The sequence below is a fragment of the Arachis hypogaea genome, chromosome 20 (assembly GCF_003086295.3).
Source record: "Arachis hypogaea cultivar Tifrunner chromosome 20, arahy.Tifrunner.gnm2.J5K5, whole genome shotgun sequence".
Lineage (NCBI taxonomy): Eukaryota > Viridiplantae > Streptophyta > Magnoliopsida > Fabales > Fabaceae > Arachis > Arachis hypogaea.
The window spans coordinates 53,840,152-53,912,240 of record NC_092055.1 but is presented as its reverse complement, the minus strand read 5'-3'; the positions used below and the strand labels follow the sequence as shown (position 1 = coordinate 53,912,240).

Genomic DNA, 72,089 nt, shown 5'->3' with positions numbered 1-72,089 from the left:
GGATGAATTAATGATTACTGGGAAGCTCTCCGATGTGCCAAGGAATGCATATTTGAGATGGGTGGGTAAAGGTTTCAGTTCTTGTCTTGGTACATCTTCTTTCTTATCTTGCCTTTCATTTTGCTCAGTAGAGGTCTCAGCCACTTGTTCCTCTGTTGCCCCTTGATTTCCTTCTTGCCTTTGAAGATTTTCTTCCAATGTTTCTTCCACTAAACTGTCTATCATATCCACTCTCACATAATCCTCTTGCTCAGGAGCATTTTGCATTGATTTGAACACATTTATGATCATTTGTTCATTATGGACCCTGAAGGTCATTTCTCCTTTTTCTACATCAATGATGGCCCTTGCTGTGTGTAGAAATGGCCTTCCCAGAATGATTGAGTCGTTTCCTTCTTCTTCAGTGTCCAAGATTACAAAATCTGCTGGGAAAATAAACTCCCCAACCTTCACCAACAGATTCTCCACAATTCCATTAGGTGTCTTGATTGATCTATCAGCCATGACTAGTGACATCCTGGTGGGTTTAAGTTCTTCTATGGCAAGTTTTCTCATCATTGAGAGAGGCATTAAATTGATGCTGGCACCCAGGTCACAGAGAGCCTTGTTGAGAATTATCTTGCCAATAGTGCATGAGACTACAAAGCTTCCCGGATCCTTAAGTTTTGGTGGAATACCCCGTTGAATCACAGCACTGCATTCCTCGGTGAGTAATATGGTTTCCCTTTCAAGCCAACTTCTTTTCTTGTTGATAAGATCCTTCAGAAACTTGGAATATAGAGGCATCTGCTCAAGTGCTTCAGCCAAGGGAATATTGATTTCCAGCTTCTTAAAGATCTCAAAAAATTTGTGAAAATGCTGGTCTTTAATCTCTTTGTTAAACCTCTGGGGATATGGCAGTGGAGGTGTGATGCTTTTTCCTATTTGCTGCTGTCCCTGAGCTACTTCCTTTGAGCTATGTGTCTGGTCATCTTTCTCTTTGAGTTTCTCAGTGCCTTTGTTTGGCATCACAACTTGCTCCTTAGCCTCATCTGCCTTTGTTTGCTTTTCATCCTCCGTTGGTTCTTTGATGTTCTCTGCTTGCTTCCTTGTAGTGTCATTGTTGATTATCAATGCTCTCCCACTCCTTAATTGTATTGCCTTGCATTCTTCCTTGGGATTTGGAATTGTGTCACTGGGCAGTGAGTTTGAAGGTCTCTCAACAGATACTTGCTTGGAGAGTTGCCCCATCTGTCTCTCTAGGCTCTTTATAGAGGCTTCCTGATTCTTGGCTACCATTTCTTGGTGTTTTAACATTTTGTCTATCATGGCCTCCAAGTGAGTGATTCTTTGGGCTTCAGGTGATGTTTGAGGTGGGTTATGAGATGTGGGTGGTGGATGGTAGGCATTTTGGTTGGTGGATTGGTTATTAGATTGGTATTGATTGATGTTGGGGTAGTTGTTTTGAGGTTTTCTGAAGGGGTTTTGGTTAGTCTGCTGCTGGTTGTGATTTTGGTTGCTTCTTGGGTTGTGTTGGTTTGAGTTCCTCTGCCATGGTTGTTGGTTTTGGGCATGGTTATCTCCCCATTTGAGGTTTGGGTGGTTTTTCCAGGATGGATTGTATGTATCACCATACACTTCATTTGGTCCTTGGTTGTGCATATACTGTACTTGCTCTTGTTGTTGTTCTTCTTGAGTTTCTTCACTCTGTCCCCATGTGGTTGATGGTTGGCTAGTGTTGACTGCTGAAACTTGGAGACTATCAATTCTCTTGGCCATTTGCTCAAATTGTTGTTGAATTTGCTGTTGCATCATCTTGTTTTGAGCTAGGATTGAATCTACTCCTTCTAACTCCATTACTCCTCTCCTTTGTGATGGTTGGCGGTTTCTTTGATGAGCAAAGAAATATTGATTGTTGGCCACCATGTCCACAAGATTCTGAGCTTCCTCAGCAGTTTTCATCAGTTGTAGTGAACCTCCAGCAGAATGATCTAATGCCTCCTGAGATTTCAATGTCAGGCCTTCATAGAAATTTTGCAGCACGTCCCATTCATTGAACATCTCTGGAGGACACTTTCTGATTAAGGCTTTGTACCTCTCCCATGCTTCATACAAGGATTCGGCATCTAATTGTGTGAATGTCTGCACCTCGGTTTTCAGCCTGATGACTCTTTGGGGTGGATAGAATTTGGCTAGAAATTTAGTCACCAAGTCATCCCAACTAGTGATACTTCCTTGGGGAAAAGTTTCAAGCTATTGTGCAGCCTTATCCCTTAATGAGAACGGGAACAGTAGAAGCTTGTAGGTTTCAGGATTCACGCCATTGGATTTGACAGTGTCACAGATCCTCAAGAAGGTAGATAGATGTTGATTTGGATCCTCCAATGGTCCTCCCCCAAATGAGCAATTGTTCTGGACCAATGTGATGAGTTGTGGCTTCAGTTCAAAGTTATTTGCATTGACATTAGGGGTGAGAATGCTACTTCCACAATGTCTAGCATTTGCAAAGGTATAGGAAGCCAATACTCTCATCTGTTGTGGTTGATTATTGACTCCTCCTCCTGGATTAGATGTATCTCCTTCCATCTCGTGGAATTCTTCGTCTGATTCCTCTTCTCCAATAATACTTTTCCCTCTTTCAGCTCTTCTAAGCCTCCTGAGAGTTCTTTCGTCTTGTTCATGAAAATTGGGTATGGCTCTTCTTGTACCTGATATACAAGCAGAACATGAGAAATGCACAACACTAATGACACTTCAATTTACTGCCAGATTGAAGTGTTAGTTAGTTTAAGCAAAAAATCAAACAGTTAGTGGGTTAATCAAAATTAAAGAAAAAGTGCTTGATCTAGATTACCACCTACCTTAATCATTGTCAATCTAATCAATCCCTGGCAACGGCGCCAAAAACTTGATGAGATATTTTGGAGGAAAAATAAATCTCTCCCAAAACATACAAATCCAACCGGCAAGTGTACCGGGTCGTATCAAGTAATAAAAACTCACGGGAGTGAGGTCGATCCCACAGGGATTGAAGGATTGAGCAATTTTAGTTTAGTGGTTGATTTAGTCAAGCGAATCAAGATTTGGTTGATGGTTTTGTAACTTGCAGAATTAAATTGCATTGAAGTAAAGAGAACAAGAAATAAATTGCTGAAACTTAAAGAACAAGAAATTAAATGGCAGAAACTTAAAGTGCAAGAAATGTAAATTACGGAATCTTAAAGTGCAAGGAATGTAAATTGCTTGAAATGTAAAGGGGATCGGGATGTGGATTTGCAGAAATTAAACAAGGGAAAATTAAATTGCATCAAACAGAAGAGGGAAAGGGAATTGGGATTGAACCGGATATTGAAGCAGTAAAGTAAATGAACATTAAAAGCAAGAAACAGAGAATATAAAATTGAGATCTCAGGGCCCAGAGACTAGAAAACCAAGTCTAGATCTCAATGCCTTCCTAGATCCAACAAGAACAATTGCAAGGAAGATGTAAATTGCAAAGAAAAGAGGAAGAACAATGAACCGGAAATGGAATTCAATTAACAGTAAAGAAACAGAGAGATCCAAGATTGAGATTGAAACAGAATTTCTTCAATTCTCCAATCCAAGATCCAAGACAAATGTAAAATGAAATTGAAAGCAATGAAAACAAGAAATTAAAGTTCACTCAAGTTCAAAAGCTCTCCGAAAAACTCTTATGAAAATTCTAAAAGGAAAGCTCTCCTAATAACTTGAATTCTATCCTATTTATACACTTTCAAAAATGATCTTCAAGCCTTGAGTTGGGCCTTTGCTCTTGGTGGAATTGGGTTGAAAGAGGCCTTGATTGATTGCTCTTGAAGTTTGAAGAAGAACCAAAGTGAACCAATTGAACCGGGTTTGAGGTTAGCCAAAGTTGGACCTAAAGTTTGAGCCAAAGTTAGGGGTTTTCATAGCAGCAAGCAAAATTCTTCTGGTATGGACGTTGGTGCCAACGTTAGGGGTCTAACTTTGACCCTAACGTTGGCCTTGCTTATATGCTAGTGGCGCCAACGTTAGCCTCCAAGTTAGGGGGCTAACGTTGGCGCAAACGTTGGCCATTCCCCCTTTGTAATTTATGTGCCAACGTTAGCCTCCAAGTTAGGGGGCTAACGTTGGCGCAAACGTTGGTGCCCAGGGGAGAAACTCTCAAGATCCAACGTTAGCCTCCAAGTTAGGGGGCTAACGTTGGGGCTAACTTTTGCCTCTTCCTTGAATGTTCATGTGCCAACGTTAGCCCGTTGGCGCAAACGTTGGTGCCCAGGGAAGAAGTTTCTCTTGCCAACGTTAGCCTCCAAGTTAGGGGGCTAACGTTGGCTCAAACGTGGGGAGCCCAGGGAGTAATCTTCATGCCTAACATTAGCCTCCAAGTTAGGGGGCTAACGTTGGGGCTAACTTCATGCCTCCTGGTTCAATTTCACTTATTCCATTGTCCTCTCTTCACTTCTAGCCATTCCTCTTTGCTTCAACCTTTCTCCAAGCTTTCTTCACATATCATTAATCAACCAAACTTATCAAAGCTATGCTCAAAATCATGAGATATTCATTCTTTCATAGTATGTAACAAATATAGCATAAAACCTCATGAAATGGCATAAATTCATATATGGTTGGTTCAATCAAGGGAAACATGAAAATCTACTCAATTAGCTTGCTTGTAGCTCAAGAAAGTGCATAATTCTAATGAAAACTAAAGAAAAAGACTAGCTAAAATAGGCTAGGATGACTTGTCATCACAAATACTGGAAAACAAAGTGCTTAGGGCCACGGCCAAGACTCTTGAAATAGCTGTGTTCAAGAATCATCATACTGAACTAGGAGAATCAATAACACTATCTGAACTCTGAGTTCCTATAGATGCCAATCATTCTGAACTTCAATGGATAAAGTGAGATGCCAAAACTATTCAAGAGGCAAAAAGCTATAAGTCCCGCTCATTTGATTGGAGCTATGTTTCATTGATAGTTTGGAATTTATAGTATATTCTCTTCTTTTTATCCTATTTGATTTTCAGTTGCTTGGGGACAAGCAACAATTTAAGTTTGGTGTTGTGATGAGCAGATAATTTATACGCTTTTTGGCATTGTTTTTAGTATATTTTTAGTAGGATCTAGTTACTTTTAGGGATGTTTTCATTAGTTTTTATGTTAATTTCACATTTCTGGACTTTACTATGAGTTTGTGTATTTTTCTGTGATTTCAGGTATTTTCTGGCTGAAATTGAGGGACTTGAGCAAAAATCAGATTCAGAGGTTGAAGAAGGACTGCTGATGCTGTTGGATTCTGACCTCCCTGCACTCAAAGTGGATTTTCTGGAGCTACAGAACTCAAAATGGCGCGCTTCCAATTCCGTTGGAAAGTAGACATCCAGGGATTTCTAGCAATGTTTAATAGTCCATACTTTGGCCGAGTTTAGACGACGTAAAAGGGCGTTGAACGCCAGTTCTACGCTGCTGTCTGGAGTTAAACGCCAGAAACAAGTCACAAACCAGAGTTGAACGCCAGAAATACGTTACAACCTGGTGTTCAACTCCAGAAAGAGCCTCTGCACGTGTAACATTCAAGCTCAGCCCAAGCACACACCAAGTGGGCCCCGGAAGTGGATTTATACATCAATTACTTACTTCTGTAAACCCTAGTAACTAGTTTAGTATAAATAGAACTTTTTACTATTGTATTAGACATCCTGGATTGTATTTTGATCCTGTGATCACGTTTTAGGGGCTGGCCATCTCGGCCATGCCTGGAACTTTCACTTATGTATTTTCAACGGTAGAGTTTCTGCACTCCATAGATTAAGGTGTGGAGCTCTGCTGTTCCTCAAAGATTAATGCAAAGTACTACTGTTTTTCTATTCAACTCAACTTATTTCGCTTCTAAGATATTCATTCGCACTTCAACCTAAATGTGATGAACGTGACAATCATCATCATTCCTTATGAACGCGTGCCTGACAACCACTTCCGTTCTACATTAGATTGAATGAGTATCTCTTAGATCTCTTAATTAGAATCTTCGTGGTGTAAGCTAGAATGATTGCGGCATTCAAGAGAATCCGGAAAGTCTAAACCTTGTCTGTGGTATTTCGAGTAGGATTCAATGATTGAATGACTGTGACGAGCTTCAAACTCGCGAGTGCTGGGCGTAGTGACAGACGCAAAAGGAGGGTGACTCCTATTCCAGCATGATCAGGAACCTCAGATGATTAGCCGTGCCGTGACAGGGCATCTTGGACCATTTTCACAAGAGGAGGGGATGTGGCCACTGACAACGGTGATGCCCTTGCATAAAGCCAGCCATGGAAAGGAGTAAGACTGATTGGATGAAGACAGCATGAAAGCAGAGGTTCAGAGGAACGATTGCATCTCCATACGCTTATCTGAAATTCTCACCAATGATTTACATAAGTATTTCTATCCTTCTTTTCTTCTCTATTTTCGAAAACCTCATTACTATTTTATATCTGCCTGACTGAGATTTACAAGGTGACCATAGCTTGCTTCATACCAACAATCTCCGTGGGATTCGACCCTTACTCACGTAAGGTATTACTTGGACGACCTAGTGCACTTGCTGGTTAGTTATGCGAAGTTGTGAAGATATGTTTAGACCATGGTTCTGTGCATCCGTTTTTGGTGCCATCGCCAGGGAATCAATTTCGAACAACAATTCACAACCTGAGTAACAATTTCGCATACCAATTTCTAATCTACCGACCGAGTCCGGGGGTTAGAACCTTCGTGGTATAGGCTAGAGTCACTGGCAACATTCCTGGGATCCGGAAAGTCTAAACCTTGTCTGTGGTATTCCGAGTAGGATCCGGGAGGGGATGACTGTGACGAGCTTCAAACTTGCGAATGTTGGGCGCAGTGACAGTGTGCAAAAGGACAAGTGTCCTATTCCGATGCTAGCGAGAACCGACAGATGATTAGCCATGCTGTAGCTGTACTTGGTATTTGTCATCCGAGACGAGTAATCTGATAGTTGATTAGTCGTGCAGACATCGTACCTGGTATTTTTCATCCGAGAGGATCATCCAGCTTGCCATTGAAGGAAGCCATGCGTGTTTGGAGAAGAAGACAGTAGGAAAGCATAGATTCAGATGACAAAGCATCTCCGGAACCCCAGCCTGTTTCTCATTACTAAATCACAAGTACTATTTATTTCATGTTATTTATTTTTTCATAAATACAATCTCTCTTATCATTAATCTCCTTACTAAGATTTACAAAATAACCATAGTTTGCTTCAAGCCAACAATCTCTGTGGTATCGACCCTTACTCACGTAAGGTATTACGTGGACGACCCAATGCACTTGCTGGTTAGTTGTGCGGAGTTGTGAAAAGTGTTATCACATTTTCGTTCACGAGTAGTGTAGGTGCATAAACAAATAAAAGCAAAAGTGATAAATAATTAAGATAGAGACAGTAATTAGATCAATATGGGAGAGGGTGAAGCTCGCGCAATTCAATCTCTTTGATGATCCTACTCAAAACGCGACAGACAAGGTCGGATCTTCCTTATCAGAGACTGATGCTCTTATGGTTCTAGCCCCTAGAGCCACAGGAACCTCAATTACCCCTGACTAACGAGGTTTTATGTCACATACCCCGATTAGCCCAGATGATTCTATTGGAACCCGTGATGCATCCTCAAGATGTAGCTCAATACTATCTGGGTCAAGACTCATAAGGAACTCATATAGAATCTAGATTCATAAGGATGAAGAAGGACAATGCATCATAGAATAGAATCAAGCATAGATTGAAGTAGAAAAGTAATTCCATTAATCAGTAGGAATCAGCAGAGCTCCTAACCTTAACCTAGGAGGTTTAGTTGCTCACACTGTACAGAAAATAAAGTGTGTAGTTCGAATGTTGTGGAAAAGCTCCTAAACAATGGTGATCTCCCATTATTTATACTAATGACTAGACTAAAAGAAGAAATTAATAATAATTAGAAATTATAATAATGAAAGAAACTAAGCTAAAGGTGCGAAAATCCACTTCTAGGCCCACTTGTTGAGTGTTTGGGTTGAGCTTGGCGTCCAACCTGAGTGAATGGGCATTGGACACCCACTAGGGGGTAGAAATGCGCTGCCTTGCCCCCTTTGTGGCATTGAACACCAGGTTTGGGTGTTCAACGCCAACCTTGATCCTCTGGGGGCATTAGACGCCCATTAGGGGGTAGTTTGGGCGTTTAACACCCGTTTTGGGCAGTCCAATCCAAAAAAAAGTATAGACCAATATATATATATTGCTGGAAAACTCTAGAAGTTAGCTTTCCAACGCTGTTGATATCGCATCATTTGGGCCTTTGTAGCTCTAGAAATCTTCATTTGAATGCACAGAGGTCAGAATCTGACAACATTTGCTACGCTTTCCTTGCCTCTGAATCAGACTTTGCCAAAACTTGCCAAATTCACCCAAAATTCACCTAAAATCATAAGAAAAACACAAAAGCTCAAAGTAGTATCCAAAAAGTGGATTTTTCCTTAAAACCTACTAAAACATAATAAAACTTAACAAAACATACTAAAAACATTAAGAAATTACCATCAAAATGCATATAAAATATCCGCTCATCAATCAACACCATTCACCAACAACAACATTATAATTCATCAATATCCTTCATCAATCATCATAATCTTAAACAACACCAGTACTCATCATATTATCATCATAATTCATATATCACACATTCTAACACTTCATAGCATCCTCTTCATCATCAAACATAAATTCACATATAATTAATCATGCACCAACATCATTCAATCCTATTTTAGAGTCCACTAGTCTAAGTGTCCAAAAATATTATATATTACATAAAAGAAAGCGAAACCATACCTTGGCCGAGTTCCCAAAAAGCACAAAAACGCAAAGTTTGATTCCAACAAGATCAACAAGCCTCAAGCACCAACACCACTTCCAAAACTCTCCAACTATCAAGCTATACACATATAACATACCAAGAACCAACACTATGGCTAACCACAACATCAAACCGCAAGATTTTGAACAGACTTACCTTACCCAATGCTAAATCACCTTTAAACAACCAAAATCACATAATCTACTCAAAAAACAAACATAAAAATGTGAAATTACTTAGGGCAGAAAATTGGAGTAGGAGACGTGAGTTCTTACCAGAAAAACATAGTTAGAAATAACGGGCTCGGCAAGAGCTTCCTGTGGCCACAACGGGCTCATCAATCAGAGCTCCGTAGCTCAAGATATGGACAAAAGAAAAAGAAGGTGAATAGTGCAAACCCTTTCTTGTTTTAGGGTTAGAAATAAGTTGAAATGCTCAATAGTTGTTTTTATATATGTTGGGCTTCAACCCAACTTGGGCTCCGGTCCAATCCATTAGCGTTTAAGGCTCGTTTGGCCCACTTCGGACCAAAACCTTTAAGATTAGCGCCCAGTTTTCAGTTCTAAATTATTTTTTCAAAACAATAAATTCAATTTTCAAAATCTTATTTTTCTCAATACGCGGTACCGGTCAAACTAGATCCGGTACACATTTTTACAAAAATTTTACATAAAAATACATTTTCTCACTCAAAAAAATTCATTGAATTAAAATTTCACCTTTTTATTTTGAAAATATCATTTCTATATTTTCGAACCTATTCCGGGCAGTTAAAAATTATTATTTTATTAAAGCGGTTATTCCGGTTCTTACATTCTCCCCTCCTAATTAGGAATTTTGTCCCCAAAATTCAAATCGCATGATTGGTGGATAGAATTATGATCACACTTTACACAACTCTGGTACAACTAACCAGCAAGTGCAATGGGTCGTCCAAGTAATAAAACCTTATGCGAGTAAGGGTCGATCCCACAGAGATTGCCGGCTTGAAGCAAGCTATGGTCATCCTGTAAATCTTAGTCAGGCAGATTCAATTAGTTATGAGTTTTGCTAATTGAAAGATAAATAAAATGTAAATTAAAATAAAGATACTTATGTAATTCATTGGTGGGAATTTCAGATAAGCGTTTGGAGATGCTTTGTTGCTTCTGAACGTCTGCTTTCCTATTGTCTTCATCCAATCATGCGTACTCCCCTCCATGGCAAGTTGTATGTTGGTGGATCACCATTGTCAATGGCTACCATCCATCCTCTCGGATGAAAAATACCAGGTACGGTTTCAGTACGGCTAATCAACTATCGGATTTCTCGTCTCGGATGAAAAATACCAGGCACAGCTACCACACGGCTAATCATCTGTCGGTTCCCACTTGTGTCGGAATAGGATCTCTATATCCTTTTGCACACTGTCACTGCGCCAACATTCGTGAGTTTGAAGCTCGTCACAGTCATCCCATCCCAGATCCTACTCGGAATACCACAGATAAGGTTTAGACTTTCCGGATCTCAGGAATGCTTTCAATTGGTTCTAGCCTCTACCACAAAGGTTCTAATCTCACAGATTCAAATGCTCTGCTATCAGGAGAGGCAAGTCAAATCCATGGATCAGAGACCCAAGAGACTATACTCCAGCTGTCGTCCAATGACTACGTTGAACATCATGTAGACCGCTTGTGGTTGTCAGGCACGCGAATCTTGGCTAAGCGAGTAACGAAGATAGTGGGTAATTGTCACGGGTCACCCCTTCATTCTAACTTAACTGAATTAAGTACTAGAGTATATATTGGAGAAGAAGTAAACGTGAATTGAAAGAGAAATAATAGTACTTGCATTAATTCATGAAGAACAGCAGAGCTCCGCACCTTAATCTATGAGGTGTAGAAACTCCACCGTTGGAAAATACATAAGAGAAAATAGCCTAGGCATGGCCGTGAGGCCAGCCAAGCATGAAGTTGATAAAAGATGATTAAAAAAGTTCGAATACAATAGGAAAGACTAGTATTTATACTAAACTAGTTACTAAGGATTACAGAAATTGAGTAACTAAGTGCAGATAGTGCAGAAATCCATTTTTGGGGCCCACTTGGTGTGTGCTTGGGCTGAGCATTGAGCTATACACGTGCATAGGCCTTTTCTGGAGTTAAACGCCAGCTTGGGTGCCAGTTTGGGTGTTTTACGCCAGAAAGGGGTCTTTGGCTGGCGTTGAACGCCAGTTTGGGCCATCAAATCTCGGGCAAAGTATGGACTATTAAATACTCCTGGAAAGCCCAAGATGTCTACTTTCCAACGCAATTTAGAGAGCGCCAATTGTGCTTCTTTAGCTCTAGAAAATCCACTTCGAGTGCAGGAGGGTCAGAATCCAATAGCATCTGCAGTCCTTTCTCAGCCTTTGAATCAAAGTTTTGCTCAGGTCCCTCAATTTCAGCCAGAAAATATCTGAAATTATAGAAAAAAACACAAACTCATAGTAAAGTCCAGAAATGTGATTTTTGCATACAAACTAATAAAAATATAATATAAAGTAACTAAAACATACTAAAAACTACCTAAAAACAATGCCAAAAAGCGTATAAATTATCCTGGTTATTTGCAACCATCTCAATGAGTTCCTGGGCTTCTGCAGGGGTTTTCTTCAGATGAAGAGATCCACCAGTAGAGTGGTACAATGACATCTTGGACAATTCAGACAGACCATCATAGAATATACATAAGATGTTCCATTCTGAAAGCATGACAGAAGGACACCTTCTGATCAATTGCTTGTATCTTTCCCAAGCTTCATAGAGGGATTCACCTTCCTTCTGTCTGAAGGTTTGGACTTCCACTCTAAGCTTGCTCATCTTTTGAGATGGAAAGAATTTGGCCAAGAAAGTATTGACCAACTTTTCCCAAGAGTTCAGGCTTTCTTTAGGTTGTGAGTCCAACCATATCCTAGCTCTGTCTCTTACAGCAAAGGGGAAAAGTATAAGTCTGTAGACCTCGGGATTAACCCCATTGGTCTTAACAGTGTCACAGATTTGCAAGAATTCAGCTAAGAACTGATGAAGATCTTCCAATGGAAGTCCATGAAACTTGCAATTCTGCTGCATAAGAGAAACTAATTGAGGCTTAAGCTTAAACTTGTTTGCTCCAATTGTAGGAATTGAGATGCTTCTTCAATAGAAATCGGAAATTGGTGCAGTAAAGTCACTAAGCATCTTCCTTGCATCTCCACCATTGTTGTTGGGTTCGGCTGCCATGTCTGCTTCTTTTTTGAAATTTTCTGTAAGATCCTCTCCGGAGTGTTGTGCTTTAGCTTCTCTTAGCTTCCTCTTCAGAGTCCTTTCAGGTTCAGGATCAGCTTCAACAAGAATGTCTTTATCCCTGTTCCTGCTCATATGAAAAAGAAGAGAACAGAAAAGAAGAGGAATCCTCTATGTCACAGTATAGAGATTTCTTTATGTGTCAGAGGAAAAGAAGAATAGAATGAAGAAGGAAGAAGAAAGAATTCGAACAGAGAGAGAGAGAAAAGTAGTTAGGTGGTTTTGAAAAAGATAAGAAATAGTAAACTTTTTAAAATTAAAACAAACAAGTCATCAAGTGGTTAATTGAAAAAGATTTGAAAATAAATTTTGAAAAGATAAGAAGTTAGAAAAAGATTTTGAAATTAAAATTTTAAAAAGATATGATTGAATTTTATTTTGAAAAAGAATTGAAAAAGAAATTAAAACAGATGTAATTTTTAAAATTAAAGTTGATGACTTGACTAACAAGAAACGAAAAGATATGATTCTAGAATTTAAAGATTGAACCTTTCTTAACAAGAAAGTAACAAACTTGAAATTTTTGAATAAAAACATTAATTGTTAGTAAAGTTTTCGAAAATGTGAAATAAAAATAAGAAAAAGATTTTGAAAATTTATTTAAGAAATTCGAAAATATTAAGAAGAAAAATGAAAAAGATTTGATTTTTGAAAAAGATTTGAAAACATAAAGTTTTTAATTGAAATTTTGACTTGACTAACAAGAAATAACTAAATTTTAAAAATTTTTGACCAAGTCAACTCAAAATTTTGAAAATTATGACAAGAATAAGGAAAAGATATTTTTTTACTTTTGAATTTTTAATGAGGAGAGAGAATAACAACAAAATGAAACAACACATAAAATTTTAAGATCAAAACAATTAATGCATGCAAGAACACTTTGAATGTCAAGATGAATACCAAGAACACTTTGAAGATCATGATGAACATCAAGAACATATTTTTAAAAATTTTTAAGAAAAGAAAGACATGCAAGACACCAAACTTAAGAACTTTTGTACTAGGGACACTAACAATTTGAAAATGCATATGAAAAATAAGAAAAGACACAAAACAAGAAAATATAAAGATTGAACAAAGAAAATCATCAAGAACAACTAGAAGATCATGGAAGAACACAATGCATGAATTTTCAAAAATCTAAGAAAAATTAAAAACATGCAGTTGACACCAAACTTAAAAAGTTGACACTAGACTCAAACAAGCAACACAAAATATTTTTGGGTTTATGATTTTATTAATTTTTTTTTTGTATATTTTTCAAAAAATTATTTTGGAAAAAGAGAATTAAAAATTAAAAAAAAAATTAATAAGAAGTCTAAGATTCCTGTAATGTTAGCCTAAAGCTTCGCTCCAAAAGATTAGACATGGCCAAATGGCCAGCCAAGCTTTAGCATAGCATTACATACAACAATCCAATAAATAAGAATCCAAAGGCTCCTACAATGAGAAGTGGAAACCTCAGTCCAAAAGATTAGACATGGCTTAATAGCCAGCCAGGCTTCAACATATCATCATGAAGCTCTAAGGTGGAATTCATTCTCAAAAAGTTTTATTAATTTTTCGAAAACAAAATTTTTTTTTCAAAAATAAAAATAAAAAGCTTAAACATAAAATAAAATTACCCAATCTAAGCAACAAGATGAACCGTCAGTTGTCCAAACACGAACAATCCCCGGCAACGGCGTCAAAAACTTGGTGCACGGAATTGTGATCACACTTTTCACAACTCTGGTACAACTAACCAGCAAGTGCACTGGGTCGTCCAAGTAATAAAACCTTACGCGAGTAAGGGTCGATCCCACAGAGATTGTCGGCTTGAAGCAAGCTATGGTCATCCTGTAAATCTTAGTCAGGCAGATTCAATTGGTTATGAGTTTTGATAATTGAAAGATAAATAAAACGTAAATTAAAATAAAGATACTTATGTAATTCATTGGTGGGAATTTCGGATAAGCGTTTGGAGATTCTTTGTTGCTTCTGAACCTCTGCTTTCCTATTGTCTTCATCCAATCATGCGTACTCCCTTCCATGGCAAGTTGTATGTTGGTGGATCACCATTGTCAATGGCTACCATCCATCCTCTCAGATGACTAATACCAGGTACAGTTTCTGCACGGCTAATCAACTGTCAGATTTCTCGTCTCGGATGAAAAATACCAGGTACAGCTACCACACGGCTAATCATATGTCGGTTCCCACTTGTGTCAGAATAGGATCTCTCTATCCTTTTGCACACTATCACTGCGCCCAACATTCGTGAGTTTGAAGCTCATCACAGTCATCCCGTCCCAGATCCTACTCGAAATACCACAGACAAGGTTTAGACTTTCCGGATCTCAGGGATGCTGCCAATTGGTTCTAGCCTCTACCACGAAGGTTCTAATATCACGGATTCAAATGCTCTGTTGTCAAGAGAGGCAAGTCAAATCCGTGGATCAGAGACCCAAGAGACTATACTCCTATTGTTGTCCAATGACTACGTTGAACATCATGTAGACCGCTTGTGGTTGTCAGGCATGCGGATCTTGGCTAAGCGAGTAACGAAGATAGTGGGTGATTGTCACGGGTCACCCCTTCATTCTGACTTAACTGAATTAAGTACAAGAGTATATCTTGGAGAAGAAGTAAGCGTGACATGAAAGAGAAACAATAGTACTTGCATTGATTCATGAAGAACAGCAGAGCTCTGCACCTTAATCTATGAGGTGTAGAAACTCCACCCTTAAAAAATACATAAGAGAAAATAGCCTAGGCATGGCCGTGAGGCCATCCAAGCATGAAGTTGATAAAAGATGATTAAAAAAGTTCGAATACAACAGGAAAGACTTGTATTTATACTAAACTAGTTACTAAGGATTACAGAAATTGAGTAATTAAGTGCAGATAGTGCAGAAATACATTTCCAGGGCCCACTTGGTGTGTGCTTGGGCTGAGCATTGAGCTTTACACGTGCATAGGGCTTTTCTAGAGTTAAACGCTAGCTTGGATGCCAGTTCGGGCGTTTAACTCCAGTTCTGGTGCTAGTTTGGGCGTTTTACGCCAGAAAAGGATCTTTAGCTGGCGTTGAACGCCAGTTTGGGCCATCAAATCTCGGGCAAAGTATGGACTATTATATATTGCTGGAAAGCCCAAGATGTCTACTTTCCAAAGCAATTGAGAGCGCGCCAATTGGGCTTCTTTAACTCTAGAAAATCCACTTCGAGTGCAGGAGGGTCAGAATCCAACAGCATCTACAGTCTTTTCTCAGCCTCTGAATCAGACTTTTGCTCAGGTCCCTCAATTTCAGCCAGAAAATACCTGAAATTACAGAAAAACACACAAACTCATAGTAAAGTCTAGAAATGTAATTTTTGCATACAAACTAAAAAAATATAATAAAAAGTAACTAAAACATACTAAAAACTACCTAAAAACAATGCCAAAAAGCGTATAAATTATCCGCTCATCAATGATGTATCATCCATGAAGCATTCTACTACCCACATTGTCAACCTAAACAAGTTGTCATAGCATTTCGTCCACCAAATTTCTACTGTGTCGATGTTTCCTCTCGCTTTCCGCTGCGTCACTCTGATTATTTGTCACTAAGAACTCGACTTACTCCACTGCATCGAACCGAAATTTTCCTTTAAACCAAATACTGCTTTTGTAACATTTTCCAAAACCTTCAAAACAAGTTCAAGCTAAGCTAGTTCAATGTTACAGCTTTTTCAAAAGACTCAAAAATCATTTACTCGTAAATCAATTACTTTATATCACGATTTTCCTTAAATTCATTAGAATCCTTAAATCATAGCTTTTTAATTTGAATCCCTTTCAATGAGTTAAATTTCAAACCAAATCCACAAATTAAAAAAATCACAGAACTCACTTTTCATTTAAATCCTATCATTCAAAACAAGAATTCCGACCTACTTTTAAAACCAAATCATTTAAACTAAAAGTTCCAAACCAATTTCAAAATGCTTCTAGGATTTAAAACTTTTTCAACATGATTCAAAGCCATATCAGTTAGAAATTGAAAATCTTAATTAAAAACTGCAAAAGCATTCATCCTCATTCGGTAGATGCATCAATCGGCACTTCCACTGCCACTAAGGCTGAACCTCGCCCATCAATTAATATGCCGCAAACTCCACGAACTAGTTTTCCGGAACATGTTGATCTTGTAACGCATTAGCTAGGTTAATCATCCTCACTATCTCTTCGTTAACATGATTGACCTCATCCACGAGTTGCCATTTGGGATCCTGTCTATACCAAACAATCGATATCGAGGTGATCAGTCTCAATATCTCAAGTTTAGTGTTTCAATTATCCCCAGAGGCACTCACAAACAAGCATGTTGTGCATACCAAGCAAATAACCTAAATACCATGAAATAAAAATGATCCAGAGTGTGTAATAAAGCACAATCAGTGCATCCCTCAGGCTCACGAGGATGAACCGCTTTGATACCACTAAATGTAACACCCCGTCACCCTAAACCTTACCTCGTGCCGTAAAGTGAAGGATAACAAAGTGGCACAACAACTTTAAAGCTCATATAGTAATATATATATATAGTAATATATAGTAATATATATATAAAGAAGTAGGAATACTAAAAGCATGATAAAGGAATAAAGCTGAAGTCGCATAAAGCAGAATTACAAATCGGAAAGCGTTCACACACGACAACTAAACGCTTAGGTACGAATAGAACAAGACATAATATATATATATATATATATATATATATATATATATATATATATATATATATATATATATATATATATATATATATATAACCTTGTAGATAGCTCCATGATACGCAAAGTAGTAAATTAAAGTAAACAAAAAATATATAAGTAAGATATACAAAAAGAAGACTAGTCACAGCCTGCGGAGTTTAGGCCGGCTAGTCAAACTGAACACAACAGAGTTTTGGAAATTAAAAATAGCAACGACCTACCTCTCAAATTTTTTGAAAAATAAAGCCTCTAAGGCAACAACATTAAATATACAAAAGGTGAGAGTACTGACGAATGGATTTTTGACGGTTTAGAATTTCACAATAAATCCTCGTTGCAAGTATAGTATCTAAACCAACAAAGAATCCTTTCATGTAAAAAATTGTTTGTCACAAGTAACAAACCCCAATAAAAATAATATCCAAAGTATTTAAACCTCAAGTCGTCTCTCAAGGAATTGCAAGGAAGTATGTTACTATTGGTTATGGAAAAGTATCTTTTTGGGTTTTTGAAATAAGGAACAAGGAAAGTAAATGACAAGAAAGTAGACTAATAGCTAAGAAAGCTCTTGGCAAGGTATGAGAATTAGAAGTCCTATCCTCATTATCTTCCTCAATTGTGACATCAATTGTCCATTGCTCCCACTTAGTTAACCTCTAATTCTGAAGGAAAGTCAAGTGGATAAATCAATTTGATTCCTCAAGTCCTAGTCAACTCCTAAGAAAAGACTAGCTTTAGAGGGATTCAAATCAACTAGCAACTTTTAATTATCAATTAACAAAGGAGTTTGATAACTCAAGAGTCTCCAAATACTCAACCAAAGCCAAAAGGAGAGAAATCTAAATTAAAATCCTACCAAGCATTTTATCAAATACCTGGAAGGGACAACATAAAAGCATAGAAAAGCAATAAGAGATAATAAAATCCAAACAACCAATTGAAAGCATCAATAACATAAATTGAAGAAAGCAATCATAAATACGAAATACCTCAAATTGCATAAAAAGGGAAATTGAATCTAACATGAGAATTCATAAACTAAAGTGAATAAATAAATAAATCACCAAGAGAAGAGAAACTATAGTGCTAGAATAAATAAGAGTAGAAGAGAATAGCTAAATTTGGAATTGAAAATAGCTAAATCTAAGAATCCTAAAACCTAGAGAGAGGAGAGAGCCTCTCTCTCTCTAGAAAACTACATCTAAAACCCAAACTTATGTGAATGAAAGTTGTATGATTGATTCCTCCACTCCGCAGCCTCTAATCTATGTTTTCAAGCTTGGAACTAGGTCAAAAGGAGCCCAGAAATCGCCCCTAGCGTCTTCTGCAATTTCTGCACGTGGCGCACATCACGCGTACGCGTAATGCACGCATGCGCATCACTTAACTGCATGGCAACTATGGTAAATTGCATATCATTTTGAAGCCCTGGATATTAGCTTTCCAACACAACTGAAACTGCCTCATTTGGACCTCTGTAGCTCAAGTTATGGTCAATTTAGTATGAAGAGGTCAAGGTTGACAGCTTAACAATTCCTTCAATTTCTTGTATTCCTTCCACTTTTGCATGCTTCCTTTCCATCCTCTAAGCTATTCCTGCCTTATAAACCCTGAAAACACTCAGTAAACATATCACGGCATCGAATGGTAATAAGAGGGAATTAAAATTAGTGAGTTTAATGTCAAAGAAGCATGTTTTCAATCATAACATAAAATTAGGATGGAAAATGTAAAACATGCGAATTATATGAATAAGTGTGAGTTTAGTGGATAAAATGCACTAAATTAAGCACAAGATAAACCCTAAAAATGGGGTGGCTTGTGCGTACACACCCCTCCCGCGCGTCTCCATTGTAACTTTCTGCCCCTTTCATTAATATTGCGAACCTGCATGTGACGCGTGCGCGTCAACGACGCTTACGCACGGATCGCAAAGCTATTTTAGACAACTAAACCATGAATTAAACGAAATAAATATATCTAAAAACAAAAATAAAAATCTAACTTATTACTAATATAAATAAAAGAGAAATTAGAAAGAATTTACCATGGTGGGGTGTCTCCTACATAGCACTTTTAGTTAAAGTCCTTAAATTGGACATTTCGTGAGCTCCTTGTCATGGTCACTTGTACTTGAACTCATCTTGAAACTTCCACCAATGCTTGGACTTCCAATAAGCTTCAACATCTCCAAATAAATTCACCAAGCCTTGATGAAGTTCTCCACAAGCTTTGAGCTCTCAAAGTTGATCCTCTTGTATGCCCAGATCCCAAATCTTGTTCCTACACCTGTCTGTAAGCTGCAAATCATGATTCCATCCGGGTGGTTTAGCCTTGGAATTCTCATTTAAGCACCTAAACATCCTCCTAGACCCAATCAATTAAGAATTATACCAACCTTTGTAATTAGGCCCTAAGCTTCCAACCATAACGAACCTAGGATGGTGTTGACAACCGCTAACCATCTCCCTTTTACTCTTAAAACCGCAGATAGCTCTAAGTTGTCCATCCGTTTCAAGCAGACCATATTCAAGTGGGAAGGTAGATTTTAAGAATAAGAATTTTTATGCACTTGAATGTTGTGTTGGATGGTAATGGCTTGGGGGGAAGTATCTCCAGTGGTGGCCTTGCCAATGTATACTTCAATCTCTTGGGCTCCTCTTTGATGATCTCCATCTCTTGATAAGCTGCTGCAACATTGACCTCTTCTTTAAGTCCAATAGGGGAGGATTCAATTGTTGATAAAAACTCATCAATTAGTGAATCCATCTCATGATTAACCTCCTCCAAGTCTTCAACCATGACATGCCTTGGAGGTTGTACACCCTCCTCAACATCAAATTCAAACGTTTTGGAAGGAGGCTCTATGATTTGAGATTCCCATGGAGGTTTCGCATCTCCTAAGTCCTCAACCACTTCCTATTCTTCGATAATTTCGGTTTTCTCCACTTTCTCTAGTACAAAATCTAACTCCTCCTTGATAACTTCCACCTCTTGACAACTTTCTTCAATTCCCTCTAATTCTTCAACTACTCCTTCATCTTCAAGGCTCTCTCCTACCTCCACTTTTTGGGCCTCCTCTTGCTTCTCTTGAAGTATGTATGCATGAACCCGATCCATTACGTCCCTAAGATGATCCCTTCTCTCTTGTTCCATGTCAATAGCATAATTGGGATCATGTTGCTCTTGGATTGATGGACATGGGTGAAAAGGAAGTGTATTAGAGCTTGAGGGTTGAGTTTTGGGAGTATAGGATGGATCCACGAGAGATATAAGAGCTTGGAGAGTAGAGGTAAGACCGGTGAGAGCAGAGGTAAGTGTGGTTTGAAGCTCCTGTTGCCCTTGGTGAATAACTCTAAAGGTATCATCTATGGGATCTTGGGGTGGATAGGAGGGTACATTTGTTGGGAGAAAAGGCTCATAGTACAGAAGTGGTTCTTCTTGATAAGGGTATGGAGATGGTGTATATTGAGGTGGTGGTTCTGGGTATGGTTTATATGGTTTGTATGGTGGTTAGTGTGGTGGATAAGGGTTAGGGTTATATGGAGGTGAATGGTGGAAAGGGACTTGTGAGTATGGTGGTTCGAAGCTATGTTGAGGAGGGGGTTCATAGGCATATGGTGGGGCTTGTTGGAGGGGGTCCACCATAGCTATTAGATTGATACGCACCTTGGAATGGCTCTTGATCATAGTAAATTGGTGGAGGTTGATTGTCACGAAAAGGTCCACCATAACCATTGTCATGGGATGCATCGTAGAATGGTTGTTGCTCATAGCATATTGGAAGAGGTTGTTGCCAAAAGGGTTGATCAAATCCTTGTGGCTCCTCCCATCTTTGATTGTTCCAACCTTGATGCATATTCTTATTATAGCTTTCATTCCCTACAACATAATTTGAACCAAACTCATAGCCAAAGGGGTGAGAATTCATAGTAGCAAGTAAAAACAAAAACTAATAAGAATTAATGTAAAAAAACTCCTAAAACTAGAAACACTAACAAAGAAACAAAAAAGCAAAATTATTCACAATAACTAATAATAAGGCACACGTTTGTAATTCCCCAGCAACGGGGCCATTTTGACTAACGGATTTTTGACGGTTTAGAATTTCGCAATAAATCCTCGTTGCAAGTATAGTATTTAAACCAACAAAGAATCCTTTCATGCAAAAAATTGTTTGTCACAAGTAACAAACCCCAATAAAAATAATAACCGAAGTATTTAAACCTCGGGTCGTCTCTCAACGAACTGCAGAGAAGTATGTTACTATTGGTTATGGAAAAGTATCTTTTTGGGTTTTTGAAATAAGGAACAAGGAAAGTAAATGACAAGAAAGTAGACTAATAGCTAAGAAAGCTCTTGGCAAGGTATGAGAATTAGAAGTCCTATCCTCATTATCTTCCTCAATTGTGACATCAATTGTCCATTGCTCCCACTTAGTTAACCTCTAATTATGAAGGAAAGTCAAGTGGATAAATCAATTTGATTCCTCAAGTCCTAGTCAACTCGTAAGGAAAGACTAGCTTTAGAGGGATTTAAATCAGCTAGCAACTTTTAATTATCAATCAACAAAGTAGTTTGATAACTCAAGAGTCTCCAATTACTCAACCAAAGTCAAAAGGAGAGAAATCTAAATTAAAATCCTACCAAGCATTTTATCAAACACTTGGAAGGCACAACATAAAAGCATAGAAAAGCAATAAGAGATAATAAAATCCAAACAACCAATTTAAAGCATCAATAACATAAATTGAAGAAAGCAATCATAAATACGAAATACCTCAAATTGCCTAAAAAGGAAAATTGAATCTAACATGAGAATTCATAAACTAAAGTGGATAAATAAATAAATCACCAAGAGAAGAGAAACTAAAGTGCTAGAATAAATAAGGATAGAAGATAAACTAAATTAAAGTACAGTAGAAATCTGGAATTGAAAATAGCTAAACCTAAGAATCCTAAAACCTAGAGAGAGGAGAGAGCCTCTCTCTGTAGAAAACTACATCTAAAACCTAAAATTATGTGAATGAAAGTTGTATGATTGATTCCTCCACTCTGCAGCCTCTAATTTGTTTTTTCGGGCTTGGAACTGGGCCAAAAGGAGCCCAGAAATTGCCCCCAGCGTCTTCTGCAATTTCTACACGTGGTGCACGTCACGCGTATGGGTAATGCACGCATGCACATCGCTTAACTGCATGGAAACTATGAAAAATTGCATATTATTTTGAAACCCCAGATGTTAGCTTTCCAACGCAACTAGAACCGCTTCATTTGGACTTCTGTAGCTCAAGTTATGGCCGATTTAGTATGAAGAGGTCAGGGTTGACAGCTTAACAATTCCTTCAATTTCTTGTATTCCTTCCACTTTTATTCCTTCCACTTTTGCATTCTTTCTTTCCATCCTCTAAGCCATTCCTGCCCTATAAACTCTAAAAACACTCAGCAAACATATCACGACATCGAATGGTAATAAGAGGGAATTAAAATTAGCGAGTTTAAGACCAAAGAAGCATGTTTTCAATCATAACATAAAATTAGGAAGGAAAATGTAAAACATGCGAACTATATGAATAAGTGTGAGTTTAGTGGATAAAATCCACTAAATTAAGCACAAGATAAACCCTAAAATGGGGTTTATCAAGTACTACAACAAAAGTAAAGTGAAATAAAACATAAGGAAGAGCATACTCTGATCTGTCACCACATCCGCAAACTCACCATAGTGGGTTGCGATCTGCATTTGAAAAACAACAACATATGGTATGAGAACCGGAGGTTCTCAGTATAGTAACAATGCTCAATATATAAGATGTATGGTTCTGAGATGCCAAAGGCAATCCAGGAACTTCACATCAAACAGAGATTCAAGCTTAACGAGATAATTAAATTAAACCATAAACCGTAAACAGGGTTATCTAAACTTAGGGGGTTTCTAACTAATACCAATCACACCTCTGTATCCCACAACCTTCGCCATCCTGACCTCCGTGCAATCCTATCACCACTGCCTTCCGATCCTCCTAAATGCCAGACAATTACAAGTATATGCAAACAAGTAATACACAGGTAATATTCAGGTATAACAAGTAATTCAAGAAGCAAGTAGGCATATTATACATTTAGGCAAACTGCAAGTAATCAAAACAAACAAGCACATAAGAGATGCATATGATGAATGCCTATCCTATTGGCTGTGATATCACATGTCGATTATAGTGCCAAACCCAACACAAAATCCGGTCGGCAAATCCCAGATTAGTCTCTCTGTTGCGCATACTCAGGAGGAATAATTCCGAGGGATGAGTGCCCTACCACCTTCTCCATTCAGAGGGAAACGTTCCTAGGGAGAGGGCAGAAAACTGGAGATGGAGACGTGAGTTCTTATCAGCAAAACTTAGTTAGAAATAACGGCGGATTCAGCAAGAGCTTCGTGTGGTCGCAAACGGCTCATCAATCAGAACTCCGTAGCTCAAGATATGGATAAAAGAAGAATGTGAATAGTGCAAACCCTCACCTCCACTCTTCTCACTTCGGCGGTGCCCCTTTCTTATTTTATGGTTAGAAATGAGCTGAAATGATCATTAGTTGTGTTTATATATATTGGGCTTGGGCCCGGTCTAACCCATTAGCGTTTAAGGCCCATTTGATCCACTTTGGACCAAAACCTTTAAGATTAACACCCAATTTTCGATTCTAAATTATTTTTGTCATTTCAAAACATTAAACTCAATTTTTAAAATTTTATTTTTCTCAATACGCGATATCGGTCAGACTAGAGCCGATACGCATTTTTACAAAAATTTCTGTAAAAGATACATTTTCCCACTTAAAAAAGTTCATTGAATTCAAATTTCACCTTTTTATTTTGAAAATATCATTTCTATATTTTCGAACCTATTCCGGGTAGTTAAAAAATTATTATTTTATTAAAGCGGTTATTCCGGTTCTTACACTCCTCGCTTCCTTGGCTCTGGTTTGCACTCCCTCTCTCTTAACAGCAACACGACGACGCAGCGGTAATGACGCCGGCCGGCGCCGTCCTCCCTCTCTTCTCCTCCTTCCCCTTGCAACCTTTCCCCCTCCCTTTCTTTCTGTTCCTTCGTTCCCTCTTCCGTCTCCCTTTTCTTTCTTTTGTTTCATTTGACTGTGTGGCAGTGATGGTTAGGGTAAAATTAGGGTTTTGTTTGGTTAGAGTTAGGGTTGGATTCGGAAATTTTGGATAAAATTAGAGTTTGGTAATTTTAATAAAATTAGGGTATATTGTATTAATATGAAATATAATTTAATACCTTAAAATTACTTTGAAAATATTATTTATTATATTAAATTACTAATTGGCTTTCAATCAAATAATCTAATTTAAAATATTAAATTCCAAAATTTTAATTACTTAAATCAAATCATATAAAAATCTTACTAGTTTACAACTACTAAACTTATAGTTTAAATATAGAAAATTATCCAGTAATTATAAAATTAAATAAAATTTCTAATTTAATTATCAAAACTTGATTTAATTATTTTTAATAAAATATTTTTGAAAATAAAGTCTTTAATGAATAATTAATTTGAAATTGACTCATAGTAAGACTTTTCAAAAGTTTCAGATCTTACAATATACACATATATAGATTAGGATCATATAATATAAATTATTTAACATAACCTACCTTATCATACATATGAGTATATGAATGATAAATATATAAAATATTTAAAATATAGATCTTGTGAAAAACGGTTTTGACAAACAAATGTATTGTGTGGGAAAAAATCAATACTAATTCTTCTATTTTTGTTATTAGCTTTTTTTTAAACAAATGAGTATACTACCATTTCTACCCATAAAAGTTGAAAATGCTGACATATTTACCCATAAAAGATTAAAATTACCATTTGTACCCATAAAATTGACTTTCGCAAGCAAAATTACCCAAACCCTAAATAATTACATAAAATTCCCAAACTACCCTTAGTGGTCATCCTCTTCAATTCTTTACCTAAGCCGTGAACCAGCACTGCTGCAGCACCATCCCCTTTTCACTCTCTCTCTCTTCATTCTCCTCCATCTTCTTCAATCGTTCTTTCTCTCTTTCTCTCTTTCTCTCCCCCCTCTTCCCACTTTTCTCCTTCCTCTTTTTTTCCTATTGATGTTTCTCTCTTCTCTGTCATTCTTCTCTCTCTTCTGTGCATTAATGGTGGTTTCTCCTTTTGTCATCGCGAGCTCTATCTTCTCCTCCCCTCCTCTTCTTCTTCTTCTTCTTTGGGAGGTTTCTAGGAAGTAGCAGAATCCTCTATTTTCTGCAACCGCAACTTCTTCAGTGTTGAGTTCCTTCCTTTTCCAAATGTCGTATCTTCGTCTTCTTCTTCTCTCGGCATCATTGCTCTCATCTCCTCCTAGTGATGCGTCTTTGTCATCTCCTCCCAGTGTCGCCAAAATCAAATTAGTGTTCTGTGTTATTTGCAACAAAAATGGTGATCTGAAGTCTAAGAAATTGTCAATTTTTGGTGAAGGTTCTAAGAAATTAGGGTTTTATTTTGAATCTGTATATGTTCTATTCTTCAATTTGATCTGAGTTTGTTCTTTTTTGTAATTTTGAAGAGGATAGTGGCTGGGTTATGTTGATGTTCAAGAGATGAGAGAGAAAAAGTGAGTGAGTGAGTGAGTGATATATATATATATATATATATATATATATATATATATATATATATATAGAGAGAGAGAGAGAGAGAGAGAGTAGAAAGGGAGATGATGCTACGGTAGTGGTGGTTTAGGTGCTGCAGATAGTGAGTGAGGGCGTGGGTGCGTGAGAGAAGAGAAGGGAGTAGTTTGGGGATTTTATGTAATTATTTAGGATTTGGGTAATTTTGCATGCGAACGTCAATCTTTTATGGGTACAAATGGTAATTTTTATGTTCTATGGGTAGATATGTCAGCGTCTTCAATTTTTATGGGTAGAAATAGTAGTTTACTCTAAACAAATTAATTAGATATGTAACACACTTAATTGGTTTTATCTTTTAACTAACGGTTCAACAGACACGGAGTTCAACCACTTTTCTATTGAGTTTAAAATATGAATCTTATAATTTTATTTTACAAATTATAAATTTAATATTAATAATTAAAAATAAATTATAAAAAATATAATATTTTAACTTATTTAACATGTAAAATGTATAAAATAAATAAATTTAAATTAAAAAATAACATTATAAAAATAGGTTATTATTATGCGAACAAAATAAATATAAAAATTGACTAATATTATTTAAAGATTACTTATTTGTAAATATTATCAAATTTATTTATTTTCTCAATCCTATTTAATTAGAAACAAATTTAAAAATTTATATACAAAATCCATCCATATGAAGATACTATTTATATACGAAATACTTTTAAAATCTGTATAAAAATATAATTATTATTATTAATTATTTATATATATAAATTATTTTTCTATTAAAAAACTAAAGAAAAAGCGTATTGATTCACTAGCAAAACGTTAGTGTCGAAATAATGTTTATTTAATTTGTTTATCTGTGTTTCAAAAATAAACATTAAAATAAACCACATTTCAATTTTTTTATTTTTTTAAGCCATTTTAATATATGTACTAACATGAAAACTAAATTATCAAACATACTATTAGAAATATTTAAAGTATCAATAGAAAAATGTAGTTAAATTAAATACATGAATAATTAAACATATGTTAATTTCCAAGTATACTTTATAGCTAAATTAATAAAATATTATTATTATTTTTATTATTATTATTATTGTAAACAATATTAAACATTATATATATATATGATGAAATATAAGATAAAGAGGTAAGTTTGTATAAATATACAGATATTTCCTTTCGAAAATTCACTGTAATGCAAGGTTCTGAAAATCCGTTCAAACCGACCGATCGAATCGTAAACAGGTGAAAAAAACGAATCGGTTAGATACCATAACCAGAAGATTTAGAAATCGCAATCGGTTAGTCAAATCGAACTAAGACCCAGCAAATTTTCTCCCAAAATTTCAAAACCCCGCCGTTTGGTTTAGAGGAGAGGAACCCTAACTAAACTACCAAAGTCCAAAACGCTCAGCAACACCCTCATGCCTCACCTATCTTACAGTCTCATTCTCCATCTCCTTCCTCTCATCGATCTCCTCTCTCACCTTCTCACTTTCATCCAGCCACCGCCCTGTTACAGTCACCATTGCAACTTTTGGAAGCTGCCTCCATCGCGCAGCCATCATCGCTGTTGCAACTCATCTTGTCTCCTGCCTCCCTCGTGCAGTAATGTCCCGCCGGCGCCAGCTCTGTTCCACCACGCTCCTCCCCTTCAGCCACGTCAGCCCCTTTAATTGTTCCCTATCTTCCTGTGTGCTCACTACTCAGTCTGCTCTCTTCTAGGTATTTTTTTTAACTGTCATTATTGTTAGTTAATCCGTGAATTGTGATTTTTCGTCACTATGTGGTGTAGAATTATGAATAATCTTGAATAGTTTATCATATTGTATTTTATGGTTTTTTTTTATTTGACTTTTGAATCTGTATTTAAAAGAGATCATAACATTGTGGTTTATGTAATATTTTTACTTTAGATAATATTTTAAAATTTATATTAGACTATAATTATGTTTTACTGTGTATATTTATATTTTATGTATTATTTTATTAAAATGAATTTTCGGTTGAACTACGATCGAACTGGTTAAACCAGTGAATTAGTACTTAGAGCGGTTCGATGACTGATTTGGTTTTAAAATCTTGCTATAATGACACATGTATTGTAAGTACAGCAGTTTTCAACTTTTGTTTTTAGTCAGGGAGTAGGTTTGCAGGAGTGGTTATAGCTAATTCACTAACTTAGAGTGAACCGTACAAATTTCTAGGAATAGTTTTTATTATGGCTTTATGCCTTTATGTGATAAAAATGGACATTATTGGATTTGTTCGAGATGAAATTGGGTTGGAGTTCTTCTTTTTTTTTTTTCTTAAGTAAAATATTTACATGAATGAAACATAGTTTATCAAAAGGCATGAAAAAAAATTTAATTTAAAATATAAATTCATTTTTTAAACCAAAAATATATAAATTTGTCTCTTAATAAATTTTAAAAAAAAAATTAGATAATCAAAATATAGTATATAGTATCTGGTAAAGAATTATAAATAAATTAGTCTATCTAATAAAAGCAAGTTATGTCACCCAAGAAGTAGAAAAATAAAATTAAATTACTAAAAATATTTTCAAGAATCTAAGTGCCAAAAAAATAATTTTAAATGACAAAAATAATAAAAATATCACCAATAATTTTAAGGTCATGATAAAAATAATCAAACATGAATAAATTTGTCTCTATCAAAAACATAATTGCGATGAAAAACAACAAGACACATGTGTAATCTGTGTAGATAGCATATTATTTGAATCTTTAGGTATAATTATACTTTAATTTTTTAAAAGGGTTAATAACTTTTTTAATATTCTTAAAAGTTAGTATTCTAGAATTAATATTAAACGGACTAAAATGCTCTTTTATGTTTAAATTTTTTAATTATATTACAAATTAAATTTTAAATTTAATTGTAGAAAGACTAAAATACCCACCAAATTCATTTAAAAAACAATTATTTTTTAGCATTAATTTTAAAAACACTAAAATACGCTTTTAGAATAAAGTTTGTTTTATTGTATATAGTAAATGTGAACTCTAAAAATTAAAATTCTCTCGTAACTAATTTTAAAAAGAACAAAGCAATTGTTTATACCTACACTCATTAAACATGGTCCAGCCCATATTCTGAATAAAGAATGAATAAACCATAAAATAAGCTGCATCTAAGTCGACTCAACAACGACAAGTTCAGTCTACATGGCGTCGCCCACATGGGTCAGAAATAAGTGTTTGGACCTCATGTCCAAGTTCAAAACCCACCTTGATTTCAGATAACAACTCGGAACAACAATATTTTACTGTTAATATGTTAAAAAATAAATCTAAAATGTCATTATAAAATTAATTCATCCTGTTTGATTGTATTAGAAATTAAAAATTTAAATTTGATTTAAAAAAACCTTAATTACACTTTTAGTTCATTTAAAAAAATCAAAATACCTTTTTTATAACTCAAAAAAGTTAAACTTTAAGAAACATTTAAAATTTGTTTTGTAGATTCTATTTTAAGAGACTAAAAGATCCTTATAGAATTAGTTTAAAAACAAAAAATAAAAACAAAAAATGCCCTTAGTTCATATTTGAAGTACGATTAAATGGTCAAATTAGTTCCTGAAAGATCACTCGTTTTTCAAATTGGTCCTCGAATTTTTTTTAATCAAACTCGTTCTTTAAAGATTTTAAATTAGTCATGGTAGTCTTTTCATCACTTTCTTTGTTGATTGGTCAAAATTTGCTAATGTGATGCGTTAAGTGACACTACAACACATACCTAAGGGTTCATTTGTTTACCGGCACGGGACATTGAGATAGAAACACAGAGATAGAAAATCATGTTTGACAGATGAGGCATGGTGATGTGAAGATTTTTACCGGTTCAGAATTTAATAAAATAATTTCGTTGTGAGCATAGCCCAAACCGACAATCGATCCTCAAATCAAAGTTTAATTTTGGTTGTCACAAGTCCAACCCAATAAAAATAACTGAGAGTTTTAGTCACGGGTCATTCTTCCTAGAAATTGCAATTGAATGCCAAATTATTGGTTCTGAGGTCAAAGGGGATTGGTTGATAAAAGGGCAAGAAAATAAATGGCAAGAAAGTAAAGCAACAATTAATGATAACAAATACTAAAAAGAGGCATTCATGGCAAGGCTTGAGAATCTAGGCTTTCTATCCTACTCATTAATTATCATGCAATAATTGACAAGAGCTAATCCTATTAAGTCATCTCCAACATTGAAAGAAGGTACAATGTTATCTTCAACATAGGGAGAAAGTCAAATAAGACTAGTTAATCTCAATCCAAAAGTCCTAATCAATTTACTAATTGAATTAGCAAGAGATTAGAGTCAATGGAAATAATATTAACTAACAACTCTAGATCACCAACTTGAGTTGGGTATTAATGACTCAAGATTATCCAATTTCTCTTTCCAAGTCAATAATGCTCAAAAAGCTACTCTAACATCCAACTAAACATTTTGTCAAACACTTGGAAGGCATAAAAGGAAAGCATCATAAAATTGTAGGAATAATAAATCTACAACTACCCAAAGCAAGAAAATAACAATAAAAGCTCAATTAAACATCAATGACATGAAAACATAAAATTGCATTAAAGAAAATCCAAATTAACAAGAGTGCTCATAAACATAAAAGTAGCCAAAACGAGAAATTAACAAGAAGAAATAGGGAAATCAAGATAATAGAACAAGAAATTGTAAAGAAAACAAGATGAAAGCAAGAATTAAACCCTAAATCTAAGAGGAAAATTAACCTAAGAATCCTTATTCTAGAGAGAAGAGGGAGCTTCTCTCTAGAAAACTACCCTACATGATCCTAAGCTAATCTAATTGCTCCCCCCTTGACCCATCTTGAGTTCTGCATCAAATAGCTTTAGAAATGAGTTGGATTTGGGTCTGGAAAGCTCAGAAATCATCCCCAGCGAATTCACTTTAATGAAGTCACGTAATCAGCGTCACGCGTGCGCGTGGTCGACGCGTGCGCGTCGCTGGCGAATTTCCTCCTCACCCGTACGCGTTGGTGACGCGTGCACGTGGCCATGAATGTCCTTTTCATGCGTACGTGTGGATGACGCGTGCGCATGGCCATGAGTTCTCCAAATGCTCATTTCTTCATGAATTCTCCACTTTGCATGCTTTTCTCTTCACTTCTTCCATCCAATACTTGCCTTATGAACCTGAAATCACAAAACAAACATATCAAGGCATCGAATGGAATTAAAGTGAACTAAAATTAGCAATTTTAAGGCCTAAAAAGCATGTTTTCACTCTTAAGCACAAATTTAGGAAGAATTACAAAAAGCATGCTATTTCATTGAATAAATGTGAGATAAGTTGATAAAATCTCCCAAATTCAGCACAAGATAAACCACAAAATTGGGGTTTATCAAACCTCCCCACACTTAAACCAAGCATGTTCTCATGGTAAACCAAGAAAGAGACAAAGGGTACCAATATTTATTCAATGCAAGTAAACTATCTAAATGTAACCTATCTACATGATAGCAACTACTTAGTCAAAATAAATCAATTCCCAAGAATACATATATGAACACAAGGGCTAAATCAATAGCAATCAAATCAAACCCACATTTGAATTGAGTTATTGAAAATATTTTACAAACTTGTAAGAAAAGAGATAATCATAGGTGAAAACATGTAATTGAGCAATCGAACCCTCACCGTATGTGTATCCGCTCTAGTCGCTCAAGTGTATAGGGTTGATTCACTAAATTCTCTTCTAACGATGCTTTCCAAGATTTGTTTTTTATCTAACAATCAACAATTATTCAATGCATGCATACAAATATCATGAGGACTTTCCCATAGGTTGTAATGGGGCTAGGGTAAAGGTAAGGGTGCATATGGTCAAGTAAGCTTGAAATTTGAATCTTTGATTAACCTAAGCTTCCCACCTAACCTATATAACAACCTATAAAATTTGAATGCTAACCTAACCACCCATTCTTCACTTTTCACACACTCATGCATTCTTTTCAATCACAACCCATATATGCATTGATTATTATTGAACTTCACTTTGGGGTATTTTGTCCCTTTTTTATTGCTTTTCTTTTTCTATTTTTTTCTTTTTCTTTTTCTTTTGTTTTTCTCTTTTTCTTTTTGATGAATTATATACAAAGATACCAATGCATATGTTTAAACATTTAATGCATAAGTATGTACCCAATTCCCATGATTTTTAACAAAAATACAAAAACACACTTTTACCTCTACCCAATGTCCCAAACTTCCCACTATTAAATGATAAACACTCTCACTAGCCTAAGCTAATCAAAGATCCAAATTAAGGACATTTATTGTTTTTTGCTTTAAGGCTTGTAATGTACTAAAATTAAGAACAAAAGGGGTTTAGCATAAGCTCAAAATTGGCTGACAATGGTAGATAAAAGGTAGGCTATTTGGGTAAGTGAGCTAAATAAAACGAAAGCATCAATCATTTAAATGCATTCATACACAAAATAATGGACATAAAGAATCAAACAAATCAAATATTACAATCTTAGAAAGAGAATATTACACACAAGAATGAAAATAGTGGTTATATGATGTAACCACACAATTAAGTTCAAAACTCACATACTTATGTGTTATTAGCTAAAAAAAACATGTTTCACAATATATATGATTCAAGCAAGTTCTAAAAAAAAATTACTCAAACCAATTAGGGTACCCTATAGATAAAATCCTTGGAAAATTTCATTATTTTGGCTAAGCTTATTATATATATATGCAAACTAAGAAAATACAACTAAAATTCTAAAAGACCTAAAAATTACTACAACAAATATGGCCTTTAGCAATGCCAAATTTTGCAACGCCTTAAAACCATTCTCTTAGATAGTTTTAGAGAACGTTTTTTATAGTGTTACTGTTGAATTCAATTTTTCATTATTTTATAGCAATAAATTAAAACCGTTCTCTTTGACTATTTTAAAGAACGGTTTTATAACCGTTGCAAAGATTTATTTTTAGCAACGGTTTTTTTTAAAGAATTGTACAAAAGAAACGCATTAAAACCGTTGCCGAAATGCTACACTTTAAAACCATTCTATTAGATGGTCTTAGACAACGATTTTTACAATGTTGCTGTTGAAGTTCATTTTTTCATTACATTAGAGTAACAAAATAAAACCGTTCTCTTTGACTATTTTAAAGAATGGTTTTACAACCATTACAACAATTGTTTATGAAACATCCATTTTCTAATATTATTTAAATAACTATATAAATTAAAAAATACCAATAAAAATAATTTCAGATAATTATATAAATTTAAACTATTTTTTCTATAAATACTAAATTTATAAAATACTCAAAAAATTATTGTTATAAATAAATAACAAATATTATTTTTAAAAAATAAAATTAAAGTAAGTTTATAATAAATATTATATATTATTATTATAAATATATAAAAAATAGTATATTTTGAAAACATAAAGTTAAAATAAATTTATAATAAATATTATTTATTTTTATTATAAATATATAACAAATATGAATATAAAAAAATAAAATTAAAATTCTTTTAGAATAAATATATTATATATCTATTGTTTATTAATTATTTCTCACTAATAGCATAGCAAATAAGCTAAGAAAGCCCTTCAGAATCAGAGACGCGCGCTCTTTCTCTTCTCTTCGAAACCAAAGGGCGAAGAACGATCTTCCTCCCTCCACCGTACCATCAACCCTAACCCACGCCTTCAAAATCAGAGACGTTATCGAACCGCAACTGACCAGGAAGCCCGAAATCGCACCATCATCGCAAGTCACCAGGAAGCCCTAAATCGCAACTCACCATCATCGCACCATCATCGTCGCTGCGTCGTTCCCAAAATCGTCGCTGCCTCCTCTTTCCCGGCGTCGCTGAGTCTCTCCTCTCCACGGCGTCGCTGCATATCCCCTCTCTGCGGCTTCAGTGCTTCTCCGTTCTCTGCAGTGTCCTTACGTCTTCTTCTTCGCTGCTTCTTCCCTGTTTTTTTTCGCTGCTTCTACTTCACTGGGTTGTGCTTCGCTGCTTCTGCTTTGCTGCTGCTGCTTCACTACATCGGTCGTTTGTGGGTTGTCATCTGTGGTAAGTGTTCTTCTTCTCTAATTTTCTGTTGCTTAGTTAGGGCTTGATTGGCTGTTGGGTTATTTTTGTTGGATTTAAGAAGAAGAAAGGAAAGTGGTAATGTTTGTGAACATGAGCAAGATGAGTGTTGAATGTTGACTGAGTTTTTTTCTGGTTTGAATTTGGACTGTGTACTTGTGAATTGAGAATTTCAAATACCCCCAAAATAGGACATCATTCGCATAGAGATGGCAACAACTAGTTTCTATTAGTATTGTACAGGAGGATGTGACACATGCCTAGTGCTTTAAATTTGTTTTTAATTAATTGAAGTATTCAATAGCTAAATCGTGTTCATGAGATTGGTTTAGTTGATTCTAACAAGTTTTTCTACTCTTACATAAAAGAAGCAGAATTGGTAAAGAACTCAATAGTGAGAAAATCATATTAGAGTCAACTGAATCAATTCCATAAATACAATTAAGTGGTTGATTACTCTAATTAATTATTGAAAACAAATCTAAACTGTTAGTAATAGTTTCCTTCTTTCTATTGTGCTTAACTACTTATCCATTTTTTTAGTACATAAATTTTCTTTTTGGATAAGTGAGGCAACTCTATTGCCAACCAGTGTGTGGTTGTGACCCTGTTTGGGTAGCAATACAAGCAAATTTATATAATGTTGGGCAGTTGCAATTTTTAACATATACTGTGATTTGTATTGTTTGGGTGGGTGCTAAAAAGTCTTGTTTTCTTAAAAGACTGGATTTTGATAATTCTATTGTTTGATGTTCATAAATTAGAATTTAAATTGTGTTATTTGGTATCTCTATCCAATGGCTTTTTAGCAAGTTTGCATATAAAATCTATGGGTATGACATCTCTGCTGTGCCACCATCTGCTATATGCATGCAATGCAGTTACACTATTTTCTTTTTCTTTTTTGATTCATTGTGCTATTAAATTATAGAGATATGCTTAGCAGCTTAGCTATGGTTTTTGTTTTAATTTTTTAACCCAATTTTGGCTAGTTGGGTATTGTTTGGTTTTTCAGTTATATATCACTTATGTAGTATTGAAAACAATTTTTTGTTATCCAAAACAATTCACATCATATGATTTCTTTCATTTAAAAAATTTCAAAAGGAGGTTTAGGAAATGTCTGTATGTGGAACTCCATGACATCTATTATATCTTTGTAACTTTCATTATTATATATCTGTCAGTGGTGGTTTGTGGCTTATTGGCACTTCTTTTATAGGTAGCATTAGCTACTCGGCAACTATTTGAATTATCATAGTCCATTACTAATAATAATCTATGTTTTTCTTATACAAACTTCACAAAATTTTTGGATGGTGAAAAATGCAGTGAGAATATTCTATGTTTATGTTTTGCATCTTTGTTTATCTCTATCCAATGGCTGTTTAGTAGGTTTGCATATAAAATCTATGGGTATGACACCTCTGCTGTGCCACCATCTGCTATATGCATACAATGCAGTTACACTATTTTCTTTTTCTTTTTTGATTCACTGTGCTATTAAATTATAGAGATATTCTTAGCATGTTAGCTATGGTTATTGTTTTAAATTTTTAACCCAATTTTGGCTAGTTGGGTACTGTTTGATTTTTTAGTTATATATCACTTTTGAAAATCGGATTTCTAAAAACTGGTTTTAAAAGTGAAATTTTTGTTAAAAAATCTGGTTATGAATTACTTATATTTTTATTCTTTGTTGCTGTTGTAGTTTGTCTTTTTAAAACCAGAAAAAGGGAATCAAATAGTGGGTCTCTCTGTAGCTGCGATTACCTTAGACATTGAGCTACACTACAAGTAAATCATTTAATATATTATCTTTTTAAATTTGTTTGAACATTTAATTGTAAAGAATATTTAGTGATTAAATGATTTCGTAAGCTTCTTTGCATAGTTTGTTAGATACAAATTGTTAGTCTCATGATTGGTTGAGATGTTCTCTTTTGAACATGTGTGGTTGACTTCTAGAAATTATTTAGAAGCAATAAGCTCTTGATTAAAAAGAATCACTTATAGTTAGTCTAAAACATATGTCCGTGTCTTTTATTTTAGTTGACAAAGTAATGGACAAAGGATGGACTAGTTTACCGAGACATACTGAGGGTTGCCAATATGGTGTTAATTCATTTTTGGACTTTGCCTTTTCTAAAAGTAGACCACAAGGACAAGAAATTCTTTGTCCTTGTTCTATATGTAATAACTTTAGTTGCGGGTGAAGGGATGAAGTTTATGATCATTTAATAACTAAGGGATTTCAAAAAAGTTACACTGTGTGGGTTCATCAAAGCGAAAGAATAAGTCACATGGATAGTGATTCCGATGAGGTTGAAGTCCATGAAGGATTTGTTGACGACATTCATGGGCTGCTAAACGAGACGTTTTGGCATGTGCTTGAAGGAGATAAAGATGGTGATGGGCCAAATGAAGATGCAAAAAAGTTTTATAACTTGCTTGAAGAAGGAAAACAAGAGTTAAGAAAACACCTCCTTCTTTCCCTTTCTCCTCTTTTCTTCTTCTTCCACTTTTTCCCTCCCCTGTCTTCGTAACCAGAACAAAAATGCCACTATTCCCTTGTTTCTGTGCTCATCCTCCACCGTGCACCACCAGTAGCCACCTCTGGGTCGACACTGCTCTGCCTCCATTCTCCCTCCCCTTGCCATTTTCTATTTCTGCTTCTTCTATAGGTTCTCAATTTTTTTCCTGTTTAAATTTTCTTAGTTTAATTAGTTTGTTCAGTTTTTGTTAAATTAGTCAGTTTAGTTATGCATGCTTAGTGGATTATAGGTGGTTAGGAAGTTTTAATTGAATTGTAGTGGATTTAGGTTGAACTTTTGGGTTACTGCTGATGCCTGGAAAGAATGGTTTTCTGAGCTATTTTAATTGATACATGATGGTTGTTTGATGAGCGGATAATTTATACGCTTTTTGGCATTGTTTTTACATAGTTTTTAATATGATTTAGTTAGTTTTTAGTATATTTTTATTAGTTTTTAAATAAAATTCACATTTCTGGACTTTACTATGAGTTTGTGTGTTTTTCTGTGATTTCAGATATTTTCTAGCTGAAATTGAGGGACTTGAGCAAAAATCAGATTCAGAGGTTGAAGAAGGACTGCAGATGCTGTTGGATTCTGACCTCCCTGCACTCAAAGTGGATTTTCTGGAGCTACAGAACTCCAAATGGCGCGCTCTCAATTGCATTGGAAAGTAGATATCCAGGGCTTTCCAGAAATATATAATAGTTTATACTTTGTCCGAGTTTAAATGACGCAAACTGGAGCTCAACGCTAGTTCCATGTTGCATTCTGGAGTTAAACGCCAGAAACAGGTTGCAAGGTGGAGTTAAACGCCAGAAACAAGTTATAAACTGGTGTTCAACTCCAAGAAAGACCTCTCCACATGAAAGCTTCAATGCTCAGCCCAAGCACACACCTAGTGAGCCCCAGAAGTGGATTTTTGCATCATTTACTTATCTCTGTAAACCCTAGTAACAAGTTTAGCATAAATAGGTCTTTTTACTATTGTATTAGACATCTTGGGACGTTTAGTTCTTAGATCATGGGGGCTGCCCTCTCGGCCATGCCTGGACCTTGCTCTTATGTATTTTCAACAGTAGAGTTTCTACACACCATAGATTAAGGTGTGGAGCTCTGCTGTTCCTCATGAATTAATACAAAGTACTATTGTTTATCTATTCAATTCAAGCTTATTCCTATTCTAAGATATTCATTCGCATCCAAGAACATGATGAATGTGATGATTATGTGACGCTCATCACCATTCTCACCTATGAACGCGTGCCTGACAACCACTTCCGTTCTACATGAAGATGAGATAGAATGAGTATCTCTTAGATATCTAATACAGGGGACCGAGTCCGAGATATTAGAGTCTCCGTGGTATAAGTTAGAACCCATGGATGGCCATTCCCAAGATCCAGAAAGTCTAAACCTTGTCTGTGGTATTCCGAGTAGGATCCAGGAAGGGATGGTTGTGACGAGCTTCAAACTCGCGAGTGCTGGGCGTAGTGACAGACGCAAAAGGATGGTAAATCCTATTCCAGTATGATCGAGAACCGACAGATGATTAGCCATGCAGTGACAGTGCATTGGACCATTTTTACAGAGAGGATGGGATGTAGCCATTCACAATGGTGATGCCCTACATACAGCTTGCCATGGAAGGGAGTAGGAATGATTGGATGAAGACTGCAGGAAAGCAGAGGTTCAGGAGGAACAAAAGCATCTCTATACGCTTATCTAAAATTCTCACCAATGAATTACATAAGTATCTCTATCCTAGTTTATATTTTAATTATGTTTTTATTGTCAATTCACCATAACCATTTAAATCCTCCTGACTGAGATTTACAAGGTGACCATAGCTTGCTTCAAGCCGACAATCTCTGTGGGATCGACCCTTACTCACGTAAGGTTTATTACTTGGACGACCCAGTGCACTTGCTGGTTAGTTGTGCAAAGTTGTGACAAAGTGTGATTCACATTTGAGAGCACCAAGTCTTTGGTGCCATTGTTGATGATCGCAATTTCGTGCACCAAGTTTTTGGCGCCGTTGCCGGGGATTGTTTCAGTTTGGACAACTGACGGTTCATCTTGTTGCTCAGATTAGGTAAATTTATTTTAATTTTAAGCTTTTTGCTTTTATTATTCTTAATTTCGAAAAAAATTAAAAATAAATATTTTCAAAAATATATTTTTCTTCAGAATTTTTAAGAATGAATTCTAGTGTTTCATGATGATTTGTTGAATCCTGGCTGGCTGTAAGCCATGTCTAATCTTTTGGACTGGGGTTTCAACTTATCATCACAAGAGCTTGTTGATCTTCACCCATTTGGCAGTTACACACATAGTTGTTGTATACATGGGAGGTAGGCAATATCTGCTGAAGCTTGGCTGGCCATTGGCCATGTCTAGTGTTTTGGACCGGAGCTTTCACTGAAAGCTTGGCTGGCTAGTAAGCCATGTCTAATTCCTGGACTGGAGCTTTAGACTAATATTGCAAGATTCCTGGAATTCTTATTAAAAATTTTGAAATCCTTATTTTTCTTTTTCCAATTAATTTTCGAAAAATACCAAAAAAATTAATAAAATCATAAAACCAAAAATAATTTTGTGTTTCTTCTTTGAGTCTTGAGTCAAATTTTAAGTTTGGTGTCAATTGCATGTTTTTATTTTCTTTTAAATTTTCGAATTTGTGTTCATTGTTCTTTCTTAATCTTCAAGTTGTTCTTGTTTATTTTACTTGTTTGATCTTTGGTTTGTCTTGTTTTGTGTCTTTTCTTGTTTCTCACATGCATTCTTGCATTCTTAGTGTCTAAAAATTAAAAATTTCTAAGTTTGGTGTCTTGCATGTTTTTTTTTTCATAAAAAATTTTTAAAAATAAGTCATCTTGATCTTCAACGTGTTTTTGGTGTTCATCTTGACATTCATAGTGTTCTTGCATGTATTAGTTGTTTTGATTCATAATTTTCATGTTTTGTTTCAATTTTGTGTTTTCCTCTCTCATCATTAAAAATTCAAAAATAAAAAAATATCTTTTCCTTTTTCTCTCATAAATTTTCGAAAATTTGAGTTGACTTTTTCAAAAAAAATTTTAAAATCTAGTTGTTTCTTATGAGTCAAATCAAATTTTCAATTTAAAAATTCTATCTTTTTTAAATCTTTTTCAAAAATCAAACCTTTTTCATTTTTCTTTTATGATTTTCGAAAATTTCAAATTCATTTTCAAAATCTTTATCTTATTTTTATTTCATATTTTCAAAATTAATGCTGACAATTAATGTGATTGATTCAAAAAAATTTTCAGTTTGTTACTTGCCTAGTAAGAAAGGTTTAATCTTTAAATTTTAAATCATATCTTTTTGTTTCTTGTTAGTCAAGTAATCAACTTTAATTTTCAAAATCAAATCTTTTTAAATTTCTTTTTCAAATCTTTTCAAAATAAGTTTCAATCACATCTTTTTCAAAATCAATTTCAAAATCTTCTCTAACTTCTTTTCTAACTTCTTATCTTTTCAAAATTTGATTTCGAATCTTTTCAATTAACTACTTAACTTTTTGTTTGATTCTTATCTTTTTCAAAACTACCTAACTAACTCTCTCTCTCTAAATGTTAATTTGATTTAATTTTATTTTCTTTTTCAAAATCCCTTCCCTCTTTTTCAAAATTCCTTTTTAATTAACTATTTGTTTTAAATGTTAATTTGATTTAATTTTATTTTCCTTTCTTAATTTTTGAATTTTAACTTTAATTTTAAATTTAAAAACAAAAATATTTTTCTTTTCTTTTCAATTATTTTTGAAAATTCTTCTCTCTCACCTCCTCCTAATTATTTATTTATCTACTAACACTTCTCTTCTTCTTAAAAATTCAAACCCTCTCCCTCTTTCTGCGTTCAAATTTCTTTTCTTCTTCTACTCACATAAAGGAATCTCTATACTGTGACAAAGAGGATTCCTCTTCTTTTCTGTTTTCTTCTTTTTCATATGAGCAGGAACAAGGATAAGAACATTCTTGTTGAAGCTGATCCTGAACCTGAAAGGACTCTGAAGAGGAAGCTAAGGGAAGCTAAAGCACAATCTCTGGAGAAAATCTGACAAGAATTTTCGAAAAAGAAGGAGACATGGCCGAAAATAATAACAATGCAAGGAAGATGCTTGGTGACTTTACTGCACCAAATTCCAATTTACATGGAAGAAGCATCTCAATCCCTGCCATTGGAGCAAATAATTTTGAGCTAAAGCCTCAATTAGTTTCTCTGATGCAACAGAACTGCAAGTTTCATGGACTTCCATCAGAAGATCCTTTTCAGTTCTTAACTGAATTCTTGCAGATCTGTGATACTATTAAGACCAATGGGGTTGACTCCGAGGTCTACAGGCTTATGCTTTTCCCGTTTGCTATAAGAGACAGAGCTAGAATATGGTTGGACTTTCAACCTAAAGATAGCCTGAACTCTTGGGATAAGTTGGTCACGGCTTTCTTAGCCAAGTTCTTTCCTCCTCAAAAGCTTAGCAAGCTTAGAGTGGATGTTCAAACTTTCAAACAGAAAGAAGGTGAATCCCTCTATGAAGCTTGGGAGAGATATAAGCAACTGACCAAAAAGTGTCCTTCTGACATGCTTTCAGAATGGACCATCTTGGATATATTCTATGATGGTCTGTCTGAGTTATCAAAGATGTCATTGGACCATTCTGCAGGTGGATCCATTCACCTAAGGAAAACGCCTGCAGAAGCTCAAGAACTCATTGACATAGTTACAAATAACCAGTTCATGTACACTTCTGAAAGGAATCCTGTGAGTAATGGAACGCCTCAGAGGAAGGGAGTTCTTGAAATTGATACTTTGAATGCCATATTGGCTCAGAACAAAATACTGACTCAGCAAATCAATATGATCTCTCGAGTCTGAATGGATTGAAGGAATCATCCAACAGTACTATGGAGGCATCTTCTGAAGAAGAAGCTTATGATCCTGAGAACCCTGCAATAGTAGAGGTGAATTACATGGGTGAACCCTATGGAAACACCTATAATCCCTCATGGAGAAATCAACCAAATTTCTAATGGAAGGATCAAAAAAAGCCTCAACAAGGCTTTAACAATGGTGGAAGAAATAAGTTTAGCAATAGCAAGCCTTTTCCATCATCCACTCAGCAACAGACAGAGAATTCTGAGCAGAATCCATCTAGCTTAGCAAATATAGTCTCTGATCTATCTAAGGCCACTTTAAGTTTCATGAATGAAACAAGGTCCTCCATTAGAAATTTGGAGGCATAAGTGGGTCAGCTGAGTAAAAGAGTCACTGAAACTCCTCCTAGTACTCTCCCAAGCAATACAAAAGAAAATCCAAAGAGAGAGTGCAAGGCCATTGATTTGACCATCATGGCCGAACCTACAAGGGAGGAGGAGGACGTGAATCCTAGTAAGGAAGACATCCTGGGACGTTCAATGACCAATAAGGAGTTTCCCTTTGAGGAACCAAAGGAATATGAGGCTTATCTAGAGACCATAGAGATTCCATTGAACCTCCTTCTGCCCTTCATGAGCTCTGATGAGTATTCTTCTTCTGAAGAGAATGAAGAAGTTACTGAAGAGCAAGTTGCTAAGTACCTTGGTGCAATCATGAAGCTGAATGCCAAATTATTTGGTAATGAGACTTGGGAAGATGAACCTCCCTTGCTCACCAATGAACTAAATGCATTGGATAGGCAGAATTTACCTCAAAAGAAACAGGATCCTGGTAAATTCCTAATTCCCTGTAACATAGGCACCATGACCTTTAAGAAGGCTCTGTGTGACCTAGTATTAGGAATAAACTTAATGCCACTCTCTGTAATGGAAAGACTTGGGATCTTTAAGGTGCAAGCTGCCAGAATCTCATTAGAGATGGTAGACAACTCAAGAAAATAGGCTTATGGACAAGTAGAGGACGTGCTAGTAAAGGTTGAAGGCCTTTACATCCCTGCTGATTTCATAATCCTAGACACTGGAAAGGATGAGGATGAATCCATCATCCTTGGAAGACCCTTCCTAGCCACAGCAAGAGCTGTGATTGATGTGGACAGAGGAGAATTGGTCCTTCAACTGAATGAGGACAACCTTGTGTTTAAAACTCAAGGATCTCCTTCTGTAACCATGGAGAGGAAGCATGAAAAGCTTCTCTCACTGTAGAGTCAACCAAAGCCCCCACAGTCAAACTCTAAGTTTGGTGTCGGGAGGCCACAACCAAACTCTAAGTTTGGTGTTGAACCCCCACATTCAAACTCTAAGTTTGGTGTTGGGAGGTTCCAACAATGCTCTAAACATCTGTGAGGCTCCATGAGAGCTCACTGTCAAGCTATTGACATTAAAGAAGCGCTTGTTGGGAGGCAACCCAATGTTATTTAATTATGTCTATTTTATTTTTATTTATTATTTTCGTGTTTTATTAGGTTGATGATCATGTGGAGTCACAAAAACTACTAAAAAATCAAAAACAAAATGAAAAACAGCATTAAAAATAGCACACCCTGGAGGAGGAGCATTCTGGCATTTAAACGCCAGAAACAAGCATTTGTCTGGCGTTTAACGCTAGAAACAAGCACCAAGCTGGCGTTTAACGCCAGAAACAAGCATCTACCAGGCGTTAAATGCCAGAAATAGGCTACATTTGGGCGTTTAACGCCAGAAACAGGCAACAGTCTGGCGTTAAACGCCAGGATTGCACAGCAAGGGCGTTTTACACGCCTAATTGGAGCAGGGATATTAAGTCCTTGGCCCCACTAGATCTGTGGACCCCACAGGATCCCCATATACCCCACCTCTTCTTCTATCCTCTTCACACCTTTTCATAACTCTCTTCCCCAAATAACTTCCACCAATCACCTCCATTACTCCTCCAAAACCATCATACAACCTACCTACACCCACCCACTCAAATTCAATCCATCACTCCTTCCTTTTCACACATCATAACCACCTAAAACCCTCCTTGGCCGAATACACCTTCTCCCTCCATCTCCTCCATTTTCTTCTTCTTTTACTACTTTCTTTCTTTTTTTGCTCGGGGACGAGCAAACCTTCTAAGTTTGGTGTGGTAAAAGCATTGCTTTTTGTTTTTCCATAACCATTTATGACACCTAAGGCTAGAGAAACCTCTAGAAAGGCGAAAGGGAAGACAAAAGCTTCCACCTCTGAGTCATGGGAGATGGAGAGATTCATCTCAAAAGCTCATCACTAAGAAAAGGATGGAGCAAACAAGAGAGCCTACTTATGGACCTCAACAAGAGCATGAGGAAATTCTTCACCATAAAATCCCTGAGATACCTCAAGGGATGTATTTTCCTCCACAAAACTATTGGGAGCAAATCAACACTTTCCTAGGAGAATTAAGCTCCAACATGGGACAACTAAGGATGGAGCACTAAAATCACACCATCATCCTCCATGAAATTAGAGAAGATCAAAGAGCTATGAGGAAGGAGCAACAAAGACAAGGAAGAGACATAGAGGAGCTCAAGAGTACCATTGGTTCTTCAAGAAGAGGAAGACGTCACCCTCACTAAGGTAGACCCATTCCTTAATCTCCTTGTTCTTATTTTCCTGTTTTTCATTTACTATGCTTTATGTTTTATTTATGTTTGTGTCTTTACTATATGATCATTAGTGTTTAGGTGTCTATGTCTTAAAGCTATGAATGTCCTATGAATCCATCACCTCTCTTAAAATGAAAACTGTTCTAAAAATAAAAGAACAAGAAGTAGATGGTTTCGAATTCATCCTTGAAACTAGTTTAATTATTTTGATGTGGTGACAATACTTTTTGTTTTCTGAATGAATGCTTGAACAGTGCATATGTCTTTTGAATTTGTTGTTTATGAATGTTAAATATGTTGGCTCTTGAAAGAATAAGGAAAAAGGAGAAATATTGTTTGATGATCTGAAAAATCATAAAATTGATTCTTGAAGCAAGAAAAAGCAGTGAATATAAAGTCTTGCAAAAAAAAAAAAGAAAAAAAATGGCGAAAAAAAAGAGAAAGAGAAAGAAAAAGCAAGCAGAAAAAGCCAAAAGCTCTTTAAACCAAAAACCAAGCAGAAAAAGCCAAAAGCCCTTAAAACCGAAAGGCAAGGGTAATAAAAAGGATCCAAGACTTTGAGCATCAGTGGATAGGAGGGCCTAAAGGAATAAAATCCTGGCCTAAGCGGCTAAACCAAGCTGTCCCTAACCATGTGCTTGTGGCGTGTAGGTGTCAAGTGAAAACTTGAGACTGAGCGGTTAAAGTCAAGGTCCAAAGCAAAAAAAGAGTGTGCTTAAGAACCCTAGACACCTCTAATTGGGAACTTTAGCAAAGCTGAGTCACAATTTGAAAAGGTTCAACCAGTTATGTGTCTGTGGCATTTATGTATCCGGTGGTAATACTGGAAAACAAAGTGCTTAGGGCCACGGCCAAGACTCATAAAGTAGCTGTGTTCAAGAATCAACATACTGAACTAGGAGAATCAATAACACTATCTGAATTCTAAGTTCTTATAGATGCCAATCATTCTGAACTTCAAGGGATAAAGTGAGATGCCAAAACTATTCAAGAGGCAAAAAACTACTAGTCCCGGTCATCTGATTGGAGCTAAGTTTCATTGATATTTTGGAATTTATAGTATATTCTCTTCTTTTTATCCTATTTGATTTTCAGTTACTTGGGGACAAGCAACAATTTAAGTTTGGTGTTGTGATGAGCGGATAATTTATACGCTTTTTGGCATTGTTTTTACATAGTTTTTAATATGATTTAGTTAGTTTTTAGTATATTTTTATTAGTTTTTAAATAAAATTCACATTTATGGACTTTACTATGAGTTTGTGTGTTTTTCTATGATTTTAGGTATTTTCTGGCTGAAATTGAGGGACTTGAGCAAAAATCAGATTCAGCGGTTGAAGAAGGACTGCAGATGCTGTTGGATTCTGACCTCCCTGCACTCAAAGTGGATTTTCTGGAGCTACAAGACTCCAAATGGCACGCTCTCAATTGCGTTGGAAAGTAGACATCCAGGGCTTTCCAGAAATATATAATAGTCTATACTTTGCTCGAGTTTAGATGACGCAAACTGGCATTCAACGCCAGTTCTATGTTGCATTCTGGAGTTAAACGCCAGAAACAGGTTGCAAGGTGGAGTTAAACGCCAGAAACAGGTTATAAACTGGCGTTCAACTCCAAGAAAGACCTCTCCACGTGAAAGCTTCAATGCTCAGCCTAAGCACACACCTAGTGAGCCCCAGAAGTGGATTTTTGCATCATTTACTTATCTCTGTAAACCCTAGTAACTAGTTTAGCATAAATAGGTCTTTTTACTATTGTATTAAACATCTTGGGATGTTTACTTCTTATATCATGGGGGCTGGCCTCTCGTCCATGCCTGGACCTTGCTCTTATGAATTTTCAACGGTAGAGTTTCTACACACCATAGATTAAGGTGTGGAGCTCTACTGTTCCTCATGAATTAATGCAAAGTACTATTGTTTATCTATTCAATTCAAGCTTATTCCTATTCTAAGATATTCATTCGCACCCAAGAACATGATGAATGTGATGATTATGTGACGCTCATCACCATTCTTACCTATGAACGCGTGCCTGACAACCACTTCCGTTCTACATGAAGATGATATAGAATGAGTATCTCTTAGATATCTAATACAGGGGACAGAGTCCGAGATATTAGAGTCTTCGTGGTATAAGTTAGAACCCATGGATGGCCATTCCCGAGATCCAGAAAGTCTAAACCTTGTCTGTGGTATTCCGAGTAGGATCTGGGAAGGGATGGCTGTGACGAGCTTCAAACTCGCGAGTGCTGGGCGTAGTGACAGACGCAAAAGGATGGTAAATCCTATTCCAGTATGATCGAGAACCGATAGATGATTAGCCATGCAGTGACAGTGCATTGGACCATTTTCACAGAGAGGATAGGATGTAGCCATTGACAACGGTGATGCCCTACATACAGCTTGCCATGGAAGGGAGTAGGAATGATTGGATGAAGACTGCAGGAAAGCAGAGGTTCAGGAGGAACAAAAGCATTTCTATACGCTTATCTGAAATTCTCACCAATGAATTACATAAGTATCTCTATCCTAGTTTATATTTTAATTATGTTTTTTATTGTCAATTCACCATAACCATTTAAATCCACCTGACTGAGATTTACAAGGTGACCATAGCTTGCTTCAAGCCAACAATCTCCGTGGGATCGACCCTTATTCACGTAAGGTTTATTACTTGGACGACCCAGTGCACTTGCTGGTTAGTTGTGCGAAGTTGTGACAAAGTGTGATTCACATTTGAGATCACCAAGTCTTTGGTGCCATTATTGATGATTGCAATTTCGTGCACCATTGTTGCATTACTGTTTCAAATTGTATAGTGCTACTTTATCCTTGTTAATGGCTGATTTCATGCCTTGTTTTGATTAAGCAATGATAATGATAGCCTTATTATGCTAATTTTTATATTGTTGCTGATTGCCATTTTCGCTTGCTGCCGTTTAATTCATATAAATTGATCATGATTAGTGCTGATTTGAGTTTAGTGAGTTCATATGGGTTGATTTTGCTATTTGTTTAAATTCAGCAACGTCCTATTTACTGCCAGAATGCTGCCGAAATTTCTAAAAATTTGTGTTTTAATTGAATTCCAATTTATGAATTGTATTTGGTAATTTGTTTAGTTTTGTTTTGTGACCAAATTTAACTCAAAAGGTTACTTTAATTTGTTCTTTTTTTTTAATTAAATATCTTATAAATCAATAAGAGGGATGTTATATAATTAGTATCTTTGTATAGAGACACAGTGAAGAAAACACCTCCTTCTTTCCCTTTCTCCTATTTTCTTCTTCTTCCATTTTTGCCCTCCTCTGTCTTCACAACCAGAACAAAAACGCCACTGTTCCCCTGTTTCTACGCTCATCCTCCATCATGCGCCACCAATAGCTGCCTCTGGGTTGACACTGCTCTGCCTCCATTCTTCCTCCCCTTGCCATTTTCTGTTTCTGCTTCTTCTACAGGTTCTCAATTTTTTTCCTGTTTACATTTTCTTAGTTTTATTAGTTTGTTCAGTTTTTGTTAAATTAGTCGGTTTAGTTATGCATGCTTAGTGGATTATAGGTGGTTAGGAAGTTTTATCTGAATTATAGTGGATTTAGGTTGAACTTTTGGGTTGCTGCTGATGCCTGGAATGAATGGTTTTCTGAGCGGTTTTAATTGAAAAATGATGGTTGTTGCATTACTGTTTCAAATTTTATACTGCTGCTTTATCCTTGTTAATGGCTGATTTCATGCCTTGTTTTGATTAAACAATGATGATGATGGCCTTATTATACTAATTTTTATATTGCTGCTGATTGCCATTTTCACTTGCTGCCATTTAGTTTATATAAATTGATCATGATTAGTGATGATTTAATTTTAGTGAGTTCATATGGATTGATTTTACTGTTTGTTTAAATTCAGAAACATCCTATTTACTGCCAGAATGCTGCCAAAATTTCTAAAAATTTGTGTGTTAATTGAATTCCAATTTGTGAATTGAATTTGGTAATTTGTTACTTTAGTTTTGTTTCGTGACCAAATTCAACTCAAAAGGTTACTTTAATTTGTTCTTTTTTTTTTCAATTAAATATCTTATAAATCAATAAGAAGGATGGTATATAATTAGTATCTTTGTATAGAGACAACAGTGAAGAAAATACGAGGACCTACGCAATGCTTGAAGATTCATGCAAGACAGTTGGAAGATAGAGAAGAAATTACTCTAGATATTGAAGGAGATGCAATTGGTCCTACTGATGAAACTGTAAACAACTTGAGCAAATTTTTGGGCACAGTGGCAAGGAATTCAGATTTTTGTCCATTAATTTACACAAATTGGAAGGGGATTAAAGATAAAGAAGCCATTTGGGAATATGTTCAAGTGAAAATATTAGTCTTGTTTCTTTTAGAAACTATTTGGAAATTTACACGTGTATTTTGTTCTTACTAGCAAATAATATTTGTGTTTTATAGGCTAAATTCATTATTCCAACTGAAGGAAAGAGGATGGTCCTTTCTCGTATCAATGACAACTAGAGAAGGTATAAGACCACAATGAAGCAAACTCATTTTCTGCCATACAAATGTGTTAATGAGATGCTGAAAAATCGTCCTAAAAGCATACCTGAGAGTCATTTTCGCAAGTTAATTGCTTATTGGAGAACTGAGAAAGTTAAGGTAAGACATGTGAAACTTAATGTAATTGTTTATGAAATTATATTATATACACATATGAGTGAAATATGATGATTTTTAATAATACTTGTCTATTGTTATGTAGAAAATGTCTGCGTAGAATAAGAAAAATAAGGCACAATAGAAATTTAGGCATCGAAAGGGACCAATAAATTTTGCAAGAATACGTGCAAGATTGGTACAATTTTTTATTCTTTGTGAATTTCTATGTGTATGTGTGGTGTGCCTTTTAACTCTATTTAAATGTTATTTGAATTGGACTTATAGGCTGCTTCTAAGGAAAATAATGAACCACCAACTCAAGCAAAAATGTTTGTTGAGACTCGCCAAAGCACAAAGGGAAAATCATTAGATGAAGACACTTTGGATGTTATAGTAAGTATTAGGAGTTAATTTGGTTAAAATAGGTTATGGATTTCTTGTGTCTTGGCAATTTGTCCATCACTTGTGGTTACTTTTATGCTTGCATTGAGTTAAAGAATCTTAACATTATTCTTAATCCCTATTATTTGTTTTGATATTGTCAAATGATATATGCTTTTAGTCCAATTGTGTATTTACTCTTATTTTATTATTATTTTTCATCACATTAATATAGGCATATTTGCAAGCTGAGAATAAAAAGTCTAAAGAATCAGCAATTAGAGCTTTCCAATCTATATTTGGGAAAGAGAAGGCAGGGAGAGTGCGATGTCACGGAAGAGTTACCACACCAACTTTGTTGAAGAAAAATAAAGAAATTGCCACCCTTAAACAGCAACATGCAACTAAGAAGGCAACATTAGAGGGTAAGGTTGATGTGATGCAAAAAGAAGTAGATGAACTAAAATCGCTTGTTAAGATGATGCTGCAACAAAAAAGCTCAGGAGTGGACCTTGACATGTTAGCTACTCAACCAGGAAGCACTTTAGGCAATCTGAACAATGATGCGCATGAAGAGATATTATTTGTTGTTAAAGTTTTTATATGTTATCATATCTTAAATAATGGTTGATTATGAGGATGTTGATTCAATTGTTTTGTGCATCCAAATAGAAGAATGTTATGATGCATATGTTTGTCCTCTCTCTCTCAAACATTTTTATTTAACATTATTAGTATTAAAGATGTGTAGTTTTATATTTGATTTTTTTTTTGTTTACAGGAAAACTATGTTAAAGGGGAAATCGAACTTGATTAAGTTCAAATTTTTAAAAGCAAATGTTACAGAGTAAAAGTCATGAACTTATGGACATGATGACTATTTGCTACTTAGCTATTTCAACTCTTTTTTGTTATTATATTTTTTTCCAAATTAAATGATATTGTGGATCTTACAACAATTTTTATAAGTTAAATTTGATGGGAAATGTTCATTTATTTTTCTTTATTGACTTGATTCAAATTGTTTATATTATTTATTGAGACTAAATAATTAAAAAAAAGACTAAAATTAATTTCATTCACGAGAAAACTATTGTAAATATAAAATTATATATTACAAAAAAACCGTTGTCAATAGTTACAAAAGACAATGGTGTTAAAACTATTGTCAAAGATGATTACATAATGGCAATGGTATTAATACCGTTGCCAAAACTTGATCCAACGGTAAGGCTTTAAAATTGTTGTCTTAAATGACGATAAAATGGCAATGGTATTAAAACCGTTGCCGAAAAATGACACCAACGGTAACGCTTTAAAACCGTTGTCTTAGATGACTATAAAATGGCAATGGTATTAAAACCGTTGCCGAAAAGTGACACCAACGATAACACTTTAAAACCATTGGTTATGTGATTAATATAACTACAACAATTTAAAACCATTGCCTATCCAGTTACGGTATTAAACTGTTGGATCATTTATAAGAACGGTTCTAAACCGTTGCTTATCGAGTAACGGTTCGAAACCGTTGTTTAAAATTTCCCGTCAAAACCGTTGTCTTTGCTAGTAACTGAAGCAACGGTTTTTTTGTTACCGTTGTCTTAGGCAAAAAACCGTTGCCTATGAGCATTGGTAATGGCCGTATATACCACAAGTCAAAAACTGTTGCCAAAGCGTTGCCTAAAGTTTTAGGAATGGTTTTTTGATCTACGGCAACAATTTTTTACCGTTTCGAAAACCCGTGTTTGTTGTAGTGTAAATGAAATACAAAAGTGTTGAGATTAGAAATTTGTCACCCAAAAATGGCCGATCGGTCGGACGACCTCCCCACACTTAAAAGTTTGCACTATCCTCGGTGCATTCAGAAGATGAGCAAGGGGTACGGCAACTTTCCGGACTGCCACATTCAGCTGGTGGATCAACTAGCTGCTGCATGTTCTTTCTCCCGCTTCCGCCTTTGCTTATGATGACTCACCCATGAAAAATAGAAAATAGCACAGTAAGATGAGAAAATGCAAAAGTAAGGAAGTGTAAATTGTTGGAATGAGGTGATGATTACTAAAATAAAATGAGTGACTGACGAACAGATTTTTGATGATCTAGAATTTCACAAATAAGTTCTCATTGCTAGTATAGTTTCTAACCCAACAAAGAATCTTTTCGTACAAAAACTTGTTTGTCACTAAAGCAAACCCAATAAAATTAAATCGAAGTATTTAAACCTCGGGTCGTCTCTCAAGGAATTGCAGGGAGGTGTGTTACTTATAATTGGTTATGAGATTGTATCTTTTTGGGTTTTTGAAAGGTTGAACAAGGAATGTAAATTGCAAGAAAGTAAATTAATAACTAGAAAAACTCTTGGAAAAGTATGAGAAGTAGACGTCCTATCCTAGTTATCCTTATCAATTGTGATGAGAATTGTTCATTGCTCCCGCTTAGTTAACCCTTACTAAATAAAGGAAAGTCAAGTGGACTAATCAATTTGATTCCTCAAGTCCTAGTCAACTCCTAAGGAAATACTAGCTTTAGAGGGATCCAAACCAACCAGCAACTTTCAATTATCAATCAACAAAGGAGTTTGATAACTCAAGAGTCTCTAATTACTCTACCAAAGCCAAGAATGTAAAAAGCTAAATTAAAATCATGAATATGAAATACCTCAAATTGTATTAAATAAAGAAATCAAATCTAACATGGAGTTCATAAACCAAATTGGGAAAATAAATAAACTAGAATGCTAGAATAAATAAAAAGTAGAAGAGAAACTAAATTAAAGGAACATTGAACCTGGAATTGAGAAGAAATAAACCTAAAACTAAGGGAAATCCTAAAACCTAGACAGAGGGGAGAGCCTCTCCCTCTAGAAACTACATCTAAAATCTAAAATTATGTGAATGAAAGTTGTGTGAATGAATTCCTTGATTCCCCCACTTTGTAGCCTCTAATCTGTGTTTTTTGGGCCGAGAACTAGATCAAAAACAGCCCAGAAATCGCTCCCAGTATTTTTTGATGTGTCTAGCACGTGGCTCTATCACGCGTACACGTCCTTCATGCATACCCGTGGATTGAACTTTCGCCAGGTCACTCGTACGCGTGATCCACGCGTGCGCATCACCTAACATCAAGGTAACTATAAAAAATTATATATCATTTCGAAGCCCCGGATGTTATCTTTCCAACGCAACTGAAACCGCCTCATTTGGACCTCTGTAGCTCAGGTTATGGTCGATTTAGTATGAAGAGGTCAGGCTAGACAGCTCAGCAATTCGTTCAATTTCTTGTATTCCTTCCACTTTTGCATGCTTCCATTCCTTCCTCTAAGCCATTCCTACCCTATAAACCCTGGAAACACTTAACACACATATCACGGCATCGAATGGTAATAAGAGAGAATTAAAATTAGTAATTTAAGGCCAAAGAAGCATATTTTCAATCATAGCAGAAAATTAGGAAGGAAAATGCAAAACATGCGAATTATATGAATAAGTGTGAGTTTAATGGATAAAATCCACTCAAATTAACACAGGATAGACCATAAAATAGTGGTTTGTCAATCTCCCCATGCTTAGACATTAGCATGTCTTCATGCTAAACTCAGGAGAAGCTACAAAGCAGTGAAGAGGAATGGTAGAACTTATGAAATGAAACCTATCTATATGAATGCAACTAAATACAAAAAGTACTTCTACCTACTTAGTTAAAAGTAAACAAATTCTCCAAGACAATTATAAATGAGATTCCATTAATTCAAATCATACAATGAAAGACAAGCAAACTTGTAAGAAGATAGCTCATGAAAGCAGGGAACATAGAATCAAGCATTGAACCCTCACTGGTAGTATATATGCACTCTAGTTGGTCAAGTGTCTAGGGTTAATTCACTCTACTCTTCTCTAGTCATGCTCTCTAGACTTTGTTCTTCATCTAACCAATTAACAAAAATTTAGTATACCAATGCAAGCATCATGAGGTCTTTTCAAGGTTGTAATGGGGCTAAGGTAAGGGTGAAGATATATGTATGGCCAAGTGAGCTATAATATAAATTTTTGACTAACCTAAGCTCTCACCTAACACACACACTCTATGTAACTCTAAAATCATGCCTAGCTACCCATAATTCCCACTTTTGTATCACATACTCATGTACCAAACATTTCTTTAATTTCATCACATTATGCGTTGATCTTTTATTAAACTTAGCATTGGGGTAATTTTGTCCCCTTATTTATTTACTTATTTAATTGAATATTTTTGCTCTCTTTTTTTTATTAAAATATAAAAGCAAACATAACATATCAATGCGCATGATTTTTTAATTTTTCTGGTCTTACATGAGTATGCACCTAAATTCCCCATATTTTGTCAATGAAACACTGTACACTTTCATCTACCCAAGTTCTCACAGTTCCCCACACTTAATTGATACATAATCTCTATCTTAAGCTAACCAAAGATTCAATTGGGGTGATTAATTGTTTTTCCACTTAAGGCTAGTGATGTGGTAAAATATAGAACAAAAGGGGATTAAAAGGCTCAAGGTGGCAAACAAGGTTGATTGAGAGGGTAGGCTATTTGGGATAAGTGAGTTACTGACAAATAATGGCCGCAATCATATGTAAGCATGTAAATATACTAAATAATGGACATATAGAATGAAACAAAGCAAATATTGCAATCATAGAGAAAGAAACACACAAGAATAAAATATTATGGTTAAATAATGTAACCATGTAATTAAGCTCAAATCTCACGGGTTGTGTGTTCTTAGCTATAACTCATGTTCCAAATTACAGTCTTCAACAAGTTTAACAAAAAAGTTTTAATTTAAATTAGTGAAATATTATAAAAAGGGTCTTGAAAAAGAAAATATTACTTCAACCAAGTAGTGGTAGAAGAACATGCACAAAATCAAACAAATATGCAACCAAACATGCAAATGCAATAATTAAATTAACATAAAAAATTAAGCATTGGTATTAAGAAGGAAATAACTGACCCATGGAAGTCGGTATTGACCTCCCCACACTTAAAGATTGCACCGTCCTCGGTGCATGCTAAGATGTTCAAGTGGACGGGTTGCTGCAACTGACGCTTTTCTCCATAGAATGTGCAGATGGAATTGTCTGTCGCCCCATTGAGAAGCTTCTCGTTTCCCTTCTCGGTGGCCATCCTGAAAGAAGAAGAAAAAGAAGAAAAGTAACCCATAAATAAAGATAAGAAAATAAATAAAGTATGGATGGGTTAATGCCAAATAATGAGAGTCTCAATTACATGGTAGCTACAACATGCAAGTGAGAAAACAATATAAGCAAATGGCATATCAATTAAATTCATGTCAATGCAAAAAGAGTACAATTATCATAAAACATTAGCATTGACTTAAATAATATTACCCAATCGGAACAGAACAAGTCATGAAGTACCAGGATAATGCAAGAAAAGATGCAACAGTTGAATAAGAAAATTTGACACCAATGGAAAAATAATAAATTTAGAAAAGAAAATAAAAATATGCACAAAATTAAAATGCAATGAATGAAAGTATGCAAATAAATTAAGTAAAATAGAATGAAAGTGAAGAAGGATGAGAAGTTAAAGAGATGAAGAAGAAGTAAGTAGAAAGGAGAAAGAAAGAAGGAGAAAAGAGAGAAGAAAGGAGAAAGGAATGAAAAATGGGACGTGACGCGCGCGGGAATCACGCGCACGCGTGAAAACAGAGACAGCCATGCGACGCGTAAGCGTCGCTCATGCATACGCGTGCCTTCTCGCACAACTCCAGCACCATGGCCACATAACTCTCTGTTCAATGTGGACATTACGCTGATTTTCATTCCCACGAGTACGCGTCGTAGACGCTTACGCGTGGGTTGAACTTTTCTGCAGGGGATGCGTACACGTGAGGTACGCTTACGCGTGGTGTGGTGCACCCCTCCCGCGTGTCTCTCGTGCAACTCTCTGTTCAGTTGCGCACACAAATGACGCGTGCGCGTCGATCCACCATTTTTTTTCAGTATGCAGAATGCAGAATGCAGATGTTGATGCAGGCATTATGAATGAACACTAAGAAGAATAAAATAAAATAAAACTAAGAAGAAAACAAAACAAAATAAAACTAAGACTAAAAAAGAACGATTATACCATGGTGGGTTGTCTCCCACCTAGCACTTTTAGTTAAAGTCCTTAAGTTGGACATTTGGGGAGCTCCTTGTCATGGAGGCTTGTGCTTGAACTCATCCAGGAATCCCCACCATTGTTTGTAATTCCAATAGCCTTCGGGGTCCCACACTAGTTGCATAAAGCCTTCAAGCAAGTTAAAGCAAGTGACAAGGTCCCAAAGTGTTGATTGCTAGAATAAATTCTGGGGTCCTAAACCTTGCTTTTGCACCCGTCTTCTTGTTGATCATCATTGTTCCAACTGGGTGGCAAGCAATTTGAATTCTCACTGAAGCGTCCAAACAACTTTCTAGACCCATTCAATTGAGATCTACACCAACCCATGCACTTCAATTCAGAGCATGCAACCATATTGAACCTTGCATGACAACTCCAACCACTAACCAGCTTCTTCTTACTCTTAACGCCACAAAGATTCCTAAGTTGACCATCCATCTCAAGCAAACCATATTCAAGTGGCATGAGAAAGTTAAGGGATGTGAATTTTACCCACTTGAATGTTGTAAAGGATGATGGTGACTTAGGGGGAGAGGCCTCCAGCAACTTTGGCAAGGTGATTTCAAGCTCTACTCCCTTGTGCTCTTCTTTAACAACTTCCACCTCTTTGCAAACTTCTGTAACATTAACCTCTTCCTCTAGTTCAATAGGAGAGAGTTCAATTATAGGAAGAAACTCATTAATTATTGAACCTGTCTCATGATCAGCCGCTTCCAAGTCTTCAACCATGATATGCCTTGGAGGTTGTACACCCTCCTCAATATCAAATTCAACCATCTTGGAAGGAGGCTCTATGACTTGAGGTTCAAATGGAGGTTCCGCATCTCCTAAATCTTCAACCACTTGCTCTAGTACAAAATCCAGCTCCTCCTTGTTGACTTTCACCTCTTGACAACTTCCTTCAAGGGTCTCTCCTACCTCCACCTTTAGGGCCTCCTCTAGCTTCTTGTGAAGTATGAATTCACGAAACCGATTCCTTCTCTCTTGTTCTGGGTCAGTAGCATAATTGGGATCATTTTGCTCTTGGATTGATGGATATGGGTATTCTTGCACGAAGGGTGGTGGTGCAGTAAAGCTTGAGGGTTGAATATTGGAGGTAGAGGATTGGTCCCTGCGGGATATAAGATTTTGGAGTTTAGAGGTTAGACCAATGAGAGTAGAGATAATAGTGTTGTTATCCAATGGAGGGTTCATTTGTTGGGAGAAAGGACTCATAATAAGGAGGTGGTTCTTCTTGGTAAGGATATAGAGGTGGTGTATATTGAGGTGGTGGTTCGAAGTATGGCTCATAAGGCTTTTGGTATGGTGGGTAAGGATTAGGGTCATATGGGGGTGCTTGGTGGTAAGGGGCTTGTGAGTATGGTAGTTCAAAGCTATGTTGAGGAGGGGATTCATAGGTATATTGTGGTGGGTGTTGATTTTCACAGAGAAGTCCACCATAACCATTGTCTTGGTATGCATCATAGAATGGTTGTTGATAGTCCATTGGAGGTGGTTGTTGCCAAGAGGGTTGATCAAATCCTTGTGGCTCCTCCCATCTTTGATTTTCCCATCCTTGATGCATATTCTCATTGTAATTTCCTCTTCCTGCAACATAGTTGTAACCAAACTCATAGCCAAAGGGGTGAGAGTTCATAGTAGCTAAAGAAAATAAAAACAAAAACTAGTAAAAATAAGCAATAAGCAAATATTTACAATAACCAATAATAAGGCACACATTTGCAATTCCCCGTCAACGGCGCCATTTTGACGAACGGATTTTCGATGGTCTAGAATTTCACAAATAAGTTCTCGTTGCTAGTATAGTTTCTAAACCAACAAAGAATCCTTTTGTACAAAAACTTGTTTGTCACTAAAGCAAACCCAATAAAATTAAACCAAAGTATTTAAACCTCGGGTCGTCTCTCAAGGAATTGCAGGGAGGTGTGTTACTTATAATTGGTTATGAGATTGTATCTTTTTGGGTTTTTGAAAAGTTGAACAAGGAATGTAAATTGCAAGAAAGTAAATTAACAACTAGAAAAACTCTTGGCAAAGTATGAGAAGTAGACGTCCTATCCTAGTTATCCTTATCAATTGTGATGAGAATTGTTCATTGCTCCCGCTTAGTTAACCCTTACTAAATAAAGGAAAGTCAAGTGGACTAATCAATTTGATTCCTCAAGTCCTAGTCAACTCCTAAGGAAAGACTAGCTTTAGAGGGATCCAAACCAAACAGCAACTTTCAATTATCAATCAACAAAGGAGTTTGATAACTCAAGAGTCTCTAATTACTCTACCAAAGCCAAGAATGTAAAAAGCTAATTTAAAATCACAAATATGAAATACCTCAAATTGCATTAAATAAAGAAATCAAATCTAACATGGAGTTTATAAACCAAATTGGGAAAATAAATAAACTAGAATGCTAGAATAAATAAAAGTAGAAGAGAAACTAAATTAAAGGAACATTGAACCTGGAATTGAGAAGAAATAAACCTAAAACTAAGAGAAATCCTAAAACCCAGAGAGAGGAGAGAGCCTCTCTCTCTCTAGAAACTATATCTAAAACCTAAAATTATGTGAATGAAAGTTGTGTGAATGAATTCCTTGATTCTCCCACTTTGTAGCCTCTAATCTGTGTTTTCTGGGCCAAAAATTGGGTCAAAAACAGCCCAAAAATTGCTCCCAGTATTTTCTGATGCGTCCAGCACGTGGCTCTATCACGCGTACGCGTCGTCCATGCGTACGCGTGGATTGAACTTTTGCCAGGTCAAGCGTACGTGTGATCCATGCGTGCGCATCGCCTAACAGCATGGCAACTATGTCAAATTATATATCATTTCGAATCACCAAATGTTAGCTTTCCAACGCAACTGAAACCGCCTTATTTGGACCTCTATAGCTCAAGTTATGGTCGATTTAGTACGAAGAGGTCAGACTGGACATCTCAGCAATTCCTTCAATTTCTTGTATTTCTTCCACTTTTGCATGCTTCCTTTCCATCCTCTAAGCCATTCCTGCCCTATAAATCCTGGAAACACTTAACACACATATCACGGCATCGAATGGTAATAAGAGAGAATTAAAATTAGTAATTTAAGGCCAAAGAAGCATGTTTTCAATCATAGCACAAAATTAGGAAGGAAAATACAAAACATGCTAATTATATGAATAAGTGTGAATTTAGTGGATAAAATCCCCTCAAATTAGCACAAGATAGACCATAAAATAGTGGTTTATCAGTGACTCAATGTGTGACATGGATGAAAACAAGTGTGTGAATTCTAAATTGGGCGTCGTTTAGATCACACACATTAGCATAGAGAGAGCTATGTCACAATTATACAAAAGAAGTAAGCACTTCATTCATTCTAGCGTGCTTGAAATACTTTAAAGAAAACTTGTAGGTTAAGATAAACAAACAAGTAATAAAGAAGCATGAAAGCACTCAAGCAAATAATCAAGCAATTGTGAATTAGATAATAAATGGACATTGATTGATGTGCATGTAAACTTAGTGAACCAATTGAAATATAAAGCTCACACATCAAACAATGACATATATTGAAGTTTGTTTGCAACACCTAAATGACATAGAGGTGGAACACATTTGTGCTATAGAACTTAGGACAAAGAAGATAGAAGTGAAAATCAATCACATAGCAAGCATGGTCCACAAAGCTTGAACACTACGAAACAAATCTAGTTAAAATGGCGGTTTTTTTGGGTATTTATGGCAGTTTGAACTGCCATTATTACCAGAAACGGCGGTTTTAAAAAACGACATCATTTTGAGCACCATTCTGGTTATTACGGGGTTTTCAAAAAACCGCCACAATTTCCTGGGTTAAAACGGCGGTTTTTGGATAAGTTAAAATGGCGGTTCAAACCGTCATTATTTCCAAATAAAACGGCATTTTTTTGTTGGTTAAAACAGCAGTTCAAACTGCTATTATTTCCAAGGTTAAAACGGCAGTTTTGATTGGTTAAAATGGCAGTTCAAACTGCCGTTATTTCTAGGATGAAAATGGCATTTTTGGTTGGTTAAAACGGCGTTTACGAACTGCCATTTTTACCCTAACAGAGCAGCGCTTTGGTTGGTTAAAATGGCATTTTTAGTTGGTTAAAATAGCATTTGAAACCACCATTTTTATCGAGTTAAAATGGCATTTCATGTTGTTTAAAATGGCAGTTACAAACCGCCCTTTTTACCGGATAAAATTGACATTTTTATCATTTATAAAGACAAATTTTAATCATCATTTTTATCGAATTAAATAAATAATTTTTTTATTAAACTTTTTCAATAACAAAAAATCAATACTCATAAATAAAATATTATATAACTCATAAACAATGTATTAAACATAATATATTATTTTTTAGTATTAAAAATAAAAAATAATAACCCCTATACAAATAAAGTATCTAACATAACATAATTTTTTAATTATAAATGTCTTAACATGTAATTCTTAATACATAAAATCTCCATCATAACTTTTGGTGCACTTTCTAATGATAATCTCTGTCCTCACTCCAATCCTTCTTGTCTTGATTATTTGCTTCTAGAGTACTTATTTTCACGCCCAACTTTTGCCTGAAAGAAAATTATGTTTATTTTAATTAATTTTCATTTCACAGCTTATTATTATTATTATTATTATTATTATTATTATTATTATTATTATTATTATTATTATTATTATTATTATTTTCTATAATAATGTCTAATTAATTATTACTAGCTATCTAAGAGATTTTAGAATGAAACAAAAACTAATCAACATGCAAATGCAAAGTTCTAACTCTTCAAAATTTCCAAGCAAAACCAATAGAATTAGATCATTTTTTCTTCACAATTAAAGCAAGATTTGTATATATAAATTAAATGATGTTGTTACTTAATTACCTGCTAGTGCTAGTTACAATATATATATGCAATTAAAGAGAGAATATTAAAAGTAAAAGATATATTGGACAGGGGAGCTATAAATTACAGCACAATCATGAGCAATGAAATGGAAGAAACAAAGTTTGACTTTCATCAAATTGAAAAAACAATCCTGCTACGCATACATCCTTGTACTTGACACCAATTTGACACACTGTATAAACACTTGTAGGATCCATTAAATATTATTCACTATTGATCAAATTCAAAATCAAAAATCAATTTCAGTTAGAATTTTCAACATCATAATTTTTATAAGAGGCAACAGTGTCGTGGAAGAAAAAAAAGCTTTTAACCTCCATCACAATATCAATTGATGTCTCAATTTTAGAGAATTAAATAGAAGATAAATCACAAGAATTTCTAATAGCAAGATTGAGAAAGGGAATATTATGAAAGATCACAGTAGGTTTTTGAAGTAAATTATGGATGAATTACAATGCTATATAATTAAATTTTCAATGTTAAATTTTCAATGGTGTGATTTAAAGATTGAAAATGAGGAAAAGAAAGCATGGAATGAGTGTGATTGGCTTGAAAATGAGCAATTCTTCATTGTTAATTGGTGCACGAAAATTACTTCACACTATGTAATTCCGCACAACTAACCAGCAAGTGCACTGGGTCATCCAAGTAATACCTTACGTGAGTAAGGGTCGATCCCACGGAGATTGTTGGTTTGAAGTAAGCTATGGTTATCTTGCAACTCTTAGTCAGGATATTAATTCGTGGTTATCAATTGACTTGCAAATGAACAAGAGAGCATGAATTAAAGGTTACTTGTTATGCAGTAAATGAGAATATGTTGGAGTTTTGAAGATGCTTTGTCTTTTGAATCTCTGCTTTCTCCTTATCTTCTTCTTCACGCACGCACGTCCCTCCTATGGCAAGCTGTGTGTTGGTGGATCACCGTTGTCAATGGCTACCATCCTTCCTCTCAGTGAAAATGGTCCAGGTACGCTGTCACCGCATGGCTAATCATCTGTAGGTTCTCGATTATACCGGAATAGGATTTGCTATCTTTTTACGTTTGTCACTACGCCCAGCACTCGCGAGTTTGAAGCTCGTCACAGTCATCCAATCCCAGAATCCTACTCGGAATACCACAGACAAGATTTAGACTTTCCGGATTCTCAAGGATGCTGCCAATGAATTCTAGCTTATACCACGGAGATTCCGATTACGGAATCTAAGAGATACTCATTCAATCTAATATAGAACGGAAGTGGTTGTCAGGCACACGTTCATAGGTTGAGAATGGTGATGAGAGTCACGGATCATCACATTCATAACAATGAGGCGCGAATGAACATCTTAGATAAGAACAAGCGTGATTGAATAGAAAACAGAAATACTTGCATTAATTCATCGAGACACAGCAGAGCTCCTCACCCCCAACAATGGAGTTTAGAGACTCATGCCGTCAAAGAGTACAAAGTTCAAATCTAAAATATCATGAGATACAAAATAAATCTCTAAAAGTTATTTAAATACTAAACTAGTAACCTAGGTTTACAGAAAATGAGTAAACTATGATAGATAGTGCAGAAATCCACTTCTGGGGCCCACTTGGTGTCTGCTGGGGCTGAGACTAAAGCTTCTCACGTGCCTGGGCTGTTTTGGGCATTCAACGCCAGGCTGTAACCTGTTTCTGGCATTGAACTCCAACATGTAACGTGTTTCTGGCGCTAGACGCCAGACTGCAACATGAAACTGGTGTTAAACGCAAGTTTACGTCATCTATCCTTGAGCACAGTATGGACTATTATATATCGCTGGAAAGCCCTGGATATCCACTTTCCAACGCAATTGGAAGCGCGTCAATTGGACTTCTGTAGCTCCAGAAATTCCATTCTGAGTGCAGAGAGGTCAGGATCCAACAGCATCAGCAGTCCTTTTTCAGCCTGAATCAGATTTTTGCTCAGCTCCCTCAATTTCAGCCAGAAAATACCTGAAATTATAGAAAAACACACAAACTCATAGTAAAGTCCAGAAATATGAATTTTGCCTAGAAACTAATGAAAATAAACTAAAAACTAACTAAAACATACTAAAAACTATATGAAATTAACCCCAAAAAGCGTATAAAATATCCACTCATCACAACACCAAACTTAAATTGTTGCTTGTCCCCAAGCAACTAGACAAATAAAATAGAATACAAATAAGTCAAGAAGCAATAATATCTCAGAGTTTTTGAGTGAAGCTCAGATTCTAATTAAATGAGCGGGACTAGTAGCTCTTTGCTTCCGAACAGTTTTGGCATCTCACTTTATCCATTGAAGCTCAGAATGATTGGCATCTATAGGAACTTAGAATTCAGATAGTGTTATTGATTCTCCTAGTTTAGTATGTTGATTCTTGAACACAGCTACTTTTATGAGTCTTGGCCGTGGCCTTAAGCACTTTGTTTTCCAGTATTACCACCGGATACATAAATGCCACAGACACATAATTGGGTGAACCTTTCAGATTATGACTCAGCTTTGCTAAAGTCCCCAATTAGAGGTGTCCAGGGTTCTTAGGAACACTCTTCTTTTTGCTTTGGACCTTGACTTTAACCGCTCAGTCTCAAGTTTTCACTTGACACCTTCACGCCACAAGCACATGGTTAGGGACAGCTTGGTTTAGCCGCTTAGACCAGGATTTGATTCCCTTAGGCCCTCCTATCCACTGATGCTCAAAGCCTTGGATCCTTTTTATTACCCTTGCCTTTTGGTTTTAAGGGTTATTGGCTTTTTCTGCTTGCTTTTTTTTTTTGCAAGCTTTGTATTCACTGCTTTTTCTTGCTTCAAGAATAATTTTTATGATTTTTCAGATTATCAATAACATGTCTCATGTTTATCATTCTTTCAAGAGCCAACATATTTAACATTCAAGAACATCAAATTCCAAAGACATATGCATTGTTTAAGCATTCATTCAGAAGGCAGAAAGTATTGCCACCACATGTAATTAATCAGAATTTCTTGTATTAAAAACTCAAAAAATATTGCCTCCTTATCCTAAAGAAAATCTTCTATTTTATTCATGTTTAATGATGATGAGAAAAATAAATTATAGCTTAATTGGAGATAAAATAACTACTAATTACTACTATAACTACTAAGGTAAAACTCAAATAAAAACAATTATCACAGAGTTAAGGCTAAGATTAGGGCTCAACAACCTTGAGTTTGGGATGTGGATGTTCCTCTAGTCTGTGGAGTGCTTAGTCCTTCAAGAGATAACTTCTGACGCTTCAGTTCTTTTAAGTCACGCCCTTGCTCTTCTTATTCCCTGAGCAGTTTGCAGAGCATACTGTTTTGATTTTGCTGTTCTTCCTATATTTGGTCCATAGATTCTTGCAACTTGGTAACAGATGCTTCAAGTTGTTCCCAATATTCAAATTGAGGGACTTCTGAGGGGAATTCTTGCGCCCTCCTCTTAGTGTGGTCATCCTGCATTTGTTGTTTTTCCATTGTGATTTTAGTGATTGGTTGCTCCACTGAGATATACTCTGTTATTCCCATCTTTACTCCAGCATCTTTGCAGAGCATAGAGATTAAGCTTGGATAAGCCAACCTGGCATCCTTGGAGTTCTTGTTAGCAAGTATGTAAAATTCAGATGGGACCAGTTGATGAACTTCTACTTCTTTTCCAAACATAATGCAATGGATCATTACTGCTCTTTTAACAGTGACTTCAGAACGGTTACTTGTGGGCAATATAGAACGCCCAATGAAGTCCAGCCATCCTCTGGCGACTGGTTTGAGATCTTCTCTCTTGAGTTGATTTGGGACACCCTTGCTGCTGGTGGTCTACCTGGCTCCAGGGATGCATATATCCTCTAGAATCTTATCCAGGACCTTGTTTGTTCTCATCATTCTCCTATTGAAGGAGTCTGGGTCATCTTTCAGCTGAGGTAGCTTAAAGATCTCCCTGATTTTGTCAGGGTGGATGTGAACAATCTTTCCTCTGACCAAAGTTAGATAGTCATAAAGGGCAGTTCCAGATATTCTCTACCTGTCTGTTTGCCACAGATTAGCGTAGAATTCCTGAACCATATTCCTTCCCACTTTCGTTTCAGGATTAGCTAGGACTTCCCAGTTCCTGTTTCGAATCTGCTCTTGGATCTCCAGATATTCATCTTCTTTCAGATCGAACTTGACTTTCGGGATCACTGATCTTAGACCCATTATTTTGTAGTAATGGTCTGAATGTTCTTTGGTTAAGAACCTCCCTTGATTCCAAAGTGGTTTTGGAATACTCTCTTTCTTGCCTCTTGGAGTAGGTTGTTTTCCTTTAGGAGCCATGATCTTAGTGGTTATGGTTTAGTGATCACGGATAAACACACCAAACTTAGAGGTTTGCTTGTCCTCAAGCAAAAGAAAAGAAAGGAGAGGGATAGAAGGAGAGCTAGTGTTGCATGGTGGATGAGAGGAGGGAGGCCGAATGTGTTTTTAAAAGGGAAGGGGGGTGGGTTTTTGAAAATAAGGAGAAAGATATGATAGAAGATATGATTTAAAAAGAAATAAGTATGATAAGAAAGGATATAATTTAAAATTGAAAAGATATGAAAGATATTTGAAAAAGATAAGTTTGTATTTTGGAAAAAGATAATATGGAGATTTGAAAAAGATATTGATTAGTTGAAAAGATTTTAGAATGAAAAGAGATAGATTTGTTTTGAAAAATTTGAAAAAGAGTTGAATTGGATTGAAAAAAGGATTTGTGCTTATGGATTAAGATACATTTGATATTTTTAAAGTAGGGTTTTTAGAAATTAGGGATTTTAGAAATCAGGGTTTGTAACATGTTTATGCAAGAAATCATGAATTGAAATATGAAAATTAAAATTAAAATAAAAAATATGAAGTAAAAACGAAATTACCTCCTCCCCATCATCCTGGCATTTGAACGCCCAAATGCTGCATGTTTTGGGCGTTCAACGCCCAAATGCTGCTTCTCCTGCGCGTTCAACGCCCAGCTGTTGCTTCTTTTTGGCGTTGAATGCCAGGAACTCCTTTGTCACTGGGCGTTTTTCTGAATGCCCAGGACGCTGTAAATCTGGCGTTAACCGCCTAGAAGGAGCTTCTTTCTGGCATTCAACGCCCAGAAGATGCTTCTTTCTGGCGTTTAACGGCCAGATGGCTATCCTTACTGGCGTTCAACGCCCAGACTTTTACTGGCGTTTTCTTGCCAGTGAGCTCTTTTTCTCTGTTTTGTGTGCTGAATCCTTCCGTAACCCTGTGAACTTATACAATTGATTCTTTACCTTAGTATCAATGAACTTTATATAAACAAATAAAATCAAGAATAGGGCAAAATGCTTAGAGGAAGTGATGCCAATGGCTGGGTTGCCTCCCAGCAAGCGCTTCTTTATTGTCTTTAGCTGGACCTTGCTGAGCTTTTTAATCTAGCCTCAGCCTTGAGCATTCTTGCTCAACATTACCTTCAAGATAATGCTTGATTCTCTGTCCATTAACAATGAACTTCTTATCAGAATCAATGTCTTGAAGCTCCACATAACCATATGGTGATACACTTGTAATCACATATGGTCCCCTCCACCGGGACTTCAGTTTCCCGGGGAATAGCCTGAGCCTAGAGTTAAACAACAGAACCTTTTTGTCCTGGTTCAAAGATTCTAGAAGATAGCTTTCTGTCATGCCATCTTTTTTATTTCTCTTTATAAAGCTTGGCATTTTCGAAAGCAGTGAATCTGAATTCCTCTAGCTCATTCAGCTGGAGCAATCTTTTTTCTCCAGCTAGTTTGGCATCAAAGTTTAGGAATCTGGTTGCCCAGTAGGCCTTATGTTCCAGTTACACGGGCAGGTGACAAGCCTTACCATACACAAGTTGGTACGGAGAGGTCCCTATAGGAGTCTTGAATGCTGTTCTGTAAGCTCACAAAGCATCATCCAAGCTTCGTGCCCAATCCTTTCTACGGGTACTTACAGTCCGTTCCAGGATTCTTTTTAGTTCTCTGTTAGAAACTTCAGCTTGCCCATTTGTCTGTGGATGATATGGAGTCGCCACCTTGTGGCGAATCCCATACCGGACCATGGCGGAGTAAAGCTGTTTGTTGTAGAAGTGAGTGCCCCCATCACTGATTAGTACCCTATGGACACCAAATCTGCTGAATATATGTTTCTAGAGGAACATCAGTACTGTTTTAGAATCATTGGTGGGTGTGGCAATGGCCTCTACCCATTTTGATACATAGTCAACTGCCACCAGAATATAAGTGTTTAAGTATGATGGTGGGAAAGGCCCCATGAAATCAATTCCCCATACATCAAACAACTCAATCTCCAAGATTTCTTGTTGAGGCATGGCGTAACTATGAGGCAAATTACCAGCTCTCTGGCAACTATCACAGTTACGTACAAACTCTCGGAAATCTCTGTAGAGTGTAGGCGAGTAGAAACCACATTGGAGGACCTTGGTGGCTGTTCGCTCACCTCCGAAATGGCCTCTATATTGTGATCCATGGCAATGCCATAGGATCCTTTGTGCTTCTTCTCTAGGCACACACCTACGGATTATTCCGTCTGCACATCTCTTAAAGAGATAGGGTTCATCCCACAAGTAGTACTTTGCATCAGAAATTAATTTTTTCTTTTGTTGCCTGATGTACGCTTTGGGTATGAACCTTGCAGCTTTATAGTTTGCAATGTCTGCAAACCATGGTGTTTCCTGAATGGCGAACAAATGCTCATCCGAAAAGGTTTCAAAGATTTCAATAAAGGGAGAGGGCGCCCCTTCTACTGGCTCTATTCGGGACAGATGATCAGCCACTTGGTTTTCTGTCCCTCTTGTGTCTCTTATTTCTATATCAAACTCTTGTAGAAGCAATACCCATCTTATAAGCCTGGGTTTTGAATCCTGCTTTGTAAGTACATATTTAAGAGCAGCATGGTCAGTGTACACAATCACTTTTGATCCTACTAAGTATGATCTAAACTTGTCAATGGCATAGACCACTGCAAGCAATTCCTTTTTTGTGGTTGTGTAATTTTTCTGGGCATCATTTAAAACACGGCTAGCATAATAAATGACATGCAGAAGTTTGTCATGCCTCTGCCCCAGTACTGCACCAATGGCGTGATCACTGCCATCACACATTAATTCGAATGGTAATGTCCAGTCTGGTGCATAGATAACTGGTGCTGTGACCAGCTTAGCTTTCAGAGTTTCAAACGCCTGCAGGCACTCTGTGTCAAACAAAAATGGCGTGTCAGCAGCTAGCAGGTTGCTTAGAGGTTTTACAATTTTTGAAAAATCCTTTATAAACCTCCTATAGAATCCTGCATGCCCCAGAAAGCTTCTGATTGCCTTAACATTGGCAGGTGGTGGTAATTTTTCAATTACCTCTATTTTTAGCTTGATCCACCTCTATTCCCTTGTTTGAAATTTTATGCCCAAGGACAATCCCTTCAGTCACCATAAAGTGGCATTTTTCCCAGTTTAAAACCAGGTTGGTCTCTTGGCATCTTTTCAAAACCAGTGTCAGGTGATCAAGACAGGAGCTGAATGAGTCTCCATATACTGAGAAGTCATCCATGAAGACTTCCAGAAATTTTTCCACTATATCAAAGAAAATAGAGAGCATGCATCTCTGAAAGGTTGTAGGCGCATTACACAGCCTAAAAGGCATCCTTCTGTAAGCAAATACTCCAGATGGACATATGAATGCTGTTTTCTCTTGATCCTGGGGATCTACTGCAATTTGGTTGTAGCCTGAATAGCCATCCAGAAAGCAGTAATGATTATGACCTGCTAGCCTTTCTAGCATTTGGTCTATGAATGGTAAAGGAAAATGATCCTTTCTGGTGGCTGTATTGAGCCTTCTGTAATCAATACACATGCGCCACCCTGTAACTGTTCTTGTAGGAACCAGTTCATTTTTTTCATTATGAACCACTGTCATGCCTCCCTTTTTAGGGACAACTTGAACAGGACTCACCTAGGGACTATCAGAAATAGGATAAATAATCCCAGCCTCCAGTAATTTAGTGACCTCTTTCTGCACCACTTCCTTCATAGCTGGATTTAGCCGCCTCTGTGGTTGAACCACTGGTTTAGCATCATCCTCCAATAGGATTTTGTGCATGCATCTAGCTGGGCTTATGCCCCTAAGGTCACTTATGGACCACCCAAGAGCTGTCTTGTGTGTCCTTAGCACTTGGATTAGTGCTTCCTCTTCCTGTGGATTTAAAGCAGAGCTTATGATCACTGAAAAAGTATCACCTTCTCCCAGAAATGCATATTTCAGGGATGGTGGTAATGGTTTGAGCTCGGGTTTAGGAGGTTTTTCCTCTCCCTGAGGAAATCTCAGAGGCTCTTTCAATTCCTCTGAATCCTCTAGATCAGGCGGAACATCTTTAAAAATGTTTTCCAGCTCTAATTCGAGACTCTCAGCCATGTTGATCTCCTCCACCAGAGAGTCAATAAGATCAACTTTCATACAGTCTTTTGGTGTGTCTGGATACTGCATGGCATTGATAGCATTCAGTTTAAACTCATCCTCTTTGACTCTCAGGGTTATTTCCCCCTGTTGGATGTCAATGAGAGTTCGTCCGGTTGCTAGGAAAGGTCTTCCTAGAATGAGAGTAGCACTCTTGTGCTCCTCCATTTCCAGCACAACAAAGTCAGTGGGAAAGACGAATGGCCCAACCCTGACAATCGTGTTCTCAATCACGCCTGATGGGTATTTAATGGAGCCATCAACAAGTTGGAGACATATCCGGGTTGGTTTAACTTCTTCAGTTAAACCGAGCTTTCTGATAGTGGATGCAGGTATTAGGTTGATGCTTGCCCCAAGATCATATAATGCTGTCTTGGTGCAATTACCCTCTAATATGCATGGTATCAGAAAGCTTCCGGGATCTTTAAGCTTTTTAGGGAAGCTTTTCAGAATGACTGCACTGTATTCTTCAGTGAGGAGAACTCTTTCAGTTTCTCTCCAATCCTTCTTATGACTCAAGATCTCTTTCATGAACTTGGCATAAGAAGGTATTTGCTCAAGTGCCTCTGCAAACGGAATCTTTATTTCAAGAGTCCTGAGATAATCTGCAAAGCGAGCAAATTGCTTATCCTACTCCTCTTGGCGGAGTTTTTGAGGATAAGGTATCTTGGCTTTATATTCCTCAACTTTGGTTGCTGCAGGTTTATTTCCTACAGAAGTGGTTGAAGAAGCCTTTTTAGAGGGTTGTCATCAGCACTTGTGTGTGTCTGATCCCTCACTGGCATATGAGTGCCAGGGTTGGAAGCTGGAGTGACGTTAGACGCCAACTCCTCATCTGCTCCTGGCGTCAGAACGCCAGAACTGTGCTTTCTTTGGGCGTTCAACGCCAGTTCCTTGCTTGTTTCTGGCGTTGAACGCCAGTCCTGAGCATGGTTTGGGCGTTCAGCGCCAGTCTTCCACCCAATCTCTAGCATTTTAGCGCCAAAATTATTTCTCTCCGGGCTCTTACTGTCCTCAGATGGATTTTGGGTAGTTTGCTCATTTCTTGGCTTCCTGCTACCTTGAGGTGGGGTATTTAATGTCTTCCCACTTCTTAATTGAACTGCTTGGTATTCTTCTGTTATTTGTTTTGACAGCTGCTGCTTTGTTTGCTTCAATTGTTCTTCCATATTTATATTAGCCATCCTTGTCTCTTGTAGTCTATCTTTGAATTCGGCTAACTGCTTTGTTAGAAAGTCCAATTGCTAATTGAATTCAGTAGCTTATTCAGCAAGACTGAGTTCAGCAGTTACTGTTTTAGCCTCTTCTTTCATGGAAGGGTCACTACTTAGGTACAGATGCTGATTTTTGGCAACTGTATCAATGAGCTCTTGAGCTTCTTCAATTGTCTTTCTCATGTGGATAGATCCACCAGCTGAGTAATCTAGAGAAAGCTGAGCCCTTTCTGTAAGCCCATAATAGAAGATGTTTAACTGAACCCACTCTGAAAACATTTCAGAGGGGCATTTTCTTAGCATCTCTCTGTATCTCTCCCAAGCATCATAAAGAGATTCATTATCTCCTTGTTTAAAGCCTTGGATGTCCAGCCTTAGCTGTGTCATCCGTTTTGGAGGAAAGTATTGATTCAAGAATATTTCTGTCAGTTGTTTCCATGTCTTTATACTAGCCTTAGGTTGGTTATTTAACCACCTCTTAGCTTGGCCTTTTACAGCAAATGGGAACAGTAATAATCTGTAGACATCCTGATCTACTTCCTTATCATGTACTGTGTCAGCAATTTGTAAAAACTGTGCCAGAAACTCTGTAGGTTCTTCCTGTGGAAGACCGAAATACTGGCAACTTTGCTGCACCATGATAATGAGCTGAGGATTCAACTCAAAGCTACTGACTCCAATGGAGGGTATACAGATACTACTCCCATATGAAGCAGTAGAGGGGTTAGCATATGACCCCAGAGTCCTTCTGGACTGTTCATTTCCACTTAGATCCATGATGGAGAAAGGGAGATGATGTAAAATAAAAAAATATTTTTATTTATTTAATTATTTATTTATTTCGAAAATAAAATAAATTAAAATAAAATAAATAAAAATGGGTGAAGATTTTCGAAAAAAAAGAGGGGAGAGAGTAAAAAAAATGGTTACGAAGTTTTGAAAAAGATATGATTTGAAAAAGATTTTGAATTTTGAAATAAAAATCTAAATTTTAAAAGTAAATTTCGAGAATTTGTTTTAAAATAGAGAGAAAAGATATTTTTGAATTTAAAGAAGAAAGAGAAAAATAATAAGATAGCATAAGATTTAAAATTCTTAGATCTAATGCTCCTTGTTTTTGAAAATTTTGGAGGGAAAACACCAAGGAACACCAAACTAAAAAATTTTAAGATCAAGACACAAGGAAAACTCAAGAACACTTTGAAGACTCACAAGAACACAAGAACATGAAGAAAGAACACCAAACTTAAAATTTTTAGAAAACCAAACTAAAATGTTCGAAAATTATAAAAAAGATTAACAAAAAAATACCAAACTTAAAGTTTGGCACAAGATTAAATCAAGAAAAATTATTTTTGAAAAAGATTTTTAATAGAACCAGTGCCCAATCATCAAGAACATAACCCAATGCTCTAGCCAATTGAGCTGTAAATGTAACACTTGTTTTGAAGAAGTATATTTTTTATAACTAAGAAAATTTTTTGAAAAGAATATAAAAGACTCTGACCCAAAAGACAAAATTTTCCGAATCTAAGCAGCAGGATTCACCGTTAGTTGTTCAAACTCAAATAATCCCCAGCAACGGCGCCAAAAACTTGGTGCACGAAAATTACTTCACACTATGTAATTCCGCACAACTAACCAGCAAGTGCACTGGGTCGTCCAAGTAATACCTTACGTGAGTAAGGGTCGATCCCACGGAGATTGTTGGTTTGAAGCAAGCTATGGTTATCTTGCAACTCTTAGTCAGGATATTAATTTGTGGTTATCAATTGACTTGCAAATGAACAAGAGAGCATGAATTAAAGGTTACTTGTTATGCAGTAAATGAGAATATGTTGGAGTTTTGGAGATGCTTTGTCTTTTGAATCTCTGCTTTCTCCCTATCTTCTTCTTCACGCACGAACGTCCCTCCTATGGCAAGCTGTGTGTTGGTGGATCACCGTTGTCAATGGCTACCATCCTTCCTCTCAGTGAAAATGGTCCAGGTACGCTGTCACCGCATGGCTAATCATCTGTAGGTTCTCGATCATACCGGAATAGGATTTGCTATCCTTTTGCGTCTATCACTACGCCAAGCACTCGCGAGTTTGAAGCTCATCACAGTCATCCAATCCCAGAATCCTACTCGGAATACCACAGACAAGGTTTAGACTTTCCGGATACTCAAGGATGCTGCCAATGAATTCTAGCTTATACCACGGAGATTCCGATTACGGAATCTAAGAGATACTCATTCAATATAATGTAGAACGAAAGTGGTTGTCAGGCACATGTTCATAGGTTGAGAATGGTGATGAGAGTCACGGATCATCACATTCATAACAATGAGGCGCGAATGAACATCTTAGATAGGAACAAGCACGATTGAATAGAAAACAGAAATACTTGCATTAATTCATCGAGACACAACAGAGCTCCTCA

General features: G+C 36.2%; 2 non-coding genes across 2 annotated transcripts; one reads left to right on the top strand and one right to left on the bottom strand.

Moving 5' to 3' along the window:
• The first annotated feature begins 11,598 nt into the window (after positions 1-11,598).
• LOC112787990 (small nucleolar RNA R71) lies at positions 11,599-11,706 on the top strand. The gene has a single exon (XR_003195373.1). It is a non-coding gene; the product is annotated as a small nucleolar RNA R71 (small nucleolar RNA).
• Positions 11,707-40,786: 29,080 nt separating this feature from the next.
• Positions 40,787-40,894, bottom strand: LOC112786963 (small nucleolar RNA R71). Its single transcript, XR_003194404.1, has one exon. It is a non-coding gene; the product is annotated as a small nucleolar RNA R71 (small nucleolar RNA).
• Positions 40,895-72,089: the final 31,195 nt, after the last annotated feature.